This window comes from Calypte anna, chromosome 1 (assembly GCF_003957555.1).
Source record: "Calypte anna isolate BGI_N300 chromosome 1, bCalAnn1_v1.p, whole genome shotgun sequence".
Lineage (NCBI taxonomy): Eukaryota > Metazoa > Chordata > Aves > Apodiformes > Trochilidae > Calypte > Calypte anna.
In genome coordinates, this window is record NC_044244.1 from 21,319,337 (window position 1) to 21,391,425 (window position 72,089).

A 72,089-nucleotide genomic window follows, 5' to 3' on the forward strand; every position below is an offset into this window, starting at 1 on the left:
TATTCTCCTACCACAGTAATTGTTTAGTGATCTTCTTGTCTTTACCTTGACCCAGAAGATGTTTCACTCCTGTTGTGTTTTCTCCTTTTCCATGCTGAGGGTAGGGAGAATGAGTGAGCAGCTGGAAGGGTCCTCAGCTGCCAGACAGGGCCAACGCACCAGAGAATTTTGTGGTAATTATCTTTGTAGTAATGCTGCTGACCTCTTCATAATCCCTCCTCTTAAAAAGAAATGAACCTTGCTTAAAAGAAGACACCTGTTTAAACTACAGAGAAGCTTACACTCCTGCAACCCTCACTGTTGTAAAGACTTCAAAGATAGTTTCACATTTGAGAAGATTTATTTGGGTAAGTATTGTTTAATCAATTGTAATTTGTCCTGTGAGTAGACCCACACAAAAGACACATATGAAACTAGCAGAGGCATACTCATACCCACCAAGGTTAAGACAAATGCGATCTACAGGACTAGTCCTAATGTGATTTCTTGGCAAAACATCCTGCTTTCTTAGAAAATGCCATCTTGGACATCCTTTCTACAACCATCAATTATACCAACATTAAAAATCATATGGAAATAACCCGATCCTCTCCTCTAAGGAGACTGTATTTGCAAGAGTTGCAGGCTCTAAGTTTGGTGTGCTATTATGCTCCTTCATGCTTGACTGCCTTCTTAAAGATGCAGAAATCAGTATCAGGAACTCTTGTCCATATCCAGAGCAAATGCAGCATCCAGCTGCAGTTTTTAAAAATAATTAGATGCTTGGTTAAGCACACAGTTTTAGTCAATTCAGTTGAACGCACACGTAATTGTGATATATCAGAAAACACTGATGTTTATTCTTTTTTACTAATCAAATTATCCAGTAAATTTTAAAATTTATAAGTGAAACCACTTAGCACTCCTTAGATTTTTGAGTTATGTAAAAAGCAACAGTAACAATAAAACACACAAACCACAAAATTGAATGGCTCTGTCAATACACAAAAAAATGAACAAAAAACTAATGCAGCCTGAAAATGTGGCAATAAACAATCATGCAAGATTGTGTAAAATAAAACTAAACTACATCTTTTAAATACATACTAAACATATTTCATCAATCCCAAATAACATATAATAAGGCATAAAAAAGCAACAAATTGTGAATATTTATTTCACAGCCTACAGATGAACAAACTTCCATCCTTGGCTAGTAATTGCTTTGGGATCACATAAACAGCTTAGAATAATGCCATCAAACTGAGAAAAATAGACCTTTAAGAAGTGAATAAATTTACAGTAAGTGAAAGTTTCATACCAAATCTTACAGAACCATAGAAAAAGAGCTGAAATGACTTTCAGAAATGTATCTTATCCATTCATTTACTGTGAGGCAGATCAGCTAGTTAAACTAAAAATTTTATTAACCTGGTCAAAAAAAATTAATTCATTAATGTAGATTTCAGGAGAATAGTTCCATGCCTCAACATGATTTTGTTTTTCTCAGAAAGTCTGTCCAACTCTAATATGAGTAATTCATTTTAGAATTTAGGCTTACTGAAACAATAGTAATAGAAATAATTGTTTCTTCCATGTTTCTATTTTTTATGTAACACATGACTCCACATGAGAAAAATATGCTCTTCACTTTAGGTTAAATAACCCCAGATCACTCTATCCATCTTTGGAGGTCATGTTTCCTAAGCCTTTCATCATTCTTGCTCACATCCTTCAAAAGTTCTCCAACTGACCTATGTTTTACTTGAAGTTTTATGACAGAAACTGAACAGATTACTTCAGTTTACCAGAGCTCTTGAAAAGAAAGGTTGTTTTCTGTACCTTACAGATTATTTATGTAATTTGTTATTTTTCAGAACAGAATGACATGGCTGACTCACAATCAGCTTGTGATTCACTCCTTTGTTCTCAAAAGAACTGCCACTTGGTCTGTTTATACCCTCATGTATTTATACACTTGACTCTTTTTGCTTAAGTGCAATATCTTTTGCTTGCCCCTGTTGACAGAGTTGTATTTGTTAAAAGCATTTTCACAGAATCACAGAATTGTCACAGTTGGAAAAGACCTCCAAGATCACCGAATCCAACTGTCAAACCAGAAAAAACCACCACGCCCACCAGAGAAAGCCTTTCAGTGCTACATGTACATGTTTTTTTAATACCTCCATGGACGCTGACTCTACCACGACGCAGGGCAGCCCAGTTGCCTGTCCCAGTTCCCTGCAATGCTTTCAGTAATGAAATTTTTGCTAAAACCCAGTCTCAACTTCCCCAGGTGCAACTTCAGGCCATTTCCTGTAGTCACGCCAAGACACACCTCACTACAGCCTCCTTCCAGGTAGTTGTAGAGAGTGATAAGGTCTCCCCTCAGCTTCCTCTTCTCCAAACTTAAAAATACCAATGCCCACAGCCTCTTCTCACAGGTTTTATTCTCCAGACCCTTCACCAGTGTGGTTGCCCTTCTCTGGACATACTCCAGCAACTCAATGTCTTTCTTGTAATGAAGGGTCCAGAACTGAACACAGTATTTGAGGTACAGCCTCACTGGTACCAAGTACCATGATCACTTCCCTTCTCCTGCTCACCACCTTATTTCTGGTGCAGGCCAAGATGCTGATGGCCTTCCTGGGAACACTGCTGGCTCATACTCAGCCAGGTGTCAACCAGCATCCCCAGGTCCTTTTCCTCTGGGCAGCTTTCCAGCTCAAGCCTGTAGCATTGCCTGAGATTGCCGAAATAACGTTTTATTTTATTGCATTTCCAAAATACGCTGATGCAAAGCCAAAGTGAGAAATAAATGTAAAAAAGCAGGTAAAAATAGATACACATGCATTTTGAATAATGCCACTACAGTCAATAAAGGCATATGATCAGATTTGATATTTTTGAGGTACTGGATACATAGCAAAATGTCTGCTTTTGCATAAAATTATAATTAATTCTATATATTGACATTTTCTTCAGGCTAGAGAATGCAACAATATCTAGAAATATGGCAGCATTATCACACTGGTGAAGACTAAGTAATTTAATGGGAATAAGCTTCCCAATAGCATCTCTTCCCAGGTCTCCTCTTGCATCCTGATATATTCTTTTGTTTCAGAGGAAGTATCTTATTTCATTATAAATTAACTTGAATTCTAACTGACTCACTGTACTTTGACTGTAATCCTACCAAGGTAGAAAATGGCTTTTTTGTTTGCCATACATTGTTGAGCATTCCAATTCAAGATGGCATCTACAGATTTCCACAGGAAGGACAATGATGTATGTGATAATAATCATAGTTGGACCTTCATTCCTGAAACTGAAGAACTTGAATTTTCAAAAAAATCTATGATTCATAAAGAATGCTATTTAAAAAAATCAGAAAAAAAAGAAAAATAACAAGCTCAGGTTTTAGTATATATCATAGAAAAGCAATTGCTTCAGATGAGGAAAACAACGGGAAGAAACACTTTATTATGTTATAAATAATACTTAAATAGCTCTTAGAAAAGTAGTTCTATTTATCTGTGCTCACATCATTGCACCTTCTAATAAGCTCTTTTAATGACTTCCTTTAAAATATATGCCTAGGTTCCTGTTTGCTGTTGTCTGCTACTGAACTACACTTACCAACATTCACATGCAATGACTGGACATAAAAATAAGTGTTCCAACAGTAAGTTTAAGCACTTAAAAGATTAAGCACTTCAGTGTTAATTTTGATTTGTTTGCCTTTTACCCATTAATGGTGTACTTTTTTTTTTTTTTTTCAGAAATATGCTAAGATATTAGTTTTTCTCCTGTGTTGGCAACAAAAGATCTAGTGCTTTTGAAATGTTGAGGTTTCTTTTTGTCATATTGCTCCCAAAATAAATATCATAGTAACACACCAGCTCCTTGGTAAATTATATGAATTAAGATTTATTTTTGCAGTAGCCTTCTTAGCCTGTACAAGCTTATAAGCATCAGTGAAGGAAGCCCAAACTTCTATAGTTCATAAGACAGCTGAGGTTTTAGAAGAACAATATCTAAATATTCTTAGAGCTAGGGAATATTCCATTGAAATTACAGAAAAACTGCTATGCATAGGGATAACAAATATCCATTATTGTTCATTTCTACAGAAGGCTTTTGGGTAGATACCTCATTGGAAAATAAAATCCTATTGCTAAGCAAATCAGCTAAGAATACAACACAAAGCAAGGACACTTAATAACTGGATTAAATTCAAAGTAAAAATGTATTATTTTAAACAAAGAAGCAGACTTAATACTGGCAAACAAAAAATCAAATCTGCAATATATATGTTGATTCAACGAATAGGAAACCCTCAAATCAATGGAAAGACTAACATTGCCTTCAAAAGACTGAGTCGGGTTCCAAAATTTACCCTGACTGTAATAACTCTTTATATTCTATTAAAACCTTATTAATGCTCAAAACTCCAGTAAGTTTTGAAGTAGCCAATATGCACAAGAACTATTCCTTTGTGATAGACTCCAAACATCACCTTATCACCCTTTTTTACTGAAAAACTTGGAGATTTTCATACATATTTTAGAGCTGCTGAACCACAGCATTGCCACAAGCACAGATGTCTCCAGAATCAGAATAATGGAGATCTTCACACCCCTGCCTGCACTCAGTCTCTTGCTTTCCCCTGGATCCCCTCCCTTTTCCTTTTCCTCTAAATACAGGCGAAAATTGTCTGCAGCCCAGAATATCTCTTTCTTCACCCACGACCCCATTAGTGAGTTATTTGAAGTTGGGTTCTTATGGTCACAGTTGTGAACCTGCTCTGTAAGTGTGCTTCTGAAACACTACCAACAGTATGTAAAAGTGTTCCACTGCTATCACCCAAGTACAATCTATAACCTATACAATTTGGTTTAATACAAGATTTATGCTCCTGTGCAAATCTTGTTTCTGAAATTACCATAATGCACCCATCAAATAGCTATAAAGTTGATGCTCTCTTTATTTTTACATTCACATACACTACATCCATGTAAGTGAACTTCCATTACATGCAACACTGATATAACACAAACAATGAAGAATTACTTACTTCAGTACTTCCTACATACTTATTTAAAAAAAAAACTAATTCTGGCCTCTACATTTCAGGTTTGCCAGCAGTGACAACAAAAACTCATGGATCTGATTGTCTTTTACGTAAGAGAGATCATTTAAGCACAGTACTTTGAAGTGAGAAGTATGCCAGAATCGTATGATTTCTTATTGACTCATTGGCATGAACTATGTTTATAAAGAGAGGAGAGGGAGAGGAGAGGAAGAGGAGAGGAAGAGGAGAGGGAGAGGAGAGGGAGAGGAGAGGGAGAGGAGAGGAACCTACACTCCCTCTGCCACCCCTGACCGCCCCTCTCTCGCCGCCTCCGCCCCCTTCCCGCGCTCCGGGTGAGGGCAGCACCCCCCCAGCCCGCACTGCGCATGCTCCTACCACCCCGCGGGGTCACGGGAGGGCTGGGATCGGCCGTTGCGCAAGCGCGCATGCTCGGTGCGGGCCGAGGCGCGGTGAGGGCGGAAGTTCCGCGCTTCGAAAGAGGTACCGGCGGCGAGCGGGGCGGGGGCGCCTCCGTAGTGCTGAGGTTGAGGGTGTGAGGGGGCCCAGCGGTGTGCTAGTGGGACTGGAGCTCTCTGGTAACCTGGAGACCCCGCCGCCCCGGCGAGGCAGAGCCCGTGCCCTTGCCTAGAGCTGCCCTGGCGCTTTGCGGGGCGTTGCTGTCCGCATTAAACCCAGGGGTGCCTCGCACCGTCCTGCCCTGCCCGGCATCCCCTCCGCAGGGTCTTTGCCCTGCTGTGGGAATTTATCCCCCCCCCCCCCCCCCCCTCGTTCCCCCCATACACGCAGGTTTGGCAGATAACTGGGCAGCTGGACGTTCTTTCCACTACCCTTTTTACTTTTTTTTCTTCTCGCGTTAGCACCGAATATACTGAGAAAAAGGTTTTGTTATTAATCCACCTATGCTTATGTGGATGTCAATCCACGTGTAAGCTCGTGGTTTTAAAGGTAGTAGGCATTTGCAACTGGTGAACTGAAGTGTTTACAGTTCCCATCCTGGAAGGATCTGGTTCCTGAGGTCTGCTTTGCAGCGGTGTCTGCTTCGTAAAGCTCAAGCGCTGCGGAGATAAATAGCAGTGTAAGGGTCCATTATCCACATCTAACATTTGATTGTGGCTGGTTTTTGCACAGTATCAGATTGGTACATTTTAATCTGAAATTAATAAAGTATATTTTGTTCGGGGCTTTTAGTTCTGTTTGTATTCCAGTGAAAGTCAGTGCCAGCTGTGCTGTTAAGTTTTGCTTCGGACTTCTAGAAGGTCTGCAGCAACATCAAGCTGAAGCGCCTTCTATCTAAAGGAATAAGATGTGTCACACTGCTGTCTTGGTTTCTCCTGTCTTAATTAGCTAATGTGAGTTTTTTCTACTTCTGAGAATCCTCAAGGAAATCACAAATTACAAGATTAAACTGTTACAAACATTTTTGACTAGACTTCACTCTTCATTAGTAGTTCTGGTTTCATTAAGACTACAGTACAGCAAAAGTTTTCACTTGTGACTGATTGCCATTTGAGCATTAGGGAGTTATGTACTTTCTGCTTTGTTCAATGGTGTAAATGTTTATTTCTCTGAAACTTTTGCATAAACTATATAAATAGTGTATGTCTGTGTCTAGCTATATGTGCACATTTAAAGTGAGGCATTACTTCATAATTGTTTTAACTTTTTGACAATGAGTACAAATATTGCACTAACCAGGATTTGTGTTTACAGGGACTTCAGATACCTACCATTTTGGCTGACCACGTCAGTAAGGTGCTTATGCGCTTGCCTAGTCCTTCATTCTTCATGATATTTTGGTGAGGCTTCCTCCAGAGAAACAGAACCGTGTGTTTTATTATATGACTTGGAAAATTATTTATGTGTCTCTTTGTAATTAGCATCTGCTTTGAGAAATAAGGAATCTCCTCATGCCTCTGACTGCCACACCTTCCTTTTATCAAAATTACATGAATCCCCTTTGTGTCATTTTCATGTATCACTGAAGTGTTTCTTGGTTGTAGAAAAGGGACTAATTTTTCCTCCTACTCTACCTCCTACATCTTGTGTTTTCTTTGCTTTTCAATTCCAAAGATAATCTCTAGTGCTTGAAAGAAATTTGTGTTCTAGAGGAAGCTACAGAGGAATAGGTCACTTGTTGTAGTGAGATCTAGTCTCAGGACCCTGGAGATTCAATCTTTGGCTAGAGCAAAAGCTCAAATGTTGAGTGGTTCTGAGTAATCCAGTGTTATTTACTTGCTCTCCTGTGTCCTAGATTGGTGAACTAGTCCTTTGTTTTTACAACAAAGTTCTGTTGTCTGAATTTGATTTGTATTTTGAATTTTTGGCCGTATGACCTAGAAATGGTAAAGCTTGTCTCACATCTTATTTAAAATTTAGGGTGCTATTAGAGACTCAGTTGAACTCTATCATTACTTTCTTTTACTTATAATACGTGTTCTTCACATCTTCAAATATATGAGGTCTATGGGACCTAGTTCAAATACTAGTGAAATGAGTATTCTTATGACTTGTTACCATCTGTGGAAGTTTGACTGATCTTCACTGAATCCTAGCAGTTCCCCTTGCTGAAAGGAGTTCAGCAACTTGAATGCACAGGGAGTGATTCCTGGTTATAACAGGAGGTCAACTTGATATGCCTGTCGTGTGTAATAAGATGTTTTCCACTGCTAGAGTGTTGCCTGGGGCTTTTGACTATTATAAGGCATGGTGGTACCTTTAGTTTAATACTGACAGTGTATGAGAACATTGGTTTTTTTATACTGAGCTTGTTACCTAGAGCTTTTTGTACTGAAATATTTTAGAAACTTTGTACTGCTTTACTGTGTTAATTGCCTTACAAAATATGGTTATTTCATGTTGCTTAGAGACGCATGGAGAAAGGGGAGGAACGATGATGAATTGTCTTGGTGATAAGAACAAATTTGCCATTCCTTTGTGGTTTATTTTTCTTTTGTTTCTCTCTTTCAGTCATGTTGCACTGCTGTTCAGCTCAACAGTTCTGTATTGTGTGTGGCTGTGTGGCATTAACTTCACTTGCAACTGCAGCTTGTAGTTTCTTAATGATTTTCAGTGTGCACTGAAGTATAATATAACTAATCTCAGGGTTTAAATTCTGGTAGTTTTCCATACAGGCTTATTTTTTAAAATTTTAATCAAAGTTTAAAAAGCGTAGAGAAAAAAGATACAAGGCTTTCACAAAAAGACTTACATGCTCAGGTTTTTCCTACCACTCTATTTTGCAGAGCAAAGCTCAAAAATTTCAGTCTTTAAATCTCTTGTAGAGCCACTGTCTAATTCTATACATACGTAAGCCTTTGGTTGTACATCTTGTCATAAACACTGAAATTAGCAGACTCTTAGAGCTTGTATCTGGGATGTCATGTACCTAAAATGAAATGCTAATTATTTTTCTTTATGTGTTTACTGATAATAAGACTGTGTGCCTGGAAGATTTTCTTGTTTCTTTTGCATGCATCCCAGACCATATCTGAATTTCTAATTGAGGTCTGTGGATGTTTAAAGACTCAAGCTGCAAGTGAGAGGAATGAAGTAAAGTCCTTCAGATATCTTAGAGGAATTTTTTTTTCTTGCTTCTGGACCTAGAGATAGAGGGATGCTGTGACTGCAGTATTTTGATGGATCTGCATTCCAGGAGAAAAAAAAAATCTAAAATTCACTGCTCATTTCTGTTAAAGGTTAATGCTCGCTCAAGGCCATTTCTACTTGGCAATCTTTTTTTCTGCTGTACTGTGGTTTAAGATGGATTTTATGCTACTGGAATACATGTTAATATTCTGTAGGCAATTCAGGCAGAACTCGTGGGTTGTAGTAGGTTGTTCTGCAGTCAGGAATGTAAGGTCTAGAAAATTAGTCCATGGAAAATCAAGGACAGTGCAGAGTAGCATTTAAAAGTTAAGCCCAAAGCCATCCTCAGTGTTATACTTCATTATATTCATGGTGCTGAGGTGAGGCCAGTCCCTCTGAAGGCTTTTAGTCTTATGTGATTAAACCTTACTATGAAATAGATAAATACTGCCCTTCTGAGTAAATTGCAAGTGTTAGTAACTTTTAATTGGAACAAGATGTGTACCTTCAAGAGTTTATTTTATTGTTTCTGCTTAGATAAAGGAGCTATGCCTGTTCAATTGCTGAAGATCGTTAAAGGAAAACCTGAGACTCCACTACCAAGCCATTTGCAGAAGGAAGATTTTAAACATTTGCAAGAAGGCTTTGACCATACCAACAAATACTTTGAGGTAGATTGCTAATAATGGAATTTTGGCTTATTTTGAAACATGTCCTGGTATATTTGTAATGGACCTCCATGTTCCCTCTCAGTTGGTGGCTTCCTGCAGCTCTGTGTCTTTGTGGGCATCTTCTGTGTATTTTTAAGCAGCACAAAATTATGACCCTTTTGAACTTTGTTGAATGTTGCTATTGAATTAATTGATTCACAGTTCTGCCCCTTCCTCTTACATTGTCAGACTTAAATTTTATGAGAAGTGTTCTTAGTTTCTAAACTGTGGACATGTTCAAGTACATGTTGTTGATTTGCAGAAGGCTCTTCTGAAAGCGGAGGGATTGGAGAAGGTTAAGTGTTTGGGGTTTTCTTTGTGAAAATAGTAATATCCACCACCATCCTGTTAAAGGTTTCAAATGCAAGTATTTTAGAGTTTTCCTGTCTTGTATGAAGTAGTAAAATATCCAGTTTGATATAAAAAGGACTCTAGCAACTTCTTCCATCAAGATACAATTAGGTTATTACAAAGTGTGCAGTTATACTTTATAGTAGTTGTAAGTATATTTCAGATTGGAAGTATAATCCTACTGTACTAGTAAAATGCAAAAAAATTTTTTCATCTGTTAAACAAGTATACTCTGTGAGATGCACAGTTAGTTCTTAAGGGTTTGGGGTTTTAACCTGTTTAACTTTTTTTGTGAATGGTTCTGAAAATCCTTTTAGTCATCCCTGACACTTAAATGGCAGGACATCAACATCATACCAGGCTTGCTTTCAGTCTGCTACCAAAAAACACAGGAGGAAAAAACAACCAAGCTAATTCTGTAGAAAACCTTAGGTGGCTTGAATCTTCTTAAATGCCACTGATATTTTAAAGATAGGAGCTGAACTTCAGCCTAACAATTTTCTCTATTGAAAAAACATTTTTGCTTCCCCATTTGTATAGTTCCAGCTTCAGTTCTAGCACTTGCCTGACCTTGTGGTTGGGTCCATTCATGACAAACTAGCTGAAGTTTATCCACAGTGGTGAATAGAGAGCAGTTATCTGCTGCTGTCTCTCTCTTGACTGGTTCATTGTGGTGTCAGAAGAAGTTGAGTTAAGTAAGGCAAAGGAGCAAAACTGCTCTTCTTGGAAGTGGGCAGGAGTAGATTGTGGTAGGAGGCAACTTGATTGAGAATGATCCAGGCTCCTTTAGGTCTTGTAAAGGAACAAATGGAAACATCAATAACCAATGCTGCTATTAAACAAGGTTTTTATTCCTCGGTGTGTAGTTTTCTGTCTGCATTCACCTGCAGGGCATATAGGCTTTCCTGCTTTTAAGAGCTATGTCTGCAAGCACCTCAGAAATGGAAGAACCAGAGATTCTTGTTCACAAAGGAAATGTTGAAGCAATAAAAATTGGATTATAAATTGCAAAGTGTTTCTGCCAAAATAGATGTTTCCATTACGAAAGCAGAAAAATTATTACCAGACTGACTTAAAGCATACAAGCAGTGTTACAGCTCCTTGCTGAAAGAGTGTTGAATCTCTTTCTCAGACTTCTGCCTTATGTTAAGAGAACTTCATGCTGCTGCTACATGGATTAGTAGACTAAAATATCTTGGCATAAAAACAGTGCAACTGGAGAACGAATAAAGCTGGTGCTAATGCACCATTAAATATGTTGGTTAATCCAGTTCTGTAGGCTTAGCTTGAGGGAACCTTGAAACATACTGATGTTGGGTTATCTTAGTGGTAGCACAGCACATTGTTGCTCTAAAATTGCCAAAATGGGGATCAGGTCCTTCTTTGAGGTAGGTGGGAGAGGAGGATTTTTATGAAGTGTGTTCTGGGGATTAAGTAACTCTCCGAGATGCATCTGTCTGGCTTGCGTGCCTCAGTCCTCTAATTTTTCAGAAGCTTTTTTGCTTTCTCCTATCTTTTGAACAGTACAAATTTTATTTTAAATGTAGGGTAGCACAGCACAAGCAATGTCCATGCATCCTGAGTTATGATATCCTCTAACTGAACCTGGTGCCTCATCATCCTCTGGATTTTGCTCTGGCAAAGCTGAATGAAACCTGAAAATCAGCTTCCAGATCAGCTGTTGGATCAGATTAAGGAATGAAGCAGGGGCAAGGAAGGAAACAGATTCACTGGAGGAATTGCAGTCAGTTTGAGAGCAAGTTCACAGGCATATGAAATTGAGAAGGCTTTGGAAAAAGTTTGTCTGTGGGCTCAATAAGCAGTGCAGGATTTGGGGGTTTTATTGACATTTTAAGCCCAAGAGTTTGAGGCATGTAGGGAAAGCAGTGGGTAGTATTTCTGAGTAAGAGAACTAGAATGTAGGTGTTTGGGATACAAAGGGAAGTGGTGAGACAAGATTACGATAGCAAAAAATATGGTCCCAGGTTTTGAAAACTTACTGAAAGATACTGGGATGTAAAAGGAAAAATAAAAAGTGGTCAGAAAGCACTCCCTATTTCATCAATTTATTCTGCTTTTGACTAGCATGCTTGTGCAGATTGAAATTTCTTTAGTGGGAAAAAAGTATATATGGTAGATAGAGTGTGTTCCTGAAGTGACCTAATTTCAATGCTATTATAAGGAAAATTGTGCAGTATTTTACTTACCCATGAGTACAGTTCAAGACAAACAATCTCAGCAAGAGCAATTAAATATTATGCCTAAAATTGTAAACAAGGTTGTAATTTTGGAAACAAGTGGCAGACCTTCTTCTATGTATTCTTAGGCAAATTTCATTGCAGTTTTGCAGATGTTTAGAGTAACTATTTGATACTTAAGTTTCCTTACAAAACACTTCCGTCTTGTTCATGAAAAGTAGGAACGTACCTGTTAAAAAGAAATGGTCGTTGATTTTTTAGTTTCGTTTTGGTCTTAAATGAAGCATTACTACTGTCTCAAAAGAAAAAAAAGCAATATGGTACATGATAAATCTAATTCAATTGTCTATTAGTGTAATAAAATGAGAATGTGTTTGGGATTAGGAAATAGAGAGTTTATTATTTCTTTATAAAACAGTAAAATTGTTGAATTTGGTTTGGATTCCTCAGTTAATGTGTTGTAGGAATAATTTACTCTGAAAAGCCTCTACAGTAACAGTTCACTGCTGTGTATTTTATCCTTATTTGATTTAGAAAGTGTTTACTAACATTGAAGTCAAGCTTCCTACTGAATATGAGCACTGTGAAATCATGATTTACCTAATTATCCCCTTAAGGTCTCTTTATCGACAGATTGCCCCTGCTATCTCTTTATAAGAAATCCTTTATTTTATTTCCTATGCTATCTATGTAGTTCTTTTAAGCACTTTATAGAGTCTGTTTTTAAATTTTTATATTTTCTTCATTTAACCAGTTTTGTTGGTTTCATCCTTATGAAGGGTATAGTTCTTTACCTACAATACCATGGAAGAATACATTTGATTGACATTGTTGCTACTGTTCAAGGTGAACCTTTTTTCATGAGATAGCATCTATCTAACACAACACATTTGTTCCAGAGATGTTGACAGCAGTGAAGTTGCTCAGCTGTGATTTTTGCTTCATTGTAACTTCCACTTCACTGTAAAGAGAGTAATTTTTACATAATTAATGTAACCTTTGCATCTTTTAAAGCTTTTGTATTATTGACAAATGAATAGGTCACCACAGTTTAAAAACTCTGTAATACAGTTCTCCCAGCTGCTCAGTTTTTTTTCCCATAAGATTATTTATCTTTATGTGCATCTTTATCTTGACTGCAGTTTCTGTGCTAAAACTGTAGCCATGGCAATATGATTGTAACTAAGATGAGGGAGTTCTGTAGATACTATTTTTTTGTTTAGGCTAAGCTTATCATCTAATCAGTAGCATCTAAGTAGTATTGCCATGTCGTATTTCTTTGTTATATCCCATGTGTTTACTTTTTAGGGGATAGTTGTTGTTTCCTACCCATTAACAAAACTTGGAGATGGGACAGACTTTTTCAAGGTTGTTCTTCAAGGTACTATATTTAAGTATATATTTTTTATTTTGTTGAACTTTTTGATACTTTTTTGACATCATGCTATTACATTAGTACCTGCTTTCTTAGTGTTCAGTAAAATATTATATTTAAAATACTCTTTAAAGTGTTAATTCTCTAAAAAAAAATAGATAATTTTAAACATATGCCAGGGACTAGAGTCTTTATATTTTAGTAGATGTCTTTGTGCAGAATCTTTTAAAATACTGTCTTGGAAGTGTATTAGCTATATATAAAACTTTAATAGTATATTTTTAAAATGCTTATGATAAAGGAGAGCTAAGAAAAATGCACACTTAATAGTTACCATATAAAATACATAGTATATCCTATGTAAGTGCACATTTGATATAGGTCAGTACATTGATTAGCAGCAAAATATTAGTATTTAATTCTGTTTCAATCAAGCAGTTAAAGAATGGAATTTACCCTGATTACTCAGGAATTCAAATAGCAATGAAGTCATTAACACATTGAAGGGCTTAAGTTGTTCATTATGTAATAAATTTTAAGAAAAAATCATGTCCCTTTTAAGTCCAAAGCTCATCACCCCCTCTAGTCAAGAAAGAGAAGGATGTCATTAGTCAGCAAGTCTGTGTTGGATTCAAGGAACTTTTAACTTCCTTACATTCCCTTCTCAGCTTCTTCCTTGGATCAGTTAGAAAATCATTACTGCTCCCCCTGAGCCTTCCTGATTCTGTGACTGAGCAGCAGGCTGGGGGGTGCAGCTCCTGCCTGGTGATAACTCCTTGTGACTGGAGCTAGCAGAGGTGAATAAAATTGACGGCACATGAATCAGTTTTCCTGCTGGCTTGAGAGTTCACAAAGAGGGACACAGAATTTCCTTGATCCTTGCCAATTTCACATGGCTATTCAGGGGAGCCAGGAGCTTCTCCACAACCTCAAAAAAAAAAAAGTTTCCATGTCCAAATTCTTAGTGTTATTTCTGAAACAGTAAAAGGTAGAAAACTTTTGAGAAAACTTATTTTCTGCTTCAGTCCTTCTGACAGGCTATTTACTGATATGTTTATGTCCTGGAATATCTCCAGTTTATATAGTTCTGCACTATGATCTCTATTAATGTAAAAAATAAAATGTGACTGGATACTATTTCCTCTCTAGCACTGTATACTGAATTGTCCTAGTGGAAATCTTTGTCATTTCTGTTTAATGTACACATGTGCATGCTTTAAATGGTCCTCTTATGAAGAATATGGTGCTTGATGTACCTATAGCAAGTGTTCAGATCTGTAGTCAAACTTATTTTGGAAATCTCTTCCCATTGCTCTTTTGTTTTAGGGTAGTTATGGTGATTGGAATTGCTTCTGCTTTTTTCCCCCTCTAGATATGGATGACTTCTATTCACGGATCAACAGCATAAATATCTTAATATATGGAAAAATGGCAGAGGACTGTGCAAAAGTTACACGCAGTGGGGTAAAATACATATATACACAAATTCCTATTTTAAGACTTGTTTTCCACAAATTTATCTTGACTTCTCCTGTGTATTTCTGTAGCTATCTCTGGAATTAGAAATAATCTATTCAGCCATTTCAGATCTGTAAATATGAACTAGAAAAAACAAAAAATGTTTCTTAAGTAATTTTTCTTTTTTCTTACAATACTGAGATCATAGAATGGTCTGAATTGGAAAGGAACTTAAATGATCATCTAGTTCCAACCCATGTTCCATGGACAGGAGCATTTTTTGCTACATCAGGTTTCTCTATGCCCTGACTCTGAACACTTCCAGGGAGGGGGCAGCAACAACTGTGTCTCACTATCCTTGTAAAGATTTTCTTCCTTTTGGCCAATCTAAACCTACCCTCTTTCAGTTTAAAACCATTGCCCTTGTCCTGTCACTGTGGACCCTGGTGACCAGTCTTTCTCCATCAAAAAGATGTAAAGTTATTTAGAAAATAGGGCTTTGTTTCCACATGCCTAGAAATACTTGTTATGCACAAAAGTTAAGGGCTTTCTCAAATATGGAAATAGCAATTACATGAGAGTAACCTCCGGTGATCTAATACTATTCACTGAAAAAAGTTTCCATTTATTATCAACCTGGATAAAGCCTGAGTCTATGCAGTTCCAAAGTTCCTTCTGACACAGGAGAACAAGACAAGTCAAGTCAGCTGTGCAGAGCTCCAGACCTGACTCAGCAATCACATCTCAGAATCTTGTGCTGCCTCCAGTCTAATAAAATGCTGAAATGGGAATAACGTATAGCAGGGCATAGCTTTTTAGCTGAAGGTTGATTGCACTTTTGAAGGAAGACCATGAGTAGCATCAGCACCAGTGAAAGGAAAGATGTGCTAACACCTGGTTTTCTGTAAAAAAGATGAGTTTCCTGAAACATGTGTTTGTATCTGGAAAGAAAGAAACTACTGCATTTGTAGGGCAATGTGTTCCAGGTGGAAGGAATATTGAGTTGTCTAGTAGTTTTGACCTGTTTTAATTTACTTAACTCTGTATATGGCTTACTCTTGGGTAACTTATGTATTATCTTTCAGTATTTTGTATTCCCCCTTATGACACTACCTGCAAATCACCATGCCATAACAAGTAGTTTCATTCTATATTAAACTGCTTGATTAAACTTATGTTTTCTGCAGTACTTGTTTTGCCAACACTTTAGTAACTAAATATATCACTGTCACTTAAGCTAGCAATCTTTCTTTCTCTTGCACAAAACATTAGGGTTTTGAATCTTAAATCATTTAGAGTAGCATTGTCAGATTGCTGAAATAGCAAAAAAAAAAGCCATCCTAGTGCAGTGTTTGGCTAAAACTATCAACTATAATCAGAAAACTCTTTTATTTGTTGCAATCAAATAAACACATGAACAAAAGTCATTGAGTAAAAGCTTATGGAGTGTTTTGTCACTGTTAATCCAATGTGTGATTTCCTTTCTGGCTTAGCTAAGCTTAGCCAGAAAGGAAGGCATTGGTTTTCAGTGTATTTGAAGAGGAATGATTGTTTGCATTCTTTTCTTCAGTGTGACTCTTCCTCTCTAACCTTTGTCAAAAATTAGCACTCAGTCACAGTGCATCAAAAGTGCAAAAATGTTACCAGAATTTGAAAAAAAAAACTCACAAACTTTCTGGCATTGGTTGGAAATATGAATTGGAAACAGAGAAACTTAGAAGCAGGGTTTAGAATTGGTTCAGAATTTTTGTTTCTTGACTGTCTTGAAACTTTAGGGTGAAATTTCACATTACATACTATTAAAACAGGATATATGATATAGCCTATGTAATCATCTATCACCCTGTCCCCATAGGACACCTTTGTGGTTGCAGGATTTAAATTGGAAAAATCACCTACAGCAAGAGAGGATGGTAGACATGATTGCCACTTGAAGCTGTCAGAAGAAGCTGGATCAACCATTTTTGTATGTGGATACCCAACTTTTTTTATTTTTATTTTTTCCAAATACCAAATTCAGCATTTTGCTTTGTGATAGAAAAAGCAATAAAATCTACTAGAGTCCAAAGTACCCCAGATTATTTTAGCATGTTCATCAGGAAACAATTGGAACACATTTGTGTGTGTTTGCATGCAGTTTTACAAGATCCCATCCATACAAGACCCAAAGTATCTCAGGCTTCTTAGATAAATTTCTGCCTGTTAAGTGTAGAAATTTAAGCCGTTCTTACGTGTAACAAAGTGCAGTAATGCAGACAAGGCAGGGAATGCAACAGTGGTCTCTAGGCTATGAGTTTTTACCAATTTAACTTGCATCAGTACAGTTCATATTTGAAATACATGGATTCCCAGATTGTTAACTTTTAAAAGAGAATTAAACCCTTTTTTTTGTTTGTTTGTTTTTTTTCTTTTTGTGTGTGTGTGGGAAGGACAATACTTGTTCCTTGTGCTAGTCTCAGTACTAAAACTATACTCAGTGAATACTATTCATCTTAAACGCTTTCATCTTTGAGATACAGGAGGGGAGACAGAGAATGTTCAGCTGCTCCTTCTGTTTGCCTTTGGTAATACTTCAACAGTGTGTGTTTTTTGTAGCCAATCTTTGTTAAGAAACGTTTGCTATACTTTTTAAGCCTAAGCATTAGTATTTTTAAAGTTACAGAAGATTATTACTGTAAATTTGGAAACCCGGAGTTGGGGCGAGGGACTGGGTGTGGAATGAAACCCAGTTTTTAAAAAAGTTTGACACTTCAGTGAGATATTTCTAAAATTAATTTTAAACGTTATAACAACAGATAGAGGCATCTGGTGAGAGTGTTGCATGGTCTTGATCACTATAATTGTGTACTATTGTTAAAAAGAAGGATGATGACATTAAACTGAACTCTTGGTGACGATACTGTAGGCTCCATTCTGCAGTCAGTGAAAAGGAAAAGGCACTTCTCTGGGTAGCAATGTGACATTATAATACATGGTGTTTCTTTTAAGCGTATCCATCAGATTTTGAAACAAACTTAGAAATAATTATAAAAACTTAAAGACAAAATTACATATAAAACGGACATCCTAAAATTAATTCCGTGTCAGTGTCAAGGATTTAACTTATGTGTGTATAATTGTTGTCTGACAACAAATTTTAAATTTAGGAAAATATTTCAGAAAGGTATTTTTTTTTCCAGAATGGGCCTCTACAGTTAATAAAAGATTGACATCGAGCTCAATGAGAAGCAAAATAAATTAAAATTATAGTGCAGACTGTTTCATGACATTATCTGTTGTTGACAATGATATATAGGTAAAAGAGTATGGTTTGTTGAGGATAATAGATAATGTGCTTTGAATCTGGGCAAATGTGTCTAAACTAAATGTACCTAAATTTTACAAACTACATGAGGCACACAGTTGAGTATTGGCAAGACCTCATGGCATGCAGTCTAATCCCAAGGAAGATGTGAAGCTCACTGAATGTGTAGGTTGTGATGAGGAGGTGTCTGTCTCATCACTGACCACACAATGGAGTTTGTGACATTTAATTTACCAGTATGCTCATTAAATGCTAAAATTAATACAGATTATATGAACATTTTGTGTGCTTCACTTTCTTGATTATAACTGTTCACCTGACAAAACCAGATCCCTAAGGGGACTCTGCACAGCTGAGGTGATGTGCTGCGGTGTGGAACCCTGTGTCTAGCAGACAGGCTGTGGTGTTGCACCAGGAAGGCATCTGAGCCCTGTGTTTGATGTTGTCATATCACCATGATTGGTTCCTTAGAAGACCATACACTGAAGATAAGTCTGGCTTATAAGTGTGGCTCTAAAAAGAGCTCCATTTAAATAGTATTTATACCATTCTGGTGAATTTGCCCTGACTATATAATTTTTTTCCCCAAAAGGAGAGTAATAAGTCAGTGAAAGTAAACCTGTGCCAAACATTGACCTAGACAATTTAGGTTCTTTGTTAAGTAAGTACAGTTTTTAATTTGTGGCCTGACTTTAAAATGCTACTAATATCACCTCGCTTATATTCAACTTAGTGCATTTCTACTTTAGAAAATGTATATGTTAATTAAAGGACCTTTTGTCTGAGTGTAATGGGGTAAAGAAGAATTTGTTTTTTACTGTAGGATAAATTTTTTACTGTTTTCCAAGGTGATTCATGTAGCAAGTGTCTATAGCACTATTGTGTTTTGCTTAGTGTTATATTTACTTAAAAGTAATCAGATTTTATATCTGCAATGCCTTCAGTTTTTTAATTGAGTTTGTTGGGGTTTTTTCTCCTCAGATTTATACTACCTCAAAAAAACCTGCTGCTTCAAAAACTGCATCTTTGGTGAGTTTATATTTGGGATCATAGAATGTTAGGGGTTGGAAGGGACCTCTAGAGATCATCTAGTCCAACCCCCCTGCCAAAGCAGGATAACCTAGGGCAGGCCACACAGGAACTCATCCAGGAGAGTTTTGAAAGTCTCCAGAGAAGGACACTCCCCAGCCTCTCTGTGCAGCCTGTTCCAGTGTTCCATCACCCTCACAGTAAAGAAGTTTCTCCTCATGTTAAGGTGGAACTTCCTATGTACTAGCTTAAACCCATTATTTCTTGTTCTGTTACTGGGAACCACTGAAAAGAGACCCATCCACCATGTGAGACTAACAGTACGTGAGAAAGAATGTGTGAAATTTTTGTTTTCCTGTTCATAATACTTCATACTCTCATCCAGCAGTCATTTATTTAGCTTTTAATTTTGCAAATAACATACCTGAAAAACAGAGAAAAATATGAAAAGTACTACTTTTTCCATATTTGCAGTATAGTTGTCATCTTGATCTCAAAATAGGCTGTATGGTGTTTTAGGAAATACGATCTAGAAAGGAAACACTATCCTTCTATAGAAGATGATATGTGTATACTTTAAAGAAATGGAAATGTAAATCTTCATTTGGTTTACAGTCAGACTTTGTGTACTGGTTTTAAAATTTTGTTTGTTTACTCTTTGGAACAAGTATTTATATTTCTAAGGTCATATTCTACAGGAAATAGTTTATTAAGGGAATAGAAATTGGTGTGTGAAATTTTACTGTTCTTTGTTACAAAGTTTAAGACTTAGTACTGGAGATGATACCAGCTTGGCTTGCTGTTAATTTTATGAAGAGTTACATTTCATTTTATGAAGAGTACAGCAGTTGTATATTTTTCTGTCAGTTTGGCAGAACTGATGGTCTTTAAGAGATTAATGATCATATAATGTAACCTTAAGATAGCAGGAGGGTATTCCTTAGGTAGTAGAAGGTAGTCCTTTCTTTATTTCTCCAACAAGTGTGATTCTTTAATAGAAAGACTTACACAATGGCTGTGAGAGTAAATTCCCCACCCCCTTCCCAAAAAAGTGATTCTATGCAGTGGACCTGCCAATAAGAATGACAAAATTACTTATGTATGTGCTTTAAAAAGATCTTTGGATAGCTATGTTAAAATCACTTTCTATTGTTCTTCAGTATAATGACTTTTATTAACCTATTTTGTGTACTGTAACTTACTTGAACTGCCTTTGTTTTTTTTAAGGAAGATGAAATCACGACAAGAAGTAGAAACAAGTGTGCTTTATTGCCTGTGAATATATATTTGTATTTATCTTTGAAAAGTCTAAAGAGAATAAAGTAGAAAAATAATTACTTTATGAAGATAAAATCAAGCATATATGAGGGTGGATGGTGTTAAAAGACAAAATTCTGGGTGAATGTTTGAATAACTTTTTTCTTTTTCACGATTTTATCATTTCTTTCCAGTCTGTTGCACCGAAGTACCTGTATACTCCTTTGAATGATCTTAAAGATGGAACTGTAGTGAATTTGTATGGCATTGTGAAATTCTTTAAGCCTCCATATGTAAGCAAAGGAACTGGTATGTACTATGTTCAAAAGATTTAAAAATCTTCTCCAACTAGGACATTTCTTTCCGTGTTTGTTAAAAATCAATGTGAACAACAAAATCAGGTGATTATTTGACCATGGTTCTCAGCTAACATCAAGGAAAACAATTAGCTAAGGGATATCTAGGTAGGCACATACTGACACATGCTACTTAACATGTACTGACTGCTATTTTTGATAGGAGTTTGTTCTAAGTATACTGCTTGGTAATATCCCTGCTGAATTTAATTAAACAGTAGAATTTCATACTTGCTTCAGAATTAATCAAAGTGTTTTATGCTTGTTACAAACTTACTGTGTGTTTTAAAGTTGGGGATTTTTCCTTTCTAAATATATTTCTAATCAAGTAAAATTAGTATATGGTAGTGACTATTGATTTTTATTGTCTTAAATCTGCATGCTATTTTCTTGTTATGTCAATAGCCCTGAATTAGACTTCAAAATACAGAAATTTAAGAAGTGAGCATTAAATCAGTACCAAGACTTAGTGGCTTGTCTGCAAAAAGCTTTTGCAACAGCCCTGTGTTTTTAGAGCAAGATTTTAAGCTTGTCCATTTTATTTTCTCTCCTGCTCTGTTGAGCAAGCAGGGTCAGACTGTGGCTGCCTGGACACCTGGTAGCCAGGCAGGGTCAACCCAGCACAAAGGCTGGGACTCCTCTAGTTTTTCAAACTTTTTCCTGTTTTTTGTATTGTAATAAAATGAGAATAAATCTGGACATGGGATCTTGGGAAACAGGGGAATGAAAAATTCTCAGGGGAATGAAAAAAATCTTTCTTTTAAAAAGAAGAATAAAAATACATAGTCTACATACTTTCCTGAATTTGAATGACCCAATTAAAAAGTTTACAAAACACTTCCTTTGGCTGAGAGATCTCATCACTGATACTCCTTTCTGCTTGACTTACCACTAAATTTCATTGTAAAAGTGCATTTATAATCTAGGCCTCTGCAAAGAAGAGAACAATATTTTGGTTTTAATGCAAAGGATTGACAATTTTTTTCTGTTTTGATTTACTCTGTTAGGGCTTTTCTGCACAGTCTGCTAAGCGACATCTGTGTCAGTATAGTGAGCTTCTCAGTCTTCATTTTAATAGTGATTTCCTGCTTATTCTTGACCTGTTCAAATGCTTTCACTCTTGCAATATCTATAGAATACATATGTGTGTATATATATATATATATATATATTAGAAAATCTTGACTTACCAATATTCTCAACCTGCAACTGTAATATATTTCTTAGCTGTGTTTATAAGGAACTGAAAATATTCGCTTTATCAGTATTATTTCAGGATATTGCCAGTTTTGAATGGTGGAGCTCTTGAATAACACTGTAGGTTTAAAACTCAAGCTTAAAAGCAAAGAAGCAAACGAAAAAAACAAAACATAAAATCTAAAGATTTTATTTCCTGTACTCACATTGCTGACAACAAAAGGGTAAGAAGGCAATGAATCAAATATAGAAAGGACTACTTTTATACTTTGAGTGAATTACAGAAGGGCAGTTCTTGAAGAATCACATGATCTAGATTCATCGTTTGTCCTGCTGCTCTAACAAGACTTTATAGACCTGAAGACTTTGAACATGTTCCCTAGATGAGCACTGATGGCTGGAAATTGTTAAGAAAGCTATTCTTCTCAGATATGTAAAAAAAATTAAGATAAGTGCCCTGACTTCCAAGGTATTCTGTCACAACAAAAGGAACAAATAAGTGAGTTATTTGACAAGTTAATCGCTTCAGTTTCATAAGTAATATGCATTTAATAGGGAAAATGATGATTTGCTTAAAAACTAGTCCTTGTCTAGATGTCAGTAATAACTTCCTAATCTATCTTCTCTTTATTTTCAGTTGGTAATATAAAAAAAATAAAAAAAAAGCCCAAAAAATAAATCCAAAGCAACACAATGATATAAAAAATATCTCTGGAAATGAGGGCCACAATTTAAAAAATTTCTTATTTATGAAGATAGCCATGATTCACTTGTTTTTCAAAGACATAATTGAAAACATTTTAATTGATTTGAATATTAGTATAAAAATACTCACTACACAACTACTCTGTTGTTTTGTTTTGGTTGGTTTTTTTTTTTTTACACAGTCCAGAGTTACGTGTTCTTGAGAGGGTACAAAATACTCAGTGATAAATTGCGAAGACTTGAAATAGCTCTTGTTAGAAAATTCTGTAGTCACATTAGATCTGGCATAATGCTGTACTAAATCCTTCTTTTTCTGACAGTGTGTTAATAGAATCATTTAGCTTTAAGCTGGTACCTGGAAGCATGGGCAGTAAAGCCAATGTAAATGAATCCATATTGGTCTTTATTCACTATGTGTATGTGCCTCTAGATATGAGATATTGCTGAATCTAAAGCTTAAGGCTGAAGATTTGCACTGTGTTCTCACTGAAAGCAAGTGGTACCTAATGTAGCCTTGTCAGCTTATTGAACTTATTTTTTGAAATGTTCATTACCACTACTGTATCAGACAAATGTTAAAACACGGATGACTGAAATTAGCTTTCATTATGATCATAAATTATTTACACAAGAGAAAGTTGATTTAACTGAGTGAGCTTCAGCTCAAGACATGTAGTTGGGAATGTCTGTGCATGAGAGTTTTGTGTTCTGATAACTGTACAAGGAAGTCCTTCAAGTCCAACAGGCAGAGGGGTTCTGTCTGCTGAAAGGTCCATTGGAAGTGTTCAAATTTACATTTTAGCTTTCCTTCCTGAATAGTTTAAGAGTCTTAGGTATTTTAAATTTTTTAACGAGGTTGATTCTATCCTCTCTCCCTTTCCTTAAGGCCAAGGACATCTCAGGTATTTAGCCTGAGTGAAACCAGTAAAGGAAAATAGCCTCTGTCTTTGTAATGTCCAATTACAGAGACTATGTGCTTGACCATGGAACTTTTGAGATGTTACAATGTAGTACTACTGCTTTTCCAACTCACTTTATTCTTCCTGCAGATAATTTTTTTTTCATAATGCAGTGAAGTATTATATTTTTAAAAGAATTGCTGTTTCATATCATCTAATATTGAAGGTGAATAAAAGTTTAAAAAAACTGAAGAGAAAATGAAAAAGCAAACAGTTAATAGAAAGAAGTCTCAGGATGGTTACTTTTTTCTACAATTTACAAATGGTGGCATTAAAGCATCTGTTTAACCAGATGTTTCTGGTGGTTACTGGATGTTTGTGTCTCGTTATTGTATCACTATGTTAGAAGTAACAAGCTGTAGTAAAACATTTTCAGTATGACTCTTTAGAGGTTTTGTTTTGGACTTCTCCACTATCTTCACTTCTCCACACACATATAAGGGTGTGTGTACATTTGTATTTTTCTCTGTGTTTTTTGTTGAACATGTGGTAAGTTAGCTGATCTAATTGCTTGGTTTTAATGCAAAGACCCTTGTGTATTGAATGGCCTCACTAATTCTTGAAAACAGCATTAATGTTTGGTGTGGTTTTGTGGAGTGAATGATTAGCTGCAATAATCTCACTTTCTTTTTTGTGTGTAATGAAATATGAGAAAGGGAAGGCAATCTCTAATTGGAGTACTTCATTGCAAACAATATTGTCAACATCTTTTTTTATCTTTTTTGCAAGGTGAAGTTATTGATCCAGGTTAGCGGCTGATTGCCCAAAAGGGGATTCATGATTAGATCTATGCTTACTTCCTTAAAAACTGATTACACAAGCATCTGTTAGGAACTACTGAAGTTCTCAATCAAACTGAAATGATGTAGCAGTCTGTAAAATGTGGAAATGCTAAAGCGTTTATAAAAAGAAAGCCATCATCTGAAGAATGAACCTAAACTGTCATTAAAGAGAGGACATTTTAGCTTTTTAATGACAGTAACACTTAATACAGGGTTACAGAACATTCCTATTTCAAAATAGTTAAAGTAGGGACCTAGAAGGTGTGAGATCAGTGTTCTTCTTCCACTGATTTTGACTTGGAATTGTATTCATTTTAAGATACTCCTTGTGATTGTAATAAATTATTGTGTTGCCTAATTCTTATTTTCTTTTCTAAAAAGCTGCTTTACATAGTAGTGGTGGGTTTTTTAATGAGGTGCATTTATTATGCAGGTCAGAAGGATGAATAGCATTGTATGTTAGCATTTACTGTGAAAATTTAGATTATTAAAAAAGGCTTGTGAAGGGTGAGAGTTCACCATCTCAAGAATTCAGACTTCAGAGATTTTACATTTTAAATCATTGAATACAGTTAATAACTAAGATTTGTGAGTTTTCCTTTCTAAAAGCCAAAATTTTGTGTATATAAATATATCAAAGTTGTCATCAAAGTAAAAATAATGGGTTATGATGTCATTGCTCTATTAATCTGAAGAAGTTGTAATTCAGCCCTGAACTGCAGGTTTCATTAAATGCTACCAAAATAAGTTTGCAAAACAAAAGCACTCTTGTCTGCTTGAATAAAAGCTAATAGGACAAGATGTGCTGGTGTTTGAGGTTCTAAACATACAGCCAAATTTATATTGGGTATTTGGGTAGTTCTCGGGCAGATTAACCAGCTGCCATGCTGTAAAAGACTGAACCTGTAAGATCCCTGAGCACACTTGCTTCTGGAAGCTGAAAATTCAGGTTTGATTTATGTCACTGCAAACACTAGATATTGTTTGGGTCATATTTGGGTCTTGTGTTGAGTTTACTTTTTAGGTGAGTAATACGAGTGAAATTCTATTACTGAAGTTAACCTTCAAAAGGGCTCATTTCAGATTTTTACTATACTTTTTAGCTTTCACTATGTGATTGTGTTCTCAAAGTATGTATCTTGCATATAAATATATTGGTGAAATGAAAGATAAGTAATTTATGCTTTAATATTATTTTACAACCTATAGAGCTCATTACCTCTTCAGAAGACAGGGAGATGGTGCAAAAATAAATCTTAGAAAAGGATTGCTCAAGAATGTAGCTATCCTTCCCATCTTATAGAAAATGAGAAATAATTGAAATTTGAAATAATAGCATTCCTGTTGCAGACAGAAGAAAAAGTTTCATGTGTTCCTAGCTCCCAGACCTGTGCTTGTAATCCATTTCATTTTCAGTTATTTGGGCTAATTATTGACAAAACAGGACACATTTCAATTGTTATGTCACTGTAACTAAATTGACTTTGGAAGAGTTACACAGATCATAGCAGGAAAAAAAATGGCTATATGGTTGTTCATCCCAAGTTTAATATATGTTATATTAATAACTCCACATTGCATATTATTCATTCACACACATTTATATTTTACAGATTATTGCTCAGTTGTAACACTTGTAGACCCATCAAACGTCAAGTTAACGTGCACTCTCTTTAATGGAAATCTAGATGCCCTACCAAAAATTTACAAAGTTGGAGATATTGTTCGATTTCATAGAATAAAGGTATGTACTAGGATGTGGGGGGGGTATGTGCTTGCTTTTTTTGCAGTGAGAGATCTGTAGGGATAAAATTAACACATGAAGACATGAGGTAAAGCAGCTATCTGATCCATAAAACAGATATGCTTTTTCTATGGACCAAAATTGGAAATAAATATCATGGTTTTTTAACAACAAAACATCACTGGGCTGATATCTCTCTTTAACTGATGACTCCAGAACAGCATTCTTTTTTTAATATTTGTTAAATTAGTTGGAAAAAAATCACATAGTAATACTTCTAGATGAGCAAAATTTAACTGACATAACTGCAAAATTTAATCCTCCTTAAACTAATAGAATTTAGGGATTACTTTAGAGTTTATATTGTGGAGCAGTTTAGATCTTTTGAAGAGTTACTAAAGTAAATGTAATCTAAATTGATGTTTATCCTCCTTTACCCCATACTAATCTGTATCAAAAACTATGAAGGAAGCAGGATTTATAGCTTTGGTACTGCTTCTGCTGGATGTTTTTCTTATGCCTGCTGCAACTGTATAAGGAAGCAGAACCACACTAGAAAAACAGAATGAAAGTCTTGTAATTCTGGACCATACTTAAAAGAGTTGCAGGATAGTATCAAATACATTATTTTACCATGTTACATATTAATTTGCAAGATAACCATACCTAATTATGATTTTGATTTTGCTTAAGGTAACTCTAGCAGAAATGAGTAAATATCCTGAAAGAGGCCAGTTAAAAGTAATGTTTTGCATATTAGAACATAATTGAGAGATCTAAGGGATTTAGGATTGTAAAAAGAATGATGAAAGGGATTAAGATCAGTAGTACTAAGCATGTACGTTTTGATATGCTGTAACAGGAGAACAAAAAGACAATAAATGACAAAAATTGGTGAGATTTATCCAGTAATTGATGTTTGTGCCACTCAGGTTATTAAGGAAAAACATGTTAAAATTCAGAAACAGTAGTTATCTTATTCTGTGTTAACATAAAGTTTTCTTAACCTCATATTTATGTATAATTAGAGTGGAATTAAGTTCATTGATCTGACTTCAGATGGGAAACTAAATGCAGCAATGAGTGAGTGGTACACAGATATGCTTTTCTGAAATCCAGTGGAGGTAGAAACATGTTTATTACTTCTGAAATGAAAAAACATATTGTCATTTCACATAAATGGGAAAAAGGAGAAACTCAAAAGGAGCCTGGTTAAAGATAATTTAAAAGTCTGTTGTAGGTTAATAGTGGCTTTTTTGAAACATAGGGATTACAGATTAAGAAAACCAAAGCAGAATACGCCACCTAAGTTATGTATGCACACTCTTTTAATGAAACTGAATAGTGTCTCAGCTCTACTGTCTACATTTAATATAAACTTCTTAAGGAAACCTGTTGATATATAAAGAGCCTCACTGATCTCATGTGGCAATGATTTTTTAAGAACACTGTAAAATTTGTAGCAACTGTTACTTCATAAGTCTCCAATATAGTGTTTCAGTATTTAAAGGTAGAGTTTTTTAATTCACCCCATAGTCTTTTTTTTTCACTCCAGCTGAACTGTTTAGGTTTTTTCCAGCCCTAACTGACCTCCAGCTGCTCACAGCCTTTATCTCATCAGATGCATAAAGTGGTAGCTTGTTTAATTATTTTATAACTTAGAATGATCTGGAGTCACTTAATTGGCTTTTTCTTTATAGGGTTCTTTTGACTACCCCAGGCTAACAATTATTTTGGAAATTTTCTTACCTGATCTAACCAGATAAAAATCTGAAAAAGAAGCCTGATGCCAGCTGCAGGGGGTCAACTGGGAGGGGAGTGATGTCCTCCTCTCTTTCAGCTATAACATTATAGTATTTGTGATTGCTGTGCCATACAGTTTGTAACAAGAAAAAAGAAATCTACTCTAACTAGAGTTCTAATTACATTGTCTAATTACATTACAGTGTGTATTCACATGTCTCTGTCCCAGATATGCTTTTGAGACTTCCAAGAAGTTGACGCTGATCGCAAACACATTTTAAAAATTACTGCTCCCTGCTCACTCTCATCTGCTAATGAGTAACTTCTCTTCAGAGTAACACAGATGTTGGCAAGGTCCGGTGGTTCAGAGCTAATATGAACTTAATGGAGAGGATTCTGTTGGGGTAGAGAATCATTTTATTTGCTCAGTATTTGTTGAAGAGAATGAAAATTTTAAGTGCCTAAGTAATAGAATTAAAAGATTAGCGGGTTATCCAGTATTAATTACATTTCTGTTAATGTTCCTTGAAGTGTGTTTTTATGACTTATTATGATGATTTCTCACGAATTCTAGTACTTAGTGAACTGCTATACTGTATTTGGACCTTCAAACACAGTCAGTGCTCTGCAGAGATGACAGTGGGGGGGACTTCCCCACCCTGCAGCACAGAAGCTGGATGTGTCATCTGATTGTCAAGCCTCCCTCTGTCTTCATGGCAAAGATGGAGTTATCTCAAGTGGAGTTATCTTGTAACTATTTTTGTGGCTCACTGTAGATGCTCTCAGAAGCTTAGACTTAATGCTGGATGTTTAAGCTGTTAAGGAGAGGGAAGAGGCAACCTGCTGGTACTGACTAAATCTGCCATATTTTGTCCTTGCTTGACTTGGGATGCCATACAAAAGGCATGTATTTTGCCTTTTGTATATTACTCAAACCCTGCCATGATTATAATTTTTTTTTATTTTCTATTTGGCTTTTCTTTAGTTACCCGTAGGTGATTCACAAACGAGTTTATTTCCTCACTCCCAGTGGAATGAGTTTCTGATTGATTTCCATTTCAATGTCTGAGAATTGGAGAAAGTGAAACATTCACTTATTTAGGTGTTCATCTTGTTCAACCTACTGTAGTTGATTGATGCAGTCATTGTCTTGGATGTGTTTTAGTGGCTCTTTTTGCCAAATATACAGCATTATAGAGCAGTGTGACTCTTGTGGAACACTTGGGAAATGAAGACCAAAGGAGTGACTTACTGTAAATTTTACTTATATGGCTTCCTCTGCATAATGTAAGTTCTGTAGCAATTACAAATTCTTAATATCCTATCATTTTATCATAGCTCTCATTTTCTTGCCTAAACTTCTTCTGCATGTAGGTTACAGTTGCTTTAACAAATGAAGTAGGAGTCTTAAAGATGACAGCTTCTTTGTTACACAGTACTAATTCATCACCACAGCATTTCAAGTCATGCCCTGCATAGGAAAAATTTCCTGTAGAAAAATAGAGTAATGGAATGGTGTAACAAAATAAATGCACCATGAGCTGAACCATGTTTGCACAGACAACAGTAACCATGTCATACACGAACTTAGGAATTAATTATGTTTTATACTTCTAGTGTTTTAGTTTTGTGGATGTGGCATCCTAGATCCTTAGAATATTAAAATGCAGAAAAACAGCAAGAAAAAAAGAAATTCCTTGCACACTATCAATTGCATATTCATCTGGTTCAGACTCTTTCAATTTACAATATAAATGCACTGCTGCTTTTGGTGAAAGGATTTTATAGCCATAATATAGATGATTACTCCCTCCACAGGTCAGGCAGTTGGCAAGTATAAGATGTATGTTTTGCATCTCTGTCTGCAGGGGAGTGGGAATCTGAATTCCAAACGTGGAGCATTGCTTAATGAAAACTTCACACTGATTTTTTTTAATTATCCTTACAGTTCTATCCTGTGTCTTCTTGTGCATCATTGTCCTTAACCTAGTAATAGTTTACATAGCATTTGTTCCACTATGTTACCTACCATTTTGCCATTATTTCTAAGAGCAGTCTTACTTCTGCACTTTACTAGCAGTGTCTGTGTCTCTGTGTATTCCCATGAAAGTTGCTTCCTTCTCTTCCTTTCTATTTCATGCAATATAGAAGGCACTGAGGGAGACACATGCAAGTATCTACTCATTTCTTATCCCTAGGCAACTCTGACCATAGCTGTCAGACTGATAAGGATGACAAGAGTAAGTCTGGAGCTTAGATACAGAATGTACTGAGCCAACATTAAACTTTGACAGCATTTAGCTGCCAGACTTAGCTACCAGTGTGATCCAAATACATAAACTCAGACAAAGTTAGGATTATGACTTTTTTGCTAAAATAAGTCAAGAAACCTGCTAAATATGGCACTGCAACTGTGCTTTCAAATTCTTGCTCAGGTGAGTGAAAGCAATTAAAACTTCTTTAGTAAACAATTAGGAGATTATTTTTAACATAGCGTAACCAACATTTTTCTCAGAATATTGAGTACTGCTATGAGTATTGCTTCCCTTAAAAATTATGTGAGGCATGCAACTTGCTTTGGTGTTTTGATGGAGTTCAATTTAAAATCAAGTATTTGTCCTATAGGCAGCACTAGAATTCCTCCATAATTTGAAATCTTATAATTTGCTCATGTGTTTTCTGTAGTTTTCATCTGAGTACTTTTGTTCAAGTTACCAATCATATCTTAACACGTAGCAAACATTTACAAAAAAATTATTTATTGCTTGACTAGAATTTTCTCAAATGTACTGTCTGCTTTCTCTGAGGACTATTTCTAAAGTATCATAATGCCTGTTCTTTTTTTAATTTATCACTGTCAAAACAGACAATGTTTCATTTATTTTAAATATATATTCTTTTTATATACAGGTTTTTTTCATAGAATATTTGTGATATATTCATGTGAACCAGCAAATGAAATACATCATGTACTGTTAATTTTTCTCCTTAATTTGTATTGCCATTGCTACAGACATTTCTGGTAATCTAATTTCACAAACAATAGTTCTCAGCAATAGTAGAAGACAAGCTCTAATTTATCATCTTAATATCTAGGTTTAGTTTTTCACATCTTCATACAAATTCCTTTTACTTCCCTATCACCAGCCTTGTAAACTTTCATTTGGTAGTCATCTACAGATAGTTTTTCTAGTTCAGTTTTCTTGGCATAGTTAAATGTGTTCTAAATGGTTTAATTTTTTTATAAGAGCACAGCTTATATTCTAATACTCTTTACTACTTTAATGCTTCTCTATTTCATTGTTACCTCTCTGTTCATACAGCTGGACCTACAAATACATTAGAATTATATTTTTTTTAATACAAGTAATGAAAATCAGCATACCATGTTATACAGTCTTTTTTAGACTGTGATTTATCCTACTTAATGTGAGAAAACATTTATAAAATATAAAGGTATATATACACACTTTTTTCATATAAATAGCATTAGTGACAGTCATCAAACTTTTACATATAAATTAATTTCTGGATATGAAATGGTGCTAAGGTTCGGGTTCAGTTTATCATATTTTGAATAATATTTTAATTAAGTTATAAAATCAGTAACCATTTTAGGGAATCATAATAATTTTTTTTGTTTGTATTGGAGTATTTGCCTGTTTGTGTATTCCCTTATGGCATGTGTAGATCATTCAAATGCTTGATTTTCAACTTTGTTTTAGCTTGCAAGTTTGTGTTCAGTGTTCATGATGGAGTCTTTTTAGCCTTTCATCCCACCACATGTTTATGCGCTACATGAAAGTCATAATGGACCTCAGTTACTTCCTGCTTCCAAATTGATTTTTAAAATTTAGATTTCCAAACTGGGGGACTGAAGTTGTTCAGATGTTTCCAACTCTGGACAGGACTAGTGACTAAAGCATCTCCAAAGGTCTCACTCTTTCACCCTTAGTCATGTGCAATTCCTAATAAAGCTCAAAAGTTTTAACAGTGGTAGAACAGGGGCAAATTAAGGGTATTAAAATTCTTGTAGGTCATGTAAGAACATCAGTGTGTTATATTCAGTGGCTACAGTCTCTGAGATGGACAAATTATCATAAATCCAGGATTTTAATTTTTCTCTACGAAGTCCATAACAGAAAGGAACAACTCACATTTAATGGGCCATTTAAGAATCAAATTGTTGCAGACGTTCATATCCTAAAAGACTTCAGGGCAATTCTTTTGGGACTTTTTTTTCAGTTAGTTTGAGACATTTTGATTTCTTGAAAACAAACCACAACATGATATCTTGAAATAATTGTATATGTGTAGGTAGTAATCAAGTTTTAAGCTTAATGTATTCGGGTCTCAAAGTAATATCTTGGATTGCTGGTCTTTCCATAAGTCAATAGCTAAATTTATTTTGGGTAATCTTCCTTTTTAATAGAAAAACCTGTACATAGCTTAATAGATGCCTTTAAAGCAATGTAGTTTTCATATTCTAAGCTGATGTGTGACTGCAGTTGTTTCATAATAGTCCTTTGCTTATGCAATTTAGCTATCAGTTTTCATGGAAACTACCTTGGAGATGCTATTATTCCAGCTTTATACACTACTTACTATCACAGTTTACCATTGAGTGAGGTGAAAAATACCACCTTTACTGAAATAAATAAATAAATCAGGTGGGTGGTTAGGTTGCTGTAAAATTATTTATAAATATTTTAAGATCAGCTTCTTTTTGATGACAATATTCAGGGTAGAATTGTACCCCATAGAAATCAGTAGAGTTTATTGTCCAAGCAGTTTCTTGAGGTGAGATTTCACAGTTTATAAAAACTATGACTAAGACTCCTGCCATATGTATTGGAATTTACTTGCCTGCTTAGAACAAACAAAATACGTTTTATCTGTGCCTATTTTGTCCCAGAAGAGAGTTTTGTTTAGCTACCATTATTTACTGAATTAATTTACAATTGTCAGGCAGTTTTTAAGGTTAGAGCCATCTGCCTTCCTTCCCTGTTATTCTCTACCTCTTCAGTTTTTTAAAAAAATCCCTAGGGCTTCTAGAAATAACATGAAATCTGCTGAGAGGCAGTTGTCATTATATACAGAAGTTCCAATTAGCTCATTTCACTAAGTTTAATTCCATTTCAACATAATTTGTGGAAAATATAACTAGTTTACAGTATCAGTGCTTAACTTGATCAGAGATCTGCTTAGAGTTCATTGTACACTTCAGTGATTCCTCATCTCTTTATCAATGGTTTGTTTTTAAAAGATAAGCCCAAAGAATTTCTGTTGAGTGTCATCTGTTGTGATTCTGACATCGGTAATTTTCCATCCTTGAAATATTTTGTTCTGCTACCCATCCTACAGTTACTTTTCCTGTTTGTTCTGTTGTTCACTAAATAATGTTCTTGAATCCTTTTTACCTTTGAGACTTCTCAGAAGCTTTTCCATATGCCTGTGCCTAAGGACATTTGGTAATTTTCTCATCATAATGCTTTGGGTTTACCTTACATATTTTATCTCTTTTGTTATTCTATAATTGCTTTTCCATACATTAAGACTGACTTCTATGATTCTGTGATTTCACATCACCTAACTGAGGGTATTAGGAGATGAGGGCATTGGTGTGTTCAAGCACAGCCTCGTGAATGCTCAAAACATGATGTAAAGAATTTGGGAAATGGGGTAAATATGCTATGGTGAAATACTAGTGAAAGACCAGGAAGACAAAGTAGCTTCTTGATTGGGTTTCCTGGAAGAGTTAGAGCCTTCATAAATAGGACAGAATTTTTAGCAATAAAGAAGTCAAGATAGATTGATCATGATTTAAAAGGATTTGTGAAAAAATATATAAATAAATAAACTGGAAATTAGAACACTTTGAGAAACATTTGACAAGTCAGACATGTCTTTTGATAGAAGATAAATGAGTAAATAGATGAGTTTTCCTCCTCTCTGGATGAGGCCTGTTTTGAAAAGCTATGGAATATAACTTTTCAGTGTTACAATGAAGAAAAAGGACATGTTGAATTGGTGTGCCCAGTTGGTCAGGTCTGGAGAATGCTGAAATAGATGGAGGTTTATGCTAGAAATGATCTTTAATGCATTTCTGCATTATATCATAGTAGTAGTTATTAAAGAAGTTCCTGTCTGCAAAACTGAACTGTCTTGTTTATGAGTTTCCAAGAAACACGTGGTTTGCGTGCTGTTAAAATTTCAGTATGTTTATAAAATTTAGGCCTAAGTCCTTGGCAGTATTCTGCTAAAAAGTGTTTCTGTTTAGAACTTCTGTCATGTCTTTCTGAATCTATACTTTTAAATAATAAATAATAATAAATAAATAATAATGAAAAGTTTGGAAGTTGAGCAGTGGGAATCCTAAACTAGATTGTCTCAGAAATGCTATATTCAGACATCTTGTTTGGTAAGTAAATTTTAATTTTAAAGGGATGAATCAAAACAGTTGGTTTGAGATTTCTTGTTAATGAGTCATGGAGTGCTTTAATATATATGAAGTGCAGGGAACAGTAAGATTAGACTAGATCCATGAAGGAATGCTTCAGACGTAGGACACTGTGTTTTATTTGGTCGCAGGTACACAGCTAAATCAGCAGAACAGAGGGGACCTGCCATTTGCTGGGCAGTAGACATAGGAGTAATTTTGAAAGTTGTATTCATAATACAAGGGATGAAAACAGGTCACTCTTTGCTTTTTAGAAAAGAAATAACACCTAGAACAAAATACTTTTTCAGCTTCGTAATATCAGGAAATGGAGCTCTTGTGAGAGGCAGAAAACAGGAATCCATAATAACTTTGCTCTGCCATTACTCTGCTCTGCGACCCATTCTCATGCCTCGGTTTTTCACAGCTGTGAAAGCAATCCTGATGTGTTCCCTGCATTAACATTTTGAAATTTGTGAATAAAATAGCCTGTACTGGTGCTGTATATTTACAGCCTACCTTTTTAAAAAGAAGAAATTGTGTAGATTTTATGCTTATTAACTTTGTTTTCTTAATATTGTCAATTTACTTTTTTAATTTGTTTTACTTTTTTTTTGCTTCTTTCTCCTACTAGCACCAGGGACAAAAATTATCAATGGTCCATTCTTTCTTCACATAATAAACCAGAAACATAGATGTCTTTTAATGTAGTGTAACCCTTTTTTTTTTTTTTCTTCATGTTGTGTTACAGATCAGGGAATACAATGGACAAATGCAGGGAATTACTAGTGGTGGATTTTCATCTTTGACATTTGATGGAACTGTAGGAGCTCCAGTAGTTCCTCGAACCTCCAGCAAAGTGTACACTTTCATGGATGAAGAACAGAAAGTAATAGAAGAGTTACGTGCTTGGGCAGCCAGTAATCTTTCTATTCCTGGACCAGCTGCAAAATTGTCTGGTGTTCAGCCAATGCTGTTCTTTGATCTCACTTGCCAGCTGGTAGGAAAAGCAAAAGTGGATGGATCTTCTTTTCTTCTAAAGGTAGATTTATTACTTTTTAATTTATTAGATTTATTTATTAAAATATTCTCATTTAATTTTTGATAAAACATATAATTCAGTTAAAGGTAATGCAGATAAATATATCCGAAGCAAATTTATGACCATCTTATTTCTATGAATCAAAGCAGATGTTCCAGTTCTCTTTAGAGTTATTCATCTGATTTATTTCTTGAGAGGATTTGTAAGATGGTATTGGTATGGATTATTGCTTCACAAACATTTATAGATAAATATTGCAGAAATAGAAACTTTCCTTTAAGCTGAAAAATATTCCTAAGTCAAAGTTTTAACCTTGTATTTTAGTTAGCAATTGCTCATTTTTCTAGATCAGCTGGGTAAAATTAAAGCATAAGTAGCACTATCTAAAAAATTTTGGCAGGTTTTTTTTTTTTTTAGTTACACATAAGCACTTTGGGGATCAGTTCTCACTGCAAGTGCTAAATACGAAGTGTCACACAACAGGAGAGTGCTTTCCAAGGGTGATCCTCAACACCAGCTAAATAAAAAGGTCTGCATAACTTTTCAGGTTTTAGCAGCAGATTTATCAGTCTGGTGTTATTCTGAAACTCTGTATTTCTTTTTCTTTCTTCTGTAAGTTGATAGTTAAAAGGTGATTGATGCATAGCTTCTTATTTTCCATGCTATGACTTCATAAAATTCTTACTGGTACTCATGTATTAGCTGTATTGTTAAATTTCAGAAACAGCAGACTGCATTATTCCTTCATGAGGACAGCAAAGATTTTTCTTGTGCAGAACAGTGCATGCACTACACAGAAACAAATCTTTAGGTGTCATAGTATGATATGTTTTGCAGTTGTTACAAATATTTCTATTTAATTGTCCCTTGTGAAATAGATGTCAAATGAGAACCAATAAAATTTCAGGACTTTTTGGGGCTGTAATTAAGTTGTTCATTATTAAACATATGTTGATCATTGAGGAACCCTTTGCAAGGACAGAGACATTGGCTTTCTTAAATTATTAATATTTCTATATACTCTTATCTGTGTTGTCAGATCTGAAGTCTGTTTTTTTTTTTTGTTTGTGTGGTAAAGATAATGACTTGGGAAGACAAACTTGGGATATACTTAGGAAGGTAAAAGTTTCAAATCAAATATCAGTATATCAATTTTTCTGATATGTAATTCCTTTGACAGTATGTTTTTTTTAGTAGCATAAAATATATACTTAAATCCATATTAAAATGCATCAGACAAGCTTAAAAATGATAGATTAACACTGGCATGCTGGTGCCAATTTCCTTTATTTTTCAAGGAGAGCAAAATCCCTTTCTCATGAAATATTGCTCATGATAGAGGAGAAACCTTTTTAAAAAACTGTAGACAGATGTCTTATTATTTTGTTGATTTGCTAAACTAAATAACCCACCAAGCTGAAAAAACAGCTCAACTGGTGTGATCAGTATTGTTACTGTACTTTGCTTACATGTTTTATAATAATGGTTTAAATTTACTATGTCATTCCAAGTCTATGTTATATTAACAATTGATTGTACTATGAAATATATCATTATTTTAAGCATTGAGCTCATGTTACTAGTGGAGAATTTTCGAAAGAAACCTAAAATTAATTTCAGTGATTTTTTTAATAAATCACATCTAAAGTATTATGAGCATATTCAAATACTGTATTTGCATTGCAGGTATGGGATGGCACAAAATGTCCCTACCCAACATGGAAGGTACCAGTGGAAGCAAGAGACATGGAAGGAGATAAAGTTCATCTTTATCAGCTGCGAAAACTGACAGTGGACATTCTTGTCTATGATAACCATGTCCAACTGGCAAAATCATTTCAGGTAATGCACAGTCTGGTATTTCTGACTCTTGTTGCTTATTTTATGCTTAGAACTCACTTCAGAGAATTTATCAATTCAGTTCTGCTGTTAATTAGTTTCATATGTACTTCTTTTACTCTGTTTCCCATACCTTCTGTTTGAATGCAAAACACCTTCAACATGAGTAAAACAGCCTCATGACTTTAAAATTGCCATGAAAATTTTTTTTTCCAAATAAGTAGGTCCTTCCAGGCACTGTAATATCATATATAATCCTGTGAAAATACTGAACTCAGAAAATGTATTGTGTGTGTTAATATTATTTTTAAGTGATATAAAGTGAGGTTAAACTTGTGGGGTTAAACTTGTAGTCCTGTGAAAGACCTGTAATTCTAAAGTCAATAAAAGGTTTTCTGTTTTACAAACTTGTGCAGGTTGCAGTGCAATCTTCATGTAGTGGGTCAGTAATGTTGATTATGCTTAGAGAAAACAAGTATGCTTCAGCAACACTGCCATCTTGCTTCTGAATACAGTACCTTAGCAAAGTACACATTTTTCATTCTATGCCTTGCTCTCCAATCCAAACCATTGTCTTTAAAAAAGTGTTTACCATAAAATAAAGATAAGTGATCACCATTTTTTAGGCTGGGGCTATCAGCAGACATGAAAACAATTTGATAGATTAATGCCTATTCATAAGTAAATGACAGAGAGCAAATTAACCTGTCTTTGTATAAGAATTCATAACAAAAATAGCTCACAAAAGTATCTAATTACTTACAGGTTATCTTCCATAATTTTTCTCTTGCTAGCTGGTGTGATCTATTGATACAAATAACTACTAATGTTCCAGTGAAGCAGTATGTTTTGAAAATTAAGGGGAAAATATTTTACTGTTAATAAAACATATTTTCATAAATGGGTGATGGTATTCCATTAATTACTCTCTCCCATTTATATTCAGGAATTCCTATTAAATATGCGGTATGTGGGATTTACCCCCATCCAACAGAAGCTCTCTAAATTTTTTTCCTTTCTTTCCTATCTGAAAAGCATCTGTGCTTTTGCTTTATACTGCATAACAGAAGCTCTAATGTCGAAGGAGAATCTGTTAAGAAAAATGGTTTGAGACACGTGGGCTGTTTCTCCTTATGGTTGTATCTGAAGTTGCAGAATTTTCACTCATCCAAGCTATAGAAGTTTTAAGTTAGATGTCTTTCGAACACTGCTTTCTAGTGGGTTGTTTTAGAGGAGTTACTGAAGAAAAAGGACTGACAGTTAACTAACAGTTAAAGTTCAGTTTTCAGCACATGCAAATAATTTGATTTCACAGAATAATCTAAAGATAATGAAATTTTGGGGGAATCATCCTAAAATGAAAGACTTAATAAAAGTTTGTTTTTAAATACTAGTGGAAATTATGTCATATCATAAGAAAGGATAATTTAAGTACTCTGTATTCATCTGTATAATATCTTGCCTAGTGCAGCATCTTGTTATGTAAAGGTGTTTTTTAAAAAATCATTGATGTAGGAGTGTAAAACTGGAGAATGTTTAGTGCATGTGCACCTTCCTGAGTGTAAATGCAAGAACTGTGTGATCAAACTGTGCTAGATGTTTTGACAACATGGTTTCAGAAACAACAGAAGTGTAGTATTTTTCAGCCATCTTCTCTGCATTTGACAGTATCTTAGAGTTGCCTTTTTGTAAGTAAAAAGTTACAGAATTCTTAGATTACACTCTCTGATGTCATTGTGTACTATTGCCATGAGAGTTACAGCTCCAAAGTGATATTTCATGTAGGAACAATTGTTTAGTGCAATCTTTAGGGCACCAAGAAGGGCAGATTGGAAAGAAATTATGAAATATGTGTTGTTATTTTAAAATTGTATCTGCATGCACAGCTTGCAACTAGCTCTCCCATAGAACATTTGCTCCCCATAGGTTTTAGTTTGTTGATCTTCAGCCTGTCTTCTTCCATTTTTTCCAAAGATATTCAGGATTATAGGTCTGCAACATGGGTTGCTCCATCTGGGGCAGTTTGCTAGATGGTAAAATCAGTGGTCAGTGCACAGTGTGGGTCCAGCTGTCCACTGGCTGGAGATTTCCTTATTGTGGTATTGTGGGTTCCTCTTATGGCCTGATACCAACAGCTCTGTGCTGTCATGTGATTTCTGGTTAGTACCATTAACCTGGAGCATGCTTCCAAGTCCTAGTCCATAGTTTCAAAATATTTGCTTTGTGTTTTGTATCTTCAGATGCAGAATATGAGTATTGTCAGCTGTTCCCACTGTATACCATGTCGTGTCTTCATTGATAGTAGCTAGGACTGAGAAGTTTTGCTAACTGTTCTATCATAATTTACTCACTAAAATTAGACTGTTGATATGATAAAATGATAAAAAAATCATATTGAAAATCATTATCTGTAAAAAAGGGCATAAAATTAGTACAGTTTATTTTCATAAGTGGTTCCTGTAAATACAGAACAGCCTCTTGTAATGAGTGTCTTTGTGGCCAAAATGATCATTTATCTGGAATGATAAGTGACCATTCTGAATTCATCAGTGTCTTAGAGGCAACCTTGTATGTTTTGAAATAGTTATGAGAATTTACTGTGCTGAAAAGTTTTAGTTGGCCAATTACAGGGAACTACATATGTGACTTCTTCATTCTAATTCTTTTTAGCCTTAAGTATTTTTAAAATAGTCACATTTTAATTAGATAGAAAATAAGGTATTGGTATATTTGAAATTACTGAAGGAGATGTGCTCTAATTGCTTTAATTTAGTTTTAAATGAGCTTACTCTAAATGAGTTTGATAGTTCATGAACAGAACTGCTGTAAAATCCAAGTATGGAGTTGGTTTTATACAAGATTTTAGTGATGGGTTTGTAAACCATGGTCTTTATTTTAATATAGGTTGTAATTTCTACTAAGTCAAGTAATGAAGTGTGCTCAGGCTGCAGGTATTCTGTGAACAACAGAAATACAGTAACATTTTTAGCCGCAGCAACCACATTCACTCCTCACTGTTAATTGTAAGCAATGCTGCCTCCCAGAGAAGCTCAGGGAAATTGCAGTGTCTTGCACAGTCAGATCTGGTGCTGGGTTTGACATTCATCACCTTTCAGACTTTTCCAGTATTTGGCAATTCTGTTTAAAACTCATCTCTGCAGTATAGGTCTAAACAATGTTAAAATATATAAATAATATTTTCAGAAAAGAGATCTAATAAAATACATACATAGGAAGGAACATACATTTTTATTGTGACCATAAATCGTTGAGTGTTACACTAAAACATGTAACTCACTTGATTTTTGCATGAATTTCATGCATGTAATACCTAAGTTTAGAAGGCAAAACCAGAATTATGTATTTTTGGCTTCTGGGTTTTCCTCTTCTGTGTTTAATGTTTTAAATTTGTACATATAGTAAATACTTTTTCATACATTGTTTTTGAAATAAAAATGTTAAAAGTGCCTGCAGGTGAGCCTCTTAAATGTCATCTAAACGCAGAAGCTGTCCTGTTGATATGCTTTGGATTAACAGAATGAGCAGCCCCTTAAGATCAATTAAAACTCTGGTAAGAGCTCCATGCCAGAAGCAAAATAGGTGCAGGCTGAAGTGAACTTTTCATGTCCCTGGTGTCTGAATTTGAAAATATGCTGCCTTTTTAATGTGTGATTATTTTAAAAGAGCAGTTTGATATCAGCATTGTGTAGTCATAGTCTGTTCCTTGAAGCAGAGGAGGATTCTAGAATCAAGGTGCTGCTTTATCTGCTTTTATACATACATACATACATAAATTTATAAAGGGTGTACCTGGACAGCCCAGTCTAATTGGAATAATTTTTAGTTTTCTAAGGGTTAAAGCTGAAGTAGGATTTACCAGACTGCCTGCTATAATATTCATGTTAATTGCAGTAAATTGAAAATAATGAGTCATTTGTATAGGCGTATTTAAAAGGTACTTAGAGTGAACATAAATATGGGTTATTGAATGTGTGTAGCTTGCCAAGTATCCTAGGTTATACATTAGAAAAATGTTTGGGTGGTAATTATTTTGATTCAAAAAGGTCTTTAAAACACACTAAAGGGAAATCAGCTGTGTAAGTCTCCAGATTATCTACCTTTAGAACCTTGATTTGAGATTTTCTGAGGGGGACAGGGGTGTTCCTTAGGAAAGCAAAATTAAAAGATCTGTTTGATGTTCAGCAGTCTATAGCTTCTTTAATAGGTACTTGTATAAGTTAGTTTAAGTCCATTTGTGTAGCTTGACAAAACAGTTTCAAAGAACACAAAATAATTCTAAGCAAAACAAGAAGTATATTCTCCATGTACCTGAGGATACCACCTAACAGAGATAGGAACAGTGCCAAATCTTTGAATTTCTAACATGTTGCCTTTTGTCCTGATGCTGAAAAAATATTACCTCTAATGTAAAGTGTAAGATATGATAAGCAGATGTGTTTGTGTTTGTACATAACAGGTGGTATGTCATGCATCATGATGGACATGAGGCCAATTGTTGAATGTGATCATACGTGGACAAATCACAACTTGTCAGTCTCAGAAGGGCTGCATTGTGAATAAAGAAGACAAATTGTGCCCTCAGGAAAGGAATATATTGCCTCATTTGATCTGTCTTCTGAAGTCTGCTTGAGAATCAGATTTGCCAGCAGGCTTGCACTGGTTCTGAATCAGCCTTTGCTGCCTGTAATGTCTGATAAAGCAAAACAAACAGGTCACTCACAGAGGTTTTGGGGTCTCCTTCTTTGAAAATAATTGAAATTCCGCTGGAGACAGCACCCTGTGGTACTTGACTCTCCTTTGGGCCATGGGGGTTGGATTAGGCAATCTCCAGAGCGTCCCTGACAGCTTCAGCTATTCTTCATTCAATTCAGTGAAAAGAAGGAAGAAACTTTGTGAGGCATTGAGTTTTTCAAGTAAATAGCTAACTTTGTGTTATCCAATTATTTTTTTTCCTTAAGATTGGAAGTTTTCTGAGAATTTACAGTATTCATGCAAAACAAGTAAGTGCTCACCAAGATGTCTCACATTTAGAATTTCATCTTCATGGTGGCACCTGCTATGGTCGAGGAATAGGAGTCTTACCAGAAAGTAACCCAGATGTTAAAGAACTAAAAGCGTAAGTTTTATTTGTACATTCTTGTTTTTTTTCTAGATGATTCTGGAAAACTCTAGGCTAAAGTAACAACTGTATAGTTCAGAGTTCTAAATATATGTAAGAACCAGAAATTCTGGGAAAGGGCATGTTTTCAGCACTGTTAAAATGAAGAGGAAGCATTAGGGAGGATAGGTAAATAAAAGCTAATTTTTCACATTTTAAATCCAGTAGGGATTCAGATTTTTTTTTTTTTTTTTTTTGTAGTGCTGTAATAGGGCCTGACCACATTAACTTATTTATTCTGGTTTATAGTGGTATATCAACTTTAAAGATAAAAGCAATGGTTAAGCAAATGAATTGAGAACATTTTAAGCAGCTGCATATGTATTACTTGGAAATAGTGAAACTTACAGATGTTCAAATTGAATCATGTAGTATAAATGCTCTACTGAATTGTGTTATATTCATAAGGAATCATTGAGTTATTTAGTTGAGAAGAAATCTAAAGATTATTGAGTCCATCTGTTAACCTGACTCTGCCAAGTCCATCACCAAACCATGTTTTTAAGTATCTCCACTTAAGTGACTTAACTGCTTCCCTGGGCATCCTGTTCCACTGCCTGACAACCCTTTCAATGAAGAAAGTTTTCCTAATATCCAATCTAAATATCTTCTGGTGCAACCTGAGGCTATTTCCTCTTGCTATATATATCTGTTTAACAGAATTGACCTCAGTACTGAGCCCAGGGGAACACCACTTGTGACTGACTTAACACCATTCAACACAACTCACTTGGTCCAGACACCCAGCCATTTTTCTAACCAACAAATCATGCACCAGTCCAAGCCATGAACAGCCAGTTTCTTGAGAAGAATGCTTTGGGAAATAGTGTCAAAGGCTTTTTCTAAAGTCCAGGTAGTCAGCATCGACAGCCTCTTCCTCATCCACTAAGCAAGTCACCTTGTCCTAGAAGGAGATCAGAATAGCCAAGCAGGACCTTTCATAAACTCATGCTGGCTGGGCCTGATTGCCTTGTCCTGCACGTGCCATGTGATGGCACTCAAGGTGCTCTGTTCCATAACCTTCCCTGACACCAAGGTAAGACTGACAGGCCTGTAGTTCCCTTCATCTTCCTTCTGGCCCCTTATTTTGAGTGACGTCACATTTTCTAACCTCCAGTCAAGTAAGACCTCCCTGATTATCCAGGACTGCTAATAGATGATGAAAAGTTGCTTCATGAGCACTTCTGCCAGCTCCCTCAATACCCCTGGATGGATTCCATCCAGCCCCACAGATATCTGCGTGCCTCAGTGGTGCAACAGTTTGCTACACATTTACCCTTGGATTATGGAGGTTTCATTCTGCTCCCCATCCCTGTCTAGTAGCTCAGGCAACTCAGTACACAAAGAACAATTGGACTTACACATTAAAACCGAGGCAAAGGCATCAAGTACCTCGGCCATATTCTCATCCTTTGTCACTATGTATCCCTCCCACATCCAGTCAAGGACAGCTTCTGCTTAGTCTTCCTTTTATTGCTAAAATATTTTTATTGTCTTTTTACAGCAGTAGACAGGTTATGCTTTGGCCTTTTTAGTTTTCTCCCTTGACTACCTTATGACATTGTAGTACTCCTGAGCGACCTGCCCCTTCATCCAGAGGTCAGAACCTCTCTTTTTTCCTTTTAAGAAAGGCCAGGTGACCAAAGACCACATTCCATTATCAAGAGAGCTGTTTCCAGTAATATAGTGGCAGTCCTTTGGCACTACATTGTGTTTAAAATTCCAAAAGCGATTTGAAAAGAAGTTTCTCATCTGTGTCATTATTATACACTCCTGCATGGCTTGAGTTTTATGTCTCCCTTGGGAAAATTGATGTCTGAACATTATACTTGTGTATACGTAAACAGTAGATTTCATACAAGTGTATGTGGAGTCCCATGGTTATTTTTGTGTGTGTGTGTATATATATCAAAGACTTCTCTCTGTTATAAAGTGTTTCATAATTTATTTTTAGATTCTTAGAATCTGTGGATCTGGCAGACACTCAGAATAATGAAAGCATGTCTTCACTGGAATTAGACAGCACTTTTAACAATCTTACAGGTAAGGGCAACTGAAAGCTGATTTGCTCTGTCCTCATATATATATACATGGTCAAGATAAGGTCACAGTTACTGCTTCTCTGAGTGTATAATGTTATTTTCACATACAAAGTTTTAGAGAAATCTTTTGGGTTATTAGACTGGAAATTGACATCCCTTGTCTCACAGCAGAAGCCTTTCATGTACATGGAAAAATACTTTCATAAGAGGTAATGAAGAAATTATTAAACACAGATAGTGTTCTTAGTCATACTATATTAGATTACAAGGCAGAGTGATATAACCCTCCCTCTAAGGGGAGATTCCTCAGAGACAAGCACTGAAAACACTATAAACAGCTCTTTGCTGAGGAGCCCTTCTAAAGTAACTTTGGAAAATGTGGTTTTCCTGCTGAATGGGACAGAGGAGCTGGTAACAGAGCAATTTAAGTAACTGATTATCCTGGCTGATTCTATCACCTTGGTTAGAATAACGTACTTCTACTCTTCTCCAGTAGAATTACAGGGGGATGAATACAGTTTATTTCAGCAGTGTCTTTCAAAGTATATATTTGAAAAGTCTTCATCTTTATGAGAATTGCTGTTTGATGTGTGTATGTTTCCTCAAATAGATTAACTCTTGGTGTCAAGTGTTTGTCTCCTCCTTACTTTGCTTTTTCCTTTTACCATTTCATTTTTGTACATTATTAGGATTTCCATTTTCTATTGTTCAGCTTCTTGGTTTTGTGTATGTCTGCCTGTCTGTATCTATTTATCATGAGAAAGAATAAAGAAGAAAGGAAAATAATTAGAAAATTATTTTTTACTCTAGATCATGAATTAGACTTAGAGAGATGTCAGCAGTTATCCGTGACAGGTAAGAAACATTTTGAGCTCAAAGTGAATCCCCTTTTTACTAAAGAGGAAAATATTTTGAGACATCAGCTCAAAGGTTGAAATAATATCTTTTACTTATTATAGGAAAATGTATTCTAAGAATATAAATTTATGAATGTGACATTATTTTTTTTCTGTTTTCAAAGGAATAGTGCATATTTAAATACTGCACTTTCATTTGGGTTTTTCTACATGTTTGGTGTTCTGAACCCAATGTTGAATTCCATGCTCCACCAACCTGTTGTGATATCTCTTAAATACTGTAGTAACAAATTGTATTGATAAAACTGAGGCTGCATCAGAGAAGGGAAGAGAAGCTGGGAATTAAGGGAAAATGCATACCTGCAATAGCCATATCCCATGTTCCAAATATTATGATATTTAATAGGTATGCATGGCTTTTTTGTATGTGTTTTGTTATTTTACAGTATTGACAGATCATCAGGATTTGAGTAACACAGACCTGAAAACCATTCTGAACAGCACAGCTCCTCAACAGTATCGCATTAGAGCAAAGCTGAGAACTTATAAACCCCAGAAGCTCTATCAGTCTGTTAAACTTCATTGCTCCAAATGCAACTCTTTGTAAGTGTTTCACACAATAGAAGAAATTAGGAATTCTTGTATGTGTCTTGTATGTCTAGATTTTCAGTGTGTTTTCTTCTTTTTTGTGTAAAATGAGCTGAATGTAAATTTATTTAATCTTGAGCAGATTTGAAACTCACTGGTAATAGGTAGGAAAATTTTAAATTGTCAGATGAGTTCCATTTGCAGAACCTTTTGAGTGCTTTCAAAATAATAACTTTTTTCAGCAGTCTCATTTTTCTGATACTAAGGTTGTACTTAAATACCTGTTTCTGTATTGCAATTTTAAAATAGGATGCACAAAAAGGTATGACAGTCTCCAAGTGAATTAATAGTGTATCTTTGTTTAAAGTGTATTTTCCAGAGAAAGCATCTTTTCTGCATTCAAAAATATCAGAGAAACACACATTCACCTCTGTATTTTTGTTTTCTTCTGACTTGAGTCAGTTCACTGACAGTTTTATCATTGTTATTTCCCCTTTACTGCAGTTTTTCATTGTATTAAATAATGTATGGTCAAATAATCATATGCCATTTCTGGTGCATGTTTGTCAAAAATGAAAGGACATTTGTTTGAAATGGCTTGTTTTTTATAAAACTACTGAATGACATGCATTATAGTGCTATTCATGATCATCTGAATGATCATGTTCACTTTGGGTTTTTTGCCTGACTTAGCCTATCATCAGTCCCAAAATGATAGCAGGTTAGCATTCTCCTGGACCTTTGAAATTTTTTGCACAGTCAAAATCTATTAAATACAAACATCACCAAGACTATAAAATGCTCTCTCTATCCTTTTCTTACAGCTTTTGGATTCAAATTAGCAAGCTAGCTTGCAGATTCCAAGCTATTGGTCTTTATCAGATGTTGATAAAACATTGCCTTGGTTGCTAATGTAAGAGCAAGTGCTTCATCATCTTTCATCATCTTCACAGCATAAAAGTATACAGTTTTTATTCCCAGCTACAAAAAGGAGATAATTACCTGCTATCTCTGCTAGTTTTGTCACTTCTTTAATGTATTTGCTGTTGTTTGTTCCTTATGAACTTATTCCAGAATTTTCCATGACTACTGTAGCCTTTTAATGTATTCTTGGCTTGTTAATATCTTCATTTCTGTTGCTTTGAGCTTCCTCCTGTATCACATACTGGTGCCTTCTCTTTCTTTGTCAGGCTTTTAACCAGATAGATTTGCAAGGTTTTAGTTAGCATATTTCCTACTACCACCATCCTGCTGTGATGATGGGACTACTTGCAGAGATGTTCTAGAAATTTAGGTTCTCTTTTCTTAACCGTGTGCATCAGGTGGAAGGAAAGAGTGAAACAGAGCAGAGCTGTACTGTGGCCTCGACTGGGTGAGTTAAGAGGCCCAGGAAAGAAACATGAATTAGGGGCTTGTGTCAGAAGAAGTTGTTTCATGTTTAAGCATCTGGCAGAAAGCCTGACCGAACAAGGTTCAGTGCAGATTTCATTCTTTAGAACTGTGCAGTATGGTGCATTTAGGATATAAAATCCTTGTAAGAGATCGGGTTTTGTTTTTTTACTTCAACTGGAACTTTCTCTTTAAGTAAAATTTCTATATACATGAATGTAGTTTTATTCATATATTCACATTACAGACATTTCAGTCCTCATGTGTAGCTTACTTCAAAACAAATTGATTCCATTTCTGCCTCTGCGGGAGATCTACCAGCATGCTGTAGAGACTGGAAGAATTTTAATAGGTGTATCTAGAAAGATGACCTTTTAAGTTAGGTCCATTGCTTTTGCATTTAAAACAGTAATCCAGAATACACAAGAGGAAGGAGTTCATGTGAACAGTATTGTGCTCATGAAAAGAAGAATTCATGTTTAGAAAGACTACTTGTGGTTCTGCAGTCATAGCAGAATGTCAAAGATTGGTTTCGTAGGCAGGAATTGTTATTCACTGGTGAAAGCAGCTCTCCTTGTTTTTGAAAGAGATATTGTCAGAACAAGTTGGAAGAGTTGATGGTCTTTTTAGTTCACTACCACAATGAAGCCTGACATGTACTCTTTTTGGTGTTTTATAAAATGGCCCAAACTTTTGCCCTTTTTCATTGTCCTTTTGGTTTGTTTCATGGCTCATATCTCACCTGAAGCCAGCAAGTCTGTCTTATTAGGAGAAAACATTCTAATGCATTTTTAATTTGTGATGTAATATTGGTAAAATACAAATACTTCTCTGTGGGTGGATGACAACTGGAAATGCACAAGTGGCACACTCTAGAGCAGGGCAGTAAAAAAACACAAAGTGCAGAATTCTAGGTTTTCCCTTTATAGTTCATTCATGAAGCTCTTCTGCTCCTGCCCTATTTCCATTTTTTTCCCATTTAATTATGCAAATTGAAATAGGCTGGAACATAAAACTTGAAATTATATGAGCTTATATGGTCTTTTCTCTCTACTGAAGTGGTGTGCAGTTGTGTGGCCCTTTTAAGGCCCAACTCATAAAGCTGATATATATATATATATATGCTTTTCCATGGATTTACATGGATATTTGTGGATAAAGCCACTGCTCCTAGGTAAGATTAGATTAATTAGAATATTTGTTAATATGTACATTTATTATTCTGTCATCTTTTACTATACAGCTCTAAATGTTTAACTGCTATAGCAATAAAATTATTTTTTCCTGTATATACTTTAACTGTCTTGACTGCATTTTCATATTTATACAGAGTTCTGTCATCCTTGATGCTGTTAGGATTTACTTGTTCATTTTGAAAATGCTTTTAGGAGTGAAGTTCCAGATGGAGATAACTTTGACTTGATTTTACAAGGCTCTGCCATTACTGCCCCAAACCTAGAACTTCACAATACGTCCTGGTATGATTCTGTCATGTGGACTACACAAGACCAGAAGCAAAGGAAAATAGCTATCCATTTTGTAAAGCATGATGAAATGCTTCAACAGCCTGAAGATACTTTGCTTATGATAGAGGGTAAGATAAACTACAAGTATACTACTTCTCTTGGCCCAGTGTCCACTATGAGTATCTACAAAGTTAAGATATGTTGAAGTTGTATTCAGTGTAATTACTGATGATCATAAAGGCATCTTCAAAGGAAAGAAAACCTCAGCTGGAATTTTAAGAACTGTTAGGCCAAGAAGAAGCACTCATCTGTTAAGGTCTTGTAAGGTGCTTTTGTCTAGTTTAAAACTGTAGCAGTAAGTTTATTGTTGATTCTGCTAAAAGTAACATCTGAATGCTTTTTTTCTAGCTGTGCTTTCTGATTTCTCAGTTCTGATATGAAAACTCACTGAGTGTTCTAAAAAACCCCTATTTTTAGTCTTGATGTGCAAAAGTTTTAGAAGGCTTTTGGTAATACAAGCCTACAATTAACTTTGTCAGCCTCTGGATGTCAGTGTTGTTTCAGATTAATAGAGCTTCTCACAGCATGAGGGTTTTTTGTTTGGTCTGGGTTTTATCAGATATTCTCAGTGAAAACCAATAGCCACAGAATTTTTAACCAAATAGTTCAGCAAGAGTGTTAATAAGGAATTTTTTTAATAGAATAAAAGCAATAAATAATTGCATACAGTACAACTGTGAGTTTAAAACAAAGTCTTCAGTTGTGCTCAAGTAATGCTGCAAATAAGCAAATGTAAATCAGATGGTCCTTTGTGTAAGAATCAATGACAAAACCCCTTCTGTTTTCTGCTGTATTTTATATCCAGCTATTTCCAATAGCTGTTTTAGTTCTAACATGTTCCAAATGATTTTTTTGTTTTTTATTGTTTTTTCAATCCAACCTTATCTTTGTGAAAGCAGAAAAAAAACCCCAAAAACCTATATCTACTCTATTTTTCTAAACTAACTGAAAAATATAACTTTAACCTTTTTTCAGATATTAATGTTCCAGCAGCTAAGTATGTGTGCATGTGGATATATGTGCTTCTTCTTGGGAATACAAGGAAAAGGCATAATCAGTCTTACAGCAGTTTTTTCCCAGAGCATTGTTCATAAAACTTACCAAAACCACATGCTATTTTAATTTTTACCTTCAAGTTTTCAGAGGTGGAGATGTTAAAGTCTCCCTAGAAATCTTCCAGGCACTTTTCCATGTACAGACAACCCTCAAAAAGATCAAACACATTATGACATTTATTAGACAGACAGGGTCTAGATTCTACTTGTTTGTTAAACACAAGGAACTTGCTCTTCTGTAACAGAATACTCTGTTGTTCCCCAGAATCATTACACTGAAGCAGGAACTTTTTTTTGAGTGTTTGGCATCCACTGTGCTGAAAATTGAAGAAACAGTTGGATACAGGACAGAATTTTATGTGATCCTCCATAGGTAGTGAGGGAAATCCATAACCATTGCTACAGATTACTTGAACTAAAGAGGTCATTGTTATGGCTTAACAAGGAGATCAATGCTCCTTGCATATCCTTATTATTTGTTCATTAAATCACTGTGATTCATATCAAAGCTGAAAGTTTGGAGACTTTATAGCAATGTCAGTTGAAACTACTCTGCATTTTTTAATTCCTTGAATGAGACTTTATTCATACAGAGGCTTTATCTGTATCACTGTATTTGGAGAAGGTTTTTTTTTTCCTGACCTTTTGGTAAGCGATTTCAAATACCTGTGCCTCAGTTTGTTGTTTTGTTTTTTTTTATTGGAAGTGAAGTTCATTGAGAAGGTTTCATGTTGTGTGTTCTTTCATCACTGTTAAAGCAATTTTATTGATTTTTATTTCATCTCTAGTTACCTCTGCAATACAAGTAACAAATATTATAGGATAGAATTATAGAATAATTGAGGGTTGGGTGGCACCTTTAAAAGCAATGTGCAGAGACATCTTCAATGAGATGAGGTTGTCCAGAGCCCTGTCCAACCTGACCTTGAATGTTTCCAGGGATGAGTCCTTTACCACCTCTCTGGGCAACCTGTTAAGTGTTTCATCATTCTCATTGTAAAAAAATTCTCCCTTACATCTAGGCTAAATCTTTTAATTTAAAACCATAACCCATTGTCCTGTCACTACAGGCCCTTTTGAAAAGTTTGTCCCCATTTTTCTTATTGACTGCCTTTAAGTATTGGAAAGGTATTTAAGTATTGGAAGTTTCATCCCTCTGATAAGTTTCATGGCCTTCCTCTCATCTTGCCTGTGCTGAAGACTCCAGAGCTGAACACAGTGCTCCAGATGCAGTCTCACAGAGCAGAGGGACAGAATCACCTCACCATATTTTGTTGAGCTTAAATTAGCATGAAGTTTGATGGTTCTGCATTTTTCACTTCACGTCAATTATGATGTGGTTGAATAACTATGTTTTCATAAAGTACTGGTTAAAAATTAATAAACTTTTGCCACTTTAAAGGCTGAGAAAACAAGAGCAATTGCAAAAAGTCAGTTTCTTTTTTTCTGATGAAAATTGCTAGTAAAATCATAGAAGGAACTATATGAAAGTAATGCTAAGTGCAACTTCATGGTTACAGTGATCTACAGGCATCTTCTCTGATAAATGTGCATCTGTGTTTCTTCATTGAGCCTGTTGTGTAGTAAGAGTGAGAAGGTTATGGACTATTTTAGCATTTTTCTGTAGTTTGTCTCAGTTTTAATGAAGGTCCTGAAATGAACATCAACCAAGAAATGCAAGTTGTTCAATTTATTCTTGATTACAGGTTTTTGTTTTTGTTTTGTATCTGTTTTTAATAGGTGGAACACTAAAGGAAATCTGGAAGCTTACAAAAAGATTTAAATGTGTTATTCCTGTGAGGTCCACAGACAACAACCTTGAACTATTAGATCTTTCAGTCCCTTTTCTTGTACAAGGGGGAACAAAATATTATGGGTAAGTTAAAAGTATTTTTTTATATTTTAGTATTTGCAATAATCAATAGATATAATCTTCTTCATCAGTTCAAATCACAGTGCTGAAGGGATAACCTACCCAAAGATTCTTTGATGCAAAATAGATAACATGATCAGCAGTACTGAGATCAGTGATGAAATGCCACACTACTACCTTACATCAAAGGACTCAACAATAGTTGGCCTGTATCTTGATCTATAAATCTATAAATCTTATGTCCTTAATTATACAACAGCCCAGGTTGTCTTGCCCATTGTGTGGTGGCCATGCAATGTGCTACAGAGGTGGAAAAGTCTCTTTAGAACACAAAATTAATAAATCTTCTAGTTTCTGGGCAGAAAAATACCATTATCTGATCTTACTCATTGGACTAGAGTCAAAACAGCTTTAGAACTGTATGCCATACATGCCTCCAGAAAATAATTCCAGGAGGTCAATCCACATCTCATTCTTTCTTTCATTCCCAGTATTGGGAAAGCTTGGGTTTTGGAAGAAATAAGGGATTTTGGACAGTCTTTTCTCACTATTTCACATTTCTTAAGATCCTCAACACTGCAAAATGCCTCACCTGTTTGTGTGTGTTAGCCACTGTAGAGATGACTCCAATAGGTTTCTGAATTCACGGCTCTAAGGCTGTGGCATATGGTACACACATCTAGGTCTGGTATCCATGCTTCTGCTCCATGAGAGCTAGCAGCAGGATGTTCTCCTAGTTAGTACTGCACAGCACTGAGCTCAGAAATACCAATGTATTTCATGCAATCTACTGAGTCCTCCCTCTCAGCAATCCTTGTAAGTTCAAGGGAAGTGCTGTATTGCACTACCTCAGTCATGTAGGCAGTAAAACAATTTCTGTGCAGAAATATTGTGTTACACATGATCCTTAAAGTTTGCCATAAGGGCCTCATCAAATGAATACAGATGATAATTATTTCTCCTTATCATATATTGTTTTGACCTTTCCAGATAGGGCTGTCCACAGCTTTTTTAAATAAAGGCAATATGTGGGTATTCCTGCTGGGACTGGATATTCACCAGTACGAAGTATTTCCCCTTGCAGATTCATAATCCGTATATTTCTCCAGCTACACACAACTCACCTTCAGGCATTCTTCTCTGTATATAAATGGCAGTATTGTAAAAGCCAATGCTCTGTAAGATAGTCCATGGTTGTTTATAGGATATTTAGTAGGGAATTTCACAAGGACATTGACATTTTGGAGTCTTGTTCTGTACGTTTTTTTCTCGGTATATATTTAGAAAGTCTAGAAAAGATTCTGTATAATAGATGAAAAGCACTTATTTTTGCTGTATGAATGACCTTGAATATCTGTATAAATATTTATGTGTGTGTGCATATGCAGGAATATTAATATATATGTAGTTTTATATTGACATATATATATATTGACATAAATAAACGTGCACACTTGCATAATGTATTATTCACAACTAAGTTACTTTATTGGACTTTGAGTTTTTTAAAGGAAAAAAGTAACTTCATTGAGCTTGGCTTTATATCACTTGAGCAGAACAAATGCTGTTTCTTCTTATGACATGTTTTGCATGGTTCTAAAAGATACTAAAAGTCTATTTTAAGTTCAAAGTGTAATATACAGCTTACTATGGAAAAATGTAATTCTGTAATTTTATTTCTTGAGGCAAATGTGAACAACTTTGAAAACTTTTTTCACTATTTTCTTCAACTTGCAGCATTTGCTTACTATGTGTTGCATGTAAAATTTATAATCACTGGTGCAAATAGAGATTGTTTTAATAGTTAATATTTTTAACATAGGTAAAGCTAAATTTCTCCTCTAACCCTGCTAAGTTTTTAGAGTGTACTACAGGTTCAGATTCATTCCTGCTTTTACATAATGAGATGTTTGTTTGGCTGAAAAACAAAATAGGGACATATAGATACATCTTTAGCAGTAGCATGTTTAGCAATGTCATCTTAAAATCATAGAGTGGTTTCGGCTAGAGGGGACTTTTAAACATCATTTAGTTCATCCTGCCTGCCATGGACAGGAACATCTTTCACTTGGTGGTTGCTCAAGGCTGCATCCACCCTGGCCTTGAACACTTCCAGAGATGGGGCAGCCACAACTTCTCTGGACAACCTGTTCCAGTGTTTCACCACACTCATCATGAAGAATTTCTTCCTTTTGTACAATCTAACTCTACCCTCTTTCAGAATTATTTTTTTTTTTTGTGCAGAAAGCTTCTAGTATAAGCATATCATTGTTTGGTTAGTCTCAGTGTCTTGTTTTAAATGCTAGGTGCAAACAGTGTTCAAGTCCAAAGCCTATGAAGAGTCTGAGTTCCATTGCAGCAAAGCAGGAACCATCATGGGAACCAACTGAAATAGCACAAGGTCAGCTGAGATGATACTGTCCTGAAATACTTTTATGACTTGATTCTGAAGTGTTTATATGACATGGTTTAGTGTCTGAGTTGCAGTTTTGTGCAGAAAGCATGTATTTTATGTTTATGAATTAATTATAAAGCTCTAAAATTCAGTTTTCAGGTGGAATGGTAGCATATTGTAACCGAATTAAGAGCGAGTCTACTTTAATCTACCTTACCAAGATGGGATCAAAGATCTAAGCAAAAATTAGCATTTCATTTGCTAGGATGAGAATAAATGCTTAAAAATACTTCTACATTTTTTTAGACTCACCTATTATAGTGTTTCTAGGGAAATTGAAATGTTCTCTCAAGATACAAGTGATGTTTTGCTCTTCAGAACCTCTTTTCTGGCCTGTCAGTTTATAATTTTAATAATAGTATACAGAGTCAATTACTATTAAAGGACAGATACTGTCAGCTTGAGTTGTTATGGTTTGTCTTGCATATTTACACTAAGAAACAGGGTTTTTTTTTCTCTCTTCAGTTTTAGGTATTGAGCCACTCCAGTATGTTTTTATAATGAAGTTTACACTAGTTGATGGAACAGGAGCACTAAATGCATACCTTTTTGATTATGTAAGTAAATCTAGATACAACTAGACTACAAATTATGTAGGGTTGGATTTTATTTGTTTTTTGTGTAGTTTTTTTGTGTTCTTATTGCTCTTAAGTCTGTAAAAATAAATTCTAATTCTTTGCTTCTTTACATTTGTAGTTCCCCCAGCTTGGTTTTGTCTGTAAACATAGTGGGCATATTTGCTATTCCATAAGGCATGTCACTAAGGAATATTCTCTAAATCAACAGACTTTGGACAATCCTCTGAAGAATCCACTTCGAACATCTCCCATTTTTGAGATTACCAATTAGTCTTCATATTTTTTTTTACTTTTTTATTCTAATTAGCAGTTAGATGCACAAAGATATTTTGAGTTAATAATTTTTTGTGATACTGAAGGTGGAGGATTTATGACTATCAAGAGCTGGTCGTTGTTTCCTACACCTCAAGTTTAGGTCTGAAGATGAATTGTGTATGTCTAGCATCCTCTACATTTTTACTCCTCTACATGTATTTTTGTGTAGTGTAGAAATATGCTGTGTACTTTCTTGTTTATTTCCTTTTGGTTTACTTTTTTGGGGGGTTTTGTTGGTTGGTTGGTTCTGGTTTTTACACACACATGCACAAATGCATTTTAAGTTCCTATCCTAAATTTCAAGATGGTATGTCAACCATTTTGAAAAGGGAAAATGATAAAAAAGTGAGAACAACTTAGTAAAAAAGAGAATTGGAATTTAAAATAGCACCTTTTGTTCTTCTGTAAGTGCATTTATACGTTTTCTTATTCCAGCAATTCACAGCTGGAAATAGCAGGATCTCACAATCCATATTTGGAGTAATCTATCCACCCAAATGGAAAATAATCAATGTAGTGGCACTTCAGAGCTCTTACATTGTCAAAAATAGGACAAAGAAACAATGTAGTGGTTTGGTTCTTGTTTTGTTTTGCCTTCCCCTATGCAGTACTATTTACTGTGTATATTATTTTCTTCCATTGTGCTAAAAGAATTTGAATGGGACTTTGAAGGGTACACTCTTCTTTTGTTAAAATTTTAAGACTGTAACTAAAAATGATGTTGTGAAAAATGTGGGGTTTTTAAAATACACACTGTATTAGCAGCAAAGGAGGTCAAAGACTGCTATCTCCATTGCAGCAAGTAATTTTTTCCATCTACTGCCCTTTTTCCTTTTTATATTGAAAAGCTAAACTGGAAAAGGAAGGTGGGGGAGAAGTTTTTTAAACCATCTCTTGTTGCAGAATTAAAAAATATCAGGTTCTTCTCAGATAGTGCACAGTACCACAGCTTAGCTCTAGGGTTAAAAAGCACAGTTTCTTCTAAGTGCCAACTGCTAACGTTCTTGCTGGTGGCACTTCAGACACAAACCAATACCTTCTGACCTGAACTGAGGTTCTTCAGCACCACCTGCAAAAGGAACTGTGCTTCTTTGAAGTGCAACTTTATACTAGCTGCCAATTGCACTTTTATAGGAATGCCCTCAGTTCTTTTCTTTCCTCTCCTTTATATCGGAAAAGTCACTGAAGGAAAAATGGAAAAGTTCTGTAGTCAGAAGAACTGGAAGAGCAACAGGAAAAAGTAGTTATCTGTGTCAGTTTGGCTGCTGGCTTATCCACTAACCTCTGGTCACTCCCATTAAACATGTCACACAAAAATTATACAAAGGCAGATTATCCTGTATTTGTATCTTTTAACAAAAAGGAGAAATTGCCATCAAAAAACTTAACTCTGAGAAGGTATAAAATTATGAGCCTTCAGAGGTAAAAAGTCAGGTAACAAATTTGGAAAGAATTAGAGTTTTGTTGGTCATGTTATAAATACACAGAAGACACCTATTTAATATTTCAGTGTTCCATTCTTTATTTTACTCTCCTCCATTCAGAAATGTTTTCCACGATATAATGTTTTCTCTATAGTTTCTAAAACTTAACAAAAAATTAAACTCAAACTGAAGGAGTTCCACCTCTATAAAGCCAGATTCAACATACCCTCATTTTCAAGTGACTTCGTTCTTCTCAAAAAACGTTCTCATTGCATGAGGGACTGTTGAGGGGGATGGATGATCCTCTCTGGCCGTAACATTGTCAGCTTATGGAGGTATATGAGAAACATATGCCAGTTATATATAGGCCCACATATCTGCTTTCTGGGGGGTGTAGTCCCAGAATACTCATGAGTACTAAAATAGAAACTAATAATTTTTTTCAGAAAGTTTGGGGTTTTTCTCTGTATCTGCACAACTGTAGAAATAATATTGTTCTCCTCTAGCGTTACTTAAATGGATAATTTTAAGTTCCTTAAATGATAAAAGTATATGCAGTCAGGGTTCTGGCAAATGTTTTTTTACTGTTCTTCCAACTCATTTTACTTATGTGTTCTCTTCCAGGAGAAGTTTTTCCAAATTCCTGCCTCTGAAATCTTAACTAATAGTTTTCTTCAGGAAAAGATGCAGATGACCATGAATATGCTCTGTCCTCCAGGAAGAAAATTGGGTCAGCTTGCCATTATTTTAAAAGGGAGGTGGGGAGGGAAAGGATCTTTCAGTCCTCTTTCCATATACAAAGTCTTAGAATTCAACTTTGACGTGGCAAAACTCAGAACAGAGAAGTGCAACGAGTTCCAAATAATTTATTTTGATGCATTTCTTTAATGAACTCTCTTTTGAGAAAGAAAACCAATGGTCAGTAAGTTCTCATGTAGGAAGCAGTGATGTGCAAATAGTCATGTCTGTGCAGGCATTAACATACCATGTGTATTTATATCAACTTTAACCAGAACACCCTTGTACTGAATGTTGGGGAATTCAGTGTATGGTACATGCTTTGGGCAAGATTTAACTTTTGAATAAAATCTACCAGTACCAATGTTTCAGCAGATACACAACACTGAGCCTGGGAGAGCAAGGCTTGGAGGAGTGTCACTGAACACCAGTTTAGATGGTGTGGAAGATTTGAAGATACAAATTAGAATTTCAATATTAACAATTCCTTTCTTTTCCTATTAAAGTTGTACATACTTAGATATGTACCCTAGGTACCCCTATGTACCTATATGTACACCTAACCCTAACCCTAGTTAAGGCCCTTGTCAAGTTATACTTCTCTCCTATAAAAGTTGGAAATGTGTATTAAGCACTAATTTGTGTTTTGTTTGTAGATGACCTGCCATGGCTGGAATGCTTCATCAGGTCCTATAATGTCAGAAATGAGATGAAACATCAAGTTTGTTACCAAATTTTCGACACTACAATTGCTGAAGATGTTGTATAATGATTTGCTGCTAATAGGACGCAATTCAGTAAGAATCCAGGTTGGGTTTTCTGTCTTGCATTAAACTGCATAAAATAATCTTTGTTCCTTTCTGAGGAAGTCAATCTGTATGTATGAAGTTTTAGTTTGTTTATTGATACAAATGGGAATTATGCTTTGATGTATTTACAACTTTCCTACTGTACAACCTTATGATCTGAAATGCAAGTGGAGGTGCTGAGCTGTTCACTGGAGGCTGCTGGGCTCAGGCTGATGAAAGCAGGCTAGTGTCCATCTGTCTGTCATAAAGGAAGTGATCAAGTTACTCTAAACAAGTGAGTTTTACTTAGAATTATAGTCAGAATGGTGCTGCTTCTGTACTAAAATAAATGCCAGCAGAGATAGGGGAAAAAGAGGTCTTAAGTAAGTTTTCTCTCAGTCTATTCTGTGCAAGCAGATGTTGCTGTTCTCAGTAAGCCAGTTTTAACAAGGAGGTTGTTCACTTTTAGAGATTCCTTTGATTCTGCACTGATATTTATTCACATGTATACAGAACTCTTCCTGTTAATTATGCTAAGATAACTGCTGTGTATACCAGTTACTATAGATTTTGATGGAATTGAGAATGGGACCATGTAATGATTATCATCAAAATTAAAGTCAAGCCATGGAAGTAGGGTAGTGTAAAATTAATATTGGCATTTGCTAGACCATAGTTAATATTATTGTGTACCTTGAGTACCAAATTGTTAGCATGCTTATTAGCTGGGTCAGTGTTTTCTAAATCTTTCCTATATCTGGGTAAATTCACTGTCATATTACACTGCCCAGATCTGCATTTTCTGTCTTGCATTATCAGGTTCTATGACTGAATATAGGGATACAGAACTAATCTAGTGATATCATGGCTTGGAAATACTGCTGGACTAGAAAAACTGCTCTGGTTTTACTTTGCATTCAGAAATCTATAGGACAAATTCAGGACATGTTTCTTCAGAGCAAAATTACTTCATATTTACAACAGCTGTCATTTAAGCAAGTTCAGAAGTAAGATGCAGTACTTGTAAGTAGATTATTATTATTTTTATGGTAGGTGGCATTTTTCAATTTTTCAGGGCTGTTTACTAGTAGATTATGCAATTCATCATTTAAAATTTCATCTAAATGTCCTCTGCTAATTTTCTCGTACTCTGAAATATTATACTGGTTTTATATGTCATAAACCAGGTAATATGGTTTCTAGTGATTCATATATAGGAAGAACCAATATGAAAAGTGGCTTGTGGATATTTCATTTAAAAAGCTGGGAAAAACCCACAGCTTCGGAATTGAACAAGCAGTTTACAAAATAGCAGCACTGGCTTACAAATGCTTGCCTGAATCTGTGAATAAACACATAAATATAGTTATAACAAGTTATTAAAATGATATATCATTTTAGATGCTGGCTATATTCTGAATTATTTCAGAAGGTAGGAGTTAAATTGAAGTCAGTCCTTTTTTTACTTTTCTTGTATATAGTGTATGAAAACATTGGGAGGAAATGCTTTTATTTTTAGATTTTTGCTTACAACTCTGATATGTAGGTGTACATTTTTTCTAAATAACTCTTTGTAAAGTAATAAGAATGTTTCAAACATTGATGTAAACTAAATCAGTTTCATCACATCCCTTGTCTAAGATCTCTTCCAGAAAATTCTGTATATATATAACTTGATCATTTAACTGTTGAATATTGTATTAAAATGCTTAATAAAGATTTTCAAATATTTTCTTATACTTAACTTTTAATTAACTTGTTCATAAGACTGTGAAAACTTTGTTATCAGTAGATTTTGTCCAAGACAATGCTCCAAATGAATGTTTTTATGGTTTCTTAGACTGAAATATATGTGTAATCCTCTTTCTAAATATACTTCATAAAATAATTTTAATTAGTAACTAAAAATTATGTACTTGACCATACTAAAGGTCACTGTATAGAAAGGAATTATTACACAGACAGTTGAAAATGTTTGTGCCTCATTGGTAGCCTTTATATAGAGCAATGGAAGTCACTGAGATAGGGCTTGAACCTTTAGTTACTTCTCCTGATCAGTGCTGAGGCCTGTGAATAGCTGACTAATGGGTGGGAGTCTTGAGACTGCCGTGTCTTACACTGAGAGCTCTGACAGACACTGACTGCTGGAAACCAAGCATCTCAGCCAACAATAACTGACAGCCATTTCTGGCACCCTCCTGAATAGAAACAGGAGTCACATTTCACTTAGTCAGTTTCTTAATCAGGTATGGTTGGAGTTTTAAAAACATCAAAGGGTAAAATGTCTATGTTAGTAGCTTAAAATATAGTATTAAAATAGTTTTGATATCCTTAAAGACACTGAAAAATTGAGCCAATAGTAGGTCAGGTTAACACTGTTACACTCAGATCCAGTGTCTTCCTGGAGTCTCATCTTATTCCTTCATCCACAAATATCCCAGCATACAGGATAACTACATCTAAACATCAGCTGCTTACTGGAAATGTGGGGCAAGTGGCAAATATGCATGGAATGTGAAGGATATAGTGCACGGCAACATCACCACAGGCAAGGGCAAAGAATATCTGATTGTGAAGGAGGAGCTGTGAGGCAAAGTAATAAAAACCATGAAAGAACAAATAAAGGAACGTTTGTTCCTCCAGGTGCACAGGTAAGTGTATGAAAGTGGTAAAATTGTAATAAAATAGAATTAAAAAAAATGTGAAACACCAGAAAACAAAATAAATGTGGTATAGTGTTTTCAGGGACACTGTGTATGATTGAGCTCTTCAAAGTCCTTGCTTCGAAGCGATTTAAAAACTTCAGATTGGAAGTTTCTACAAAATCAGTTGAATTTAAACTACTGTATGCTTCACACTCTTTTGAAACTCCAATTGGAAAGACAAAATGTAAATAAATGGCATACACTGCAGAAACCAGGGGGCATTCCTGGTAGATGACCTGCTGTTCAGTGTTGGTTGAACTTTCTCATCAGCTTTTGTTATGGAATCTGAAGATTTACAGACAAGACATTGAAATGCTTTGCTTAATACTATTCCCCTGGCTACAGAGCAGCAGAAAGCAGGATTGCAAAAAAGAGTAAAGCCCACAGGCTACCACATGGAGGTTTGCAACAGAAAGTAGAGGATTGATTGTGTTTACAGGGTTGAGTGGTTAGCCCTTTGATACCCCAGTGTTGTACACCATGAGAATTTATTAACAGTGGATCACATTTTAGCCAAAGCCATTGCATAAATACCTGAAACTGGCAATAAGTGGGACGCTGCAATAGGGGACAAGGCCAAATATGAAAACAGAGTCGTGGAAAAGTCATGCAAATATATATGTTTTTCAGATGAAATGGCAGCACTGCCAAATATTTTCTTCAGAGGAGGAGAGGAGAAATTTCAAATACTAATTGATTTCAAATAAGTATTATTCCAAGTGTACCGAACAGTGAATATTAAGAATTGGGGGGAAAAAAGGAAAACCAGCAGAAGATGGCTAAGGGAAGAGCAGTTTCAGAGGAGAGTAGCAAAGGCAAGAAGTTGAGACAGTTTGCTGCAGCTCCTGTTCACAGCATCTCCTATACAGGAAATTCCCAGTAAGAACTATGGTTAGTGGAAACATCCATCTGATGCAGGATTATCAGATCCAAAGTGCTTTAAATGTACAGCAGAATGGTGTAATTAATTAGTTCGTTTTGTGGTAAAACTATGGAGGATCACCCCAGGATGATTTTTTTTTTCCCTACAATGTGTTTTCTTGTTTTCTGCTGCACCTTGGATACATCCATACTGAGGTACCTCCCTGAAAATGCTGCAGTGTTTGCATTTGGCTGCATAGCCTGAGGAAATTGGAAGTTGAGGTGTAAATCTGCATTTAGTAGCATTGTTTAAATTTGAAATTTTATACAAGTAAACTAGAAGGAAATATGCTTAATGAGGAAATAAGCAGCTTAGAGGGGGAAAAAAAATAATTCTCACAACTGTTCTGTTATACACTTTGAGCAGAAGCTTTGAGCAGAAATTTGTTCTATACCTTCTCTTGTGTGAACAGCCTGTGGACTACCAGTCTAAAAAAATAGTTTTGTGATATACAAGCTGCACCTTTGAATTGAGTCCATATTTAACTAATTTCAAAGAGTGGCTATCAGGTAGTTTTGAATTATGGAGGTGTTACTGGAATACTGGAAGGAATTCTCTGAACGACAGCAATTTAGAAATGTTGCTTGAATGTTGTGACTGGAAGAGGCAAAAACTGAACACTGAAATCTGCTGGTCAGACAGATCTAAGTGAGACTTTATTCTTCTGTCTACAAATGACCCCATCAGCTACATGAAAGCCATCTCAAGCAATGTTTCAAATGACACCTACAATAAGTTACATGGGGGATGTGTATTTCCAGGGGGGCTTTATTGTTTTTAACAGGGAGCTGGGTGAGGTGCTTGCAGCAACCTGCAGTAAGTACTAATATTCTGTCATAAAACATTGTGATGCTCCATCTTGAAGGTACACCTTTCCTATCACCATTTACTGTGCTAAAGGTGTAAAATCTCATTTTAAAAAAACAATGAAATGGTTGCAGTGATTGAGTTCGACATAAGCCCACAATATAAAGAAACATCAAAGATGGTCTTGACATGCTGACCTTTGGTTTCTCCTTGTGCACAGGTAGGCTGGTACATACAGTGCTGTGCACAAGGTCTCACTGCTCATAAAGCTACAGTTGTTTTAAGGGTGATGGCTTTGCTGTCACTGCTGTTATGTCCAGGGTAAAGCATCCAGTGCTAGAAGGGGAAAGGTGAAGAACTGCTTATCCCCTGGAGGTCAGTCAGGGCATTTGTTAACAGCCTGCTGCTGCTGCAAGCCTTGTAGGAGAAAGCAAAAAAACAAACAAATAAACAAAAAACCAAACCAAAATAAAAAACCAAACACAACGACAACAAAAAGACCCATCTTGAAAAGCTTCCTTTGAAGGGATGGGAAAAGTCAGAAGGTGAAAGGACAGTTAGGAATATCTAACAGTGCACTCCTAAAACTCAGATACTGTAGCTTGAAAATCTTGATGTAAACCTTTCAACTGCCTTAACTTGTATGATTTGATAATGACCAACCTTCTGAATATTATTCCAATCTGTACACAAGTGAGTAACAAGACTACTAATTCACAATTATGTTTCTAAAGTTTAATTCAGCTGGATCCAGTTAGTGGAAAATTTTTCTATCTGATCTGAGAGAGCTCAGTTTTGTTTTCCTTCAAAAACTGAATGTGTAAAAAAAAAACTTGGCAAAGTGACACTATTTGTCACTAGCTATATGCATTCTTGTACCTCACCAACTGCCAGGGCCTGCTCACATCAGATTATTTTTTCTGGCAAGGACTATATTACACAATGATACCCTGTAAGTTTACCTTTTCATAGCAAGTTTACCAAGGCATTTTAAAAATAGCAATACTTCTCAAAGCTCATTTAGCTCTTCTTTTAGGCCTGGAAAAAAACTAATTGTCTTGGGACTATTCAGACCGGATAAAAAGGTGAGCAATCTGATGTGATGAGGCAGGGAGTTCTTAACTCATTCCTTAGTGGCTATGGCAAGAGTGTACAAGCATCATTTTAAAAATTGAGGTCATTGGGTAATATGTGTCAGGAAAGCATAGAGCTATACCAAATACTCCTGTCAAAACACGTGCAGCAAAGCAAACCAGAATTGGAAATCATTTCCAATTGAAACTGACACTAGGAAAAACGTGACTTGATATACTCTGCTTTTGGTAGTTCAGCTTTGGTAGAGAATTCTGGTCTGAAACTTAAATAGTAAATAAAAACTTAATCTGATGAAAAGTGTAATGAAACTGCTTGCTCAAATAAGGCATAGACCTCAGAAGAGGCACTGTATTAAGAAGCACTTTCTTGTTGAAGATCAACTTTTCTCCCTTGATTGTTTCATTCTTTAGGCATTTCTTCTCATAATCAGTATACTCAGGTTCCCAAGCCAGTCCAGCCAGCACTTTGATTTTCCAGTTGATCTTATGGGAACTGATGTCTTAACCATTTCTGTCAGCATAGAAACACCATTGCTTGGAGATTTGCATTGCTTTGGGATCTAGGAGATTACCCTGAATATATCAAGTGATAAGAAATGTCACTATTATTCATTAACAACTCCATGCAGTCTTTCCTATCTGTAGTGAGGTAACTGGAAGACTTCTACAAGGAGACAGAGATCTCTGTGCTTGCTGCCTTCTGCATGTACTCTGAAGAGCCTGTGAGCACTACCAGCAATGTAATCCATTATTACTCACATGGATGCCTCTTTACCACGGATAGCATGCAACTGCTTTATGCAGTAGCATAATTAATCAAGGAATATATAATATATGCATAAGAGACCAGTGTGCATGCATTCAATATGTATTCAATCATATAGTGCCTTACCTTGTTCACTTCAAATAATATATGCACCACTTTGGGACTCGTATCTTTGCTGAGATGTGTGCTGGAGGGCACTGTCCAAGGGACACATCAAATCTTAGCTCAGATTCCAAATCTGGCAGCTGTCAGTGACTGATGTGTCTGTACCTGAGTGCCAGGAGCACAGAGTGGGTCAACCCACCTGGCTGTGTCCAGCCCAGGGCAGCCCCAGCCTCTCCTCCCAGCAGCCAACCCCGGCCCCCATTGCCATCACTGCCACACAATGTGGTCTCTGACTTCAGAGGCACAGGAGAAGGCTGACGTGCTCTAAGATGCTGACATCTTGCTATTGGTAGCTGAGATGTCCTGATTTTAGTTAAAGAGAATAGGTTGGAAAATGACAGTGTAATAAATAATGTGGAAAGCTATTATGCCAGTGATTCTTGCCTGTTCACTGCTGGAGGAGAGCCAGGCTCTTGATGATATCTGAGGTTCTGGTAAGCACAAATATATTTGGTTATGATCCACAAATTTCCCAAATTAGGAGCAGAAATAATGTGAGATAGAAATGTGCAGTGTTCTGCTCTTCTTTCCCCACCTATCTGGATAGCACATTATTAAATACTTAAGGGTATATCCTTCTCTGTAATAGATGCACACAAATGGCAGTTGGCAATGGAGGTCTTGGGTATTTTAATTGAGAAAAGAACTTAGCACTTAAGGCCTAATTGTACCAATAACCCATCTGTCTCGTGCAGTGCAGAACCAAAGTGGTATTTTTAAGGCTAAATCAACTCCTTAGAAATGAGACAATCTGTTGTCACTTCTACCCAGCTGTACTTCAGGCAGAGGCACTATTATTCATTAACTCATCTAGCACTAAGCCACGTGCAAGTGGAAGGAAAGGGCTTCAAATACTTGAGCAAATTATTATCACATCTTTTCTACAAATGGTAGTGGAACTATCACAGCTCCAAATGTGTATGCACTCACTGAAAGAAAATGTTTCATTTGTAAATGTGTAAGAGAAGCAACTGAAAAATTCTTCACAGATTTTCTTAATCTGGACTTTATTATTATTTTAAGGAACTGGTTTTCACGTAAATAAGGTCATCAAGACAAACTCTCTAGGGTGTCTTTTATTCTTTCTTTTAATCTGTAATGGGAGCCTGTTTGGCATATATCCTGAGGATGTTTGAGCTTTTCTTGTTTACACCTATTATTCTGGTTGCATAAAGATTTTTTTAAAGGAAAACCCACTTTAAAGCTACACAAATTGATGATGATGACTGAAAGTTGAATCTAAAGAAGGGAAGATAAACACAGATAAAATCGCAGGAAGCCTGTTGTGAGTCCATCTGCAGTACTATCCAACAGGACTGATTTTAAGTTTTGCCATGGGCTCATTAATTTGGGTAGCTATGTGTCCACCTAGTTAAAATCCAAAGTTAACACCTAGGTAGTATTTCTTAAATCAGTGGCTAAAACCTGTGCAGTCCAATCCATTTATTCAGCTATTATGTTTTCCAGCCACTTCAGATGCCAAGACCTTTGTGATCCTGAACAAGAAACTTCAAGATACGTGAGTAAATTTAGATATTCAGGACTGGTGAATGAAACAAGCAGTCAGATGAACCTATTCCTAACTGTCTAAGAAACTGGGTTTTTTAACCAGCATCACCATAGCGATAGAGGAGCATTTTAATTCATTGTGGTCATATCTCAAATTTAACTGAGACCACCAGTGAAAAATAAATTCTGACACAATGAGCTGAAAGATACTAATGATGAGTCAGATTGCCTTTAGACAATCACAATAACAACTATATTTCATTGTAATCCACTTAGAAGAGGAAGATGTCAGCCTGAGCAGTCATGTTATCTTGTTAGAAGTGCATCTGAAGTATTTGCTACTTTACCCCCTTGGACAGCAAACATCTGACTCACACACATCATTTTATGCCAGTCAAGGCAGAAACCACAGCCAGAGATATGAATCCTGCATATTATGTCCCTTAAAGACAAGCATATGGAGATAGTCCTTGTGGTAGATCATATATGTTTATGATCAGATGCAACACACAAATGAAACAGATGAAGGGGGAGGGGGCTGTGAAAGACAGGATGTAAAGATGGTGCTGTAATTAACAAACTTGCACAGCAGCTACAGGCCAGCTCATTGTGCCCATTTTCCCTGAAGGGGAATCATTCCATTTCAAGTCCAATGAGTACAAGAGACTTCATTTCCTTTCTTATCTGTGCTACAGATCAAGGTTTTAGATATTGTTCATCTCCCACTCAGAAAGTAACTAGATTTTCAAAAGTGCTTTTTTGAGAGCTATTCAGCTTGTCTTTTGAAAAGCTGGCAAAGGTTTTGCCCAATGACTTCATTACAAGTTTTCATTCAGAGCCCTGAAGCACTGGTGAATTATTCCATTTCCTAAGGAAACAGACTCAAAGCAGTGGAGTTATCATGTACAAAGTATGAAATAGATCTTTACTCTGTTAAAACTATAGTAGGAAAACTATTATATAGAGAGAAAACCAAGTCTAATTAAAGTTCATGTTCAATTTAATATCTCTAAAAGAAATAGAAAAAGCTCCTACTTTCTTGTCACAGATGAGAGTGGAAGGTCTTAAAATTGCTTAAAGAATCACAGACAAAGACATCGAGAAAAGGTGATTTTTAATAAAGATTTGTGAAAGAATTTGATGGCAAGATTCACTCTATTACTTAGTAGGTGGAAGGGATGTGTAGAAGTTGGAAATGGATGGGAGGGACTTACAAAGGGATCAAGGGAAATGATTAATACAAGGCTAAGGGAGACTGAGTCAGGAATAGGCTGATTATACACCAGACTTGGTATTGAGCATAATGCTCCGTGGGTTTGAAAAGTAACAAAGGACTGGGTTTTTACAACGTCATGATAATTTTTGTGCATATCCAGTTGAAGAAGGAATCAGTTTAAATGTTGGTCCAATTTATCCAGTGCTGGCTTTCAGTTTCAAGCAATTTAAACACCTTTTTATGCCACCACTCTTAGAATTTGAGTTAATATTAGCATAGCCTGTCTTTGAATGCTGATTTCTGCTCACTATCTTATAGTATTTTATCTTCAGAAATACAGAGATGAGTCCTCTTGTTGCCCCCCTCCTCAGTGAGCCTTGTTAATCTCTTATGTAATTATGGCAATTTCAAAGCAATTATACTACAGATAGGCTGGGCCACTCCTGTGAATCAGGTTCCCCAATGTATGGCTCTTTCTAGATAATGAAATTAAGACCTCAACATATTTCACTTTAGCAAAGTCTTACTTTTGGCTTTAGACTGCTCCTGATTGCTATTTAGACATTTGGCCTTAAAAACTAATCCTTATGTGAACACACATAAAGACTTTCATGATTATGGTAGTTAATCATGGACAAATAGCACAATTACCAAAACTATCATAGAATCACAAAATCATTTGGATGAGAAGGGACATCACCGATATCACCCAGTTCCAACCCTTCCTGCCCTGGACAGGGACACTTCCCACTAGACCAGGTTGCTCAAAGCCCCATCCACCCTGGCCTTGAACATGCCTGTGAGGGGACATCCACAACTTCCTTGGGCAACCTGTGCTAGTGTCTCACCACCCTCACAATGAAGAATATCTTCCTAATGTCTAAGCATAAGTTCACCCTCTTCCAGTTTAAAGCCACTTCCCTTGTCCTATGGCTACATGCCCTCATAAGAAGTCCCTCCTCAGCTTTCTTGTGGGCCCCATCATGCAAAAGTATTATTATACCAGTACAAGTAAAAGAATTTCAAAATTTATTTCACTGGCAAAGGCTAGAGATCAATTCTTTCCAATTTAAAAAGTGAACATTATACCTCAAACTTTCTGGTTTATTATGTTTTGGTTTGGTACATGAAAAAGAATACCTCTAACAGATTTATCCCTTTAACAGGTAAGCTATCCATTATGTTCTACCCTTTTGAGAAAAAGGAGCTTTTGTGTACATACTTAATATGTTAAGTACTCCTGTAAAAATGTATTTTAAATTGTTTAACGTGTAACAAAGAACATGGGTGCAATCAAGGCTTGAATGGGTGGAGCAGCACTTTCCAGGCAGCTCCATATTCTGCAAGGATAGAGAAACAGACAGGAGATGTGTTGCTGAGGGTTGTTGACCCAACACAAATATGAGCTGTGATGTGGAAAAGTAAGATAAAAAGTGCTTAGTAAAATGCAGAATGCTAGCTAATTCTAAACACAAATATATTGCAGAAAGAAACACATTCAAAACCTTCTGTTGCAATGTAGACAATGCTCAGCTGGAGGCTTGCCAGCTGCCTGGCAACACCAGATGCTGAAGAGTTATTTTTCAGTCTGTAGCTCTAGGGCTGCATCACCGTGTGGACAGCTTTAAGCTTCCAGGGCTCCCAGGTTGATGCTTCCCATCATGCAGTCTGGAAAACAAGAACACTTTGACCTAAGATGAATGTCTGAAGGATAGGCTTCTTGCCATCCATTAACAGCATCAACATTGCCCAAACATGTTTACTTCAGCATTTTTTTGTTTGTTTGTTTAAGTCACCATTTTTGAATTATCAGCACACCCAAATGAATTGATTTGCTTAAAATAAATAGGTTCTTGCATAGGATTGCGTGGTAAATCAAATTTTCAAAGGCCCTCTAGTCCTTCTCCCACTCCCAGATATCATTTGCTGTGCCTAGACCTTTGCTAAAAATGTTTGCTAGAAATGTTGACCAGCTTTAACTGACCTTACTGCCTATGACAGGGTCAAGAAAAAGAATTAACTGTGAGGTTAAGTGACGCAGCATGGCAACAGCCTGCACGTGTTGCTGTGGGAGGTCCAGCATCTGTAGAATTTCCTTAAGTCTCTATCACTGCATAACTGGGGTGACCCACATCTCATCAGCACAACTTCCTATGGCTGTTGGAAAAGACTGGGTGAGCCATGAAACCTGCAGCATGACTTTAAGTTTGTAACAGAGGGAATCCATCCTGAATTTTGTGTAAGTAAGAAGTTGCTATGTGATAAGTAGATAGTTAAAAAAAATATCCAGAGGATGAGGAAAGCCAGGCAGAAGGAAGCACATTATAAAATCTGAAGTGCTGAGTAATATTTTAATAATCAGTGAATGATGGATGTATTTTTCTTAATAATCCAAAAGGAACTTGTACATAGATTTCATTAACATGTTCCAAAACTTGGCACGTTATAAGAAATTGTTTACAGAGAAAAAGTAACCTTAATATCTCTCTCAATCTGTCACAAATCAAAAAAAGCTAAATCACTAATCAAACATCTTGCTCAGGGAGCATTGCTGTCTATCTAAGCATCAGCTTTCATGATTGCTTCACAGATGAATCATTTGACACTTTTTTTTTTTTTTTTTTTTTTTTTTTTTTTTTTTTTTTTTGTGAGATGAAAACTATGCATTTGGAACTGAAAATAAGAAAAATATGGTTGTTAACATTTGCCTAAACCCTAATTTCAGACCAGACAGTGTAATTTTGTCATGTAGCATAAGAAAAAAAAAACAGATTGAAGCTGATATTTTGGAAAAGCAGCAAAAAATCACAGAAACATGAGAAAATAAAACCTTACCAGCCATTTGTATTTATTTTAACTGTGTCAAATCTTCAGTCAGGTTAGTAATAAGCATGCAGGTCATTAAATGGCTTAATTGAATTTGAGTGACATCTGCTTTTGAACAATTAGGTGGCACAGCCTATTTTCATAATGAAAGAATTGACTTAATTTCCCTCTTCTCTCACTGAAAGTTTATTAAGCAGTTCAGCCATTAAAATGCTTATTTATTAGTGAAGCCCAGATGGTCAGCCAATGTAAGTGTAGAGAATAGCTGAGCTGTGTCAGGCCTTAATTAAGTGATTGCAAATTAGAGGAACATCACTCAAAGCATAGGGGTTGAAATTACACTTTTCTATGACTGTAATTCCATAATGATTTGTGGAGAGAGAGAGAAAAAATCTAAATATAACTCTTTCAAAGAGTAAATGTAACCACAACACAAGGAAAATGTGTGACATCCCTTTTGGTACTCCTGTGCTAAATCTCTGTATGTGCTTCTGATGAACTTGAAACCCCTGAATACACTTTCTTATGTGTATTTCTTATGCCCTCAGTGGGATCTGAGGATGCTCAGAAGCTAAAGGATCAGGTAAGAACTCTGACATAGATACTTAGTGACAAAACTGTCTTTTTCCCTCACTCTGAAAAGAAATGGGCCATGTACAATTTTTTTCTTGAATGTAAGTAGTGTCTAAGGAGTGCAATGCAGGGTGAGACTGGAGTCTTCTTTGATTCAGCTGCTTCATTTGATGTGTGGGAGCTCCTGTGGGACTGTTTTCTCGGGTGAACATAAAGACCCACGAGTCTCCCAGACCCCATTTTAGCAGTTTTTCTGTCCCCAAATACCTTCTTTACAGAGGATGGAAAAAGGAATTGTGGTTTAGACTAAAGTGAGTTGGCATTTCCTGATGATCCACAGGTACCACTCAGGCCAGTTTTCTGCCTGCTTTGCACAAAGGCCAAGTTTATTAACAAAGGGTCATGGAAGATTTAAGCTCCTTTTAAATATGAAGAATATTCGTATTCATGGTTCCCATGGGATGTGTTCTTCAGAGGCTGAATTTTTCTGTGGTTCAGCTTCTATTTTCATTACTTGCACCTAAGCTGAGTTCTTAGGCAAATTTATCACAGCTTAAATACCAACAGAAAGTTTTGTGTTTTGCTTTGTTTAAAGTTCCCCCATAAGCTCATTGTTCAGAAGCACAAGACCAGTTCCCACAACAAAACGTAACTCTAAACTAAGATGGGGATCATTGCAACCCAGACAGTCAATACTGTTATTTAAATAATCACAGATACTAATTAAAGCCACTGTCCAGGCTGGTGCTGAAACACTGAAAATCAATTTAAGCTTAATGTTGCACATAACTCTTCCAAGTGTAAGATTGAAAAATCTATAGCATGTTTCACATTGCCCTAAACATTTAGGGACCTTCTCTATGTTGCCATCAATACAACAACTAAACCACAACTTTTAGCTGAATGCTGTCATGGCACAAGCCCACCAGTCCTTTTAGACCCAGAACAGAGTCCTCAGTCTATGCAGTGTCAGAGAATGATTTCCCAGGCAATGCAGTGGAGGTGACATCATTTTTAAGTTCACCCTTTTGCCTTTCACTTTTTTCAGTTCCAAAGGCCAAAAGCCATGAAGATTGTTCAGCAGGTAAGGCTGGTGCTGCAGCCACACGACCTCACTCCAGCAGACAATAAATTAATTTAGCCCTGGTTTTATGGCATCAGTAGAAACCCTTTTGGTCTTTTGAACTGAAAAATCTGCTGGTCATGCCACCTTTCTAGCATAAAATAGGAGGGAATTTCACACTGGATACATTAAGATTAAAACAAACAGGTCAAGGACAAAATGGCTGATGAAGTGGTAAATGATGCAGTCAATACATCAATCAATAGGTGTGTTTTTGCTTTCCACTTCAAGAAGGGCTGATTTCACCAAAAGTTTGTTCTATGCTTAACTCCTGGTGGAATTTATGCCCACAGTTAATTGCTTGGCAGTTCCCACTTCCAGACTATCCTTGACTAATTAGAAGTCTGAACTCTGTGGCACAGGACATCACTGAACCACTAAGGAACATCAAAGGACATTATTCGCCAGCAGTGTCTCCTATACTCTTCC

At 35.8% G+C, this 72,089-nt stretch overlaps 1 protein-coding gene across 1 annotated transcript; it reads left to right on the forward strand.

Annotated features, from left to right (window-relative positions):
* Positions 1 to 5,511: 5,511 nt before the first annotated feature.
* Positions 5,512 to 59,746, forward strand: POT1 (protection of telomeres 1). Its single transcript, XM_030453642.1, has 21 exons — positions 5,512 to 5,554; positions 6,785 to 6,870; positions 9,197 to 9,330; positions 13,227 to 13,299; positions 14,666 to 14,757; positions 16,607 to 16,717; positions 19,037 to 19,084; positions 20,536 to 20,650; positions 25,954 to 26,084; positions 35,018 to 35,308; positions 36,995 to 37,150; positions 42,127 to 42,284; positions 44,281 to 44,369; positions 45,179 to 45,223; positions 45,672 to 45,828; positions 48,591 to 48,796; positions 51,524 to 51,659; positions 53,963 to 54,057; positions 54,577 to 54,668; positions 57,053 to 57,158; positions 57,823 to 59,746. Exons 3-21 carry the CDS (start codon positions 9,208 to 9,210, stop codon positions 57,933 to 57,935), a joined length of 2,337 nt encoding a protein of 778 aa, XP_030309502.1. The 5' UTR covers positions 5,512 to 5,554; positions 6,785 to 6,870; positions 9,197 to 9,207; the 3' UTR covers positions 57,936 to 59,746.
* Positions 59,747 to 72,089: the final 12,343 nt, after the last annotated feature.

Coding starts and splice junctions, on each gene's coding strand:
- POT1 (XM_030453642.1), top strand. CDS start 9,208: ATGCCTGTTCAATTGCTGAAGATCGTTAAAGGAAAACCTGAGACTCCA. Junction 13,300..14,665: donor TTTCAAGGTTGTTCTTCAAG/GTACTATATTTA, acceptor TTCCCCCTCTAG/ATATGGATGACTTCTATTCA. Junction 16,718..19,036: donor AAGCTGGATCAACCATTTTT/GTATGTGGATAC, acceptor TTTTCTCCTCAG/ATTTATACTACCTCAAAAAA.